Below are 70,490 nucleotides of genomic sequence, written 5' to 3'. Positions count from 1 at the left end.
ACACACACACAGACACACACACACACACACACACACACACACACACACACACAAAATCATAAAATTCAGCTTCTTACAGCGTCTCATCTCGAGTCCCTGAACAGCTAACGTCTGGCCCGGTGGTGCTGAAATAAACAACGCTCACTCTTTAATTCTCACTTTGCTTCTATTTTTATGACACCTTAGCAACTAAAAGCAAACTGTTCATCAACAGAGCAGTAATGAATACATTCTGTTGGGGAGGAAAACTACCGGTTATGCAACCCCGAGCTAACGCTAGTAATTACACCGAAGGTCACGGGGAGACCTCGCGTGCACGAGCGGAGACGAGGCCACGCACGTCGTGCAGGACCCACGGCCTGCAATGGAAAATGTGGCGTTTGCTCCGGAGCTGTCCGTCTGAAAAACTCAATGTTTCCCCGTGCCTCCACCAACAATCCGTGGTAATAACTGTGACTGTAATGTAACACCACAAGATTCGTTTTGAAGATTAAAAAAAAAAGAAAAACTGTTATTTGGTATCTGTGTGCGTCAATAAGGTCTCATCTGTGAACGGGAGGTACATCACGGCAGCGGTCGGGGGGGAGCAAATTCGTTACTTTGGTTACGGGAGCCAGTCCACGTCTTAAGATGGGGTACCTTTTAAAAGAACTGTAGCGGTCCCTCAGAATGACATGAAGAACCGCCCTGTAGAACAAGGACTCCATCTGAATCTGCAGCAAGAAGGACAGAGGGATCAATTTTGAAGTCATTTAAAAGAAAACACAACACTGAGATTGGTTATCCCCTCGTGTTTCTCCTCCAGCGTTCATGCGAAAGAAACACTTTGCCTGTTCCAAGCCTGATGCAAGACTTGCGAGCAATCAGGACGGGTTTTTAAACGCAGACCCCCATTCCAACATGAAATCAATCTCGCCATGATTGCATTAATATTTATAAACATTCCATATTAATGGCTGCTGGACCGCCGCATCGGCCTTGGCCCAGAGTTCTGAGCTCCAACATTTGAAAACAAATACTCCATAGTCAATCACACCACGCATTAGAACAACAGGAGAGGTAATGCGCTGTTTGTTCTGATGTCTATACTAGATCTGGGAGGGGGATAATTAAATCCTACGAGTATGCAAATGTTTGCTGACGATGTTTTCCGCAGCAGAATTTGATGGAACAATCTGGACGGGTTTGAGCTGACCATGTTTCATATATAATTCTCGTCTGACTTGGCGTCACTTACCCCTTGGCCGACGGAGACTCTCTCCAAAGCCTGTTTTTTGAATTAAAAAAAAAATTACAAAATGTTAAGTGGCTGGAAATGCAGCCGTAAGGGAAGTTTGATAATTATATGTGGAAAAAATGATAAGTATCCCATGCAAGCTCTTTATTTATTTATTTTAATTTTCCCCCTTTTTCTCCCCAATTGTATCCAGCCAGTTACCCCACTCTTCCGAGCCGTCCCGGTCACTGCTCCACCCCCTCAGCAGAGGGGGTGGAGACTACCACATGCCTCCTCCGATACATGTGGAGTCACCAGCTGCTTCTTGTCACCTGACAGTGAGGAGTTTCACCAGGGGGACGTAGCGCGTGGGAGGATCACGCTATTCCCCCCCCACAGTTCCCCCTCCTCCCCCCGAACAGGCACCCCAACCGACCAGAGGAGGCGCTAGTGCAGTGACCAGGACACATACCCACATCCGGCTTCCCACCCGCAGACACGGCCAATTGTGTCTGTAGGGACGCCCGACCAAGCCGGAGGTAACACGGGGATTCGAATCAGCGATCCCCGTGTTGGTGGGCAACGGAACAGACCGCCACGCCACCCAGACGCCCCTCCCATGCCATCTCCTAACTTAAATTTTACAAAACGGATCTTTTTCATCCCGGCGACCCACTTACAAACCTTAAATCATGAAATATTCCTGATTGTGAATCTATGTAAGAGGAGTGTGTTGCACAGCTGCTGTGGACGGGACGGATCACACCGACAAATGAATACGTATATATGTTGAGGGACTGGCTGCAGAGCACTTGTAGCGGTGTGTCATCTCACTCACCAGGCAGGCAGACATCCTCGCATTTCTGCCACAAAACCAGGCCTGTTCCCGAAGGTACTGACTCAGAGGAAATCCCCAAACGCCGTCCGGACACTCTGAGAAGGAAACAACACAGACACAAAAACGCACACGCACACACACACGCACACGTACATATGCATGAAGTATCGACAGACTGAGCAGCGTGGCATACTAATTGGGTCTTTTATAAGCGATGCTGATCTGTGACCATGATCCTTAACTATCCACTGAGATAGCAAGATTGATGGCCTCAAACTGAGGAAATGTTTCAGCTTCCTTACAAAAAGGGAAATTTACCAGCCGCTATAAAAAACTGCCGCGAATAGTTTAATAGATTAGATTAACAGATTAACAAAACTGCCAGTAGAATGGGACTTTTTGCATACCAAAATAACCGCCGACTTCTAAATTAGATTGTAAGAAATGTCTCATGATGTTATTCTGGACCTCCAACCAAACCAGACAGACACACACACCTCACACACACATATACACTCGTGCACATGCACACCTCATAGCAGTGTAGCGTGCGCACACGTCATCTGACGAGAGATGCTGGATGCATCCTTCAGATGATCTGACCTCCTTTTTGCAGCATCCCTGAAACAGTACGCTGCTTCCACCAAGGCCCGTCAAGTCGGAAGGGATACAGTGAAGTGGAGCATTAATAAAATGTGAGCAGGCAATCGGGGTCGTTCATGCTACCATGGAAACACTAAGTGGCACATTAGCTAGCACAGGGGTTCCCAAACTCTTCCATGCCAAGGCCCCCCCAAATAACATTAGCTTCTGGCCAGGGCCCCCCTTTTTGCAAGATGTCTTTAAAAACCCATTAACAATATTCCCACTTCTAATTTCTCTTTTTTGTTCCCTGTTAAAGGAATTTTTTTTTTTTTAGGGAGTTGTTCCTTATCCGATGCAAGGGTCTAAGGGACAGGATGTTGTGTTGCTGTAAAGCTCCTTGAGGCAAATGTGTAATTTGTGATATTGGGCTATACGAATAAAATTGACTTGACAATACTACAGCAAATGTAAAAAAAACAACTTCTGAATATATTTCCTTACTTTTATTAATGCAATAATAATTACATTTGTATTTCAAATCTTTAATCATTCCCTTAGATTCAATATTTAATAATAAGCATTGTTTGTCAGTTTAGCTTACATTAGATTATTGTAAATCTAATGGTAAATATTAATAATTATATATTATAACTTATATTTTATTAGTCGATTTTATCTAAAAAAAATTATTTTTTTTAGCATTTTCCCTCCAATTTGCTGAGGCCCCTCTGGCGCCCCCTGGCGAGGGGTCCGCGGCCCCCCTCTTTGAAAACCACCGAGCTTTCACGTCAGCTTTTTGCATCTGGGCTCTGCACACTGCTTGTTTGTGCAGACTCTCAGACCCGTTTCAAGTGGACTAGATTTTCGTCAGTCTGAAAGCCCGACTGCGTTTCACGGCACACAGCGAGGATGCCGGGCCGTGCATATGAAGAGGCCAAAGGCACAACACTTACCTGCTCACTTACGTCCCTTTTGCCACTTAGAAAGACTAATATTTATCATTTTATTGCGAGTGACCAGGCGCTGCATAAAGTCCCAAACACACGGGAGGGGGACACCGTGGCTCCAGCTGTTTGATGACCTTCTGACATGGTCCCTTTGCTATTGCCACGGGCGAATGTAAATGTTGACCGAGGAAAGCTCACCCTATATCAACAACGCGAAACCTAATGCATCTGATGCAATTTAACCCCTGCACACATTTTTGACTTCCCTCCAATAACTGCATTTTCACCTCTACTCAATTAGCTTTTCAGCTCTTTAGCTGTTCACTGCCTCTTTGAGGTGAGATATCCCGCCACGGGAGTTGGCCCGCAGCCCGGACCGCATTGCACTGCCAGCAAAAGAGAGAAAATGTGTGTGCGTGTGTGAGAGCGGGAGAGACAAAGGCAGAATGCTTTGTATCACTGTTCGGAGGGCTTGGACCGGGGGAGAGAGAGGCGCACAAAAGACTACCGATGGCCTAGAATGTTTTCAATCAGCTGTCATGATGTCATTCATGCTTGGCTCAAAAAGCACTGCCTCTGGACAGTGAGAGGGTCATAGGTCACGCTGTTTGCAGAGACGGCACGATATTGCGCAGCTTAATATCAATATCAACTGCAGCGAGGGCTCCTGAGAGGCATGTGGAGGTTTGCAGCGGTATGAGGACTCTTGTTGACGGTTTCATACCTCATTACTCGGGACAGTATGAGAGCAGACATCACAAAGCCATGAAAGAGGGATTTTGGCAGTCGATCCTGTGTATTGGTAAATGAACAGAGCGATGCTGATATAAAAACTGATATGGACAATTTGTGACATTCTCCAAGTGAAACTCCGTGGGAACTAAATAAAAGTGAAGCCCTGCTGAACAGAGATTAAATAATATGCAAATGTTGTAAAATCAATCACTTTCAATTGACCCCTGTTTAAATTATAAGGTCAAAAATGTCTCATTTTCAAAGCCCTTAAACAACCATTCTAAATCAATAAATCCACTATGATGAGTCCAACAGTGTGTCTCTAAACCTAACTCGTTCTCCAGAAGCACAAGTTGGCCGAGCCCTCCACATGCTCTGTGGAAGAGTTCACTTGTTCACTTTTGATTGTTCGATTCAGGATTAAAGTTTGACAAACAAACCAGTCAAGTAGTAAAATTAAGCTTCATGCAGCTCTGCTCCATCTCCAAACTCAGATCAATTCTCTGTACTTCTGACCCTTGCGGTCGCCTCACAGCAAGAAGGTCCTGGGTTTGAACCCCAGGGTTGTCCTGCCTCGGGGGTCGTCCCAGGTTGTCCTCTGTGTGGAGTTTGCATGTTCTCCCCATTTCTGTGTGGGTTTCCTCCGGGTGCTCCGGTTTCCTCCCACAGTCCAAAGACATGTAGGTCAGGTGAATCGGCCATACTAAATTGTCTCTAGGTGTGTGTGTGTGTGTGTGTGTGTGTGTGTGTGTGTGTGGGCCCTGTGATGAACCGGTGGCCTGTCCAGGGTGTTTCCCCGCCTGTCGCCCAATGACTGCTGGGATAGGCTCCAGCATCCCATGACCCCAATTGGGATAAGCAGTTTGGATAATGGATGCATGGATGGACTATAGAATATGAATAACAAGTGTTTGTGCATCCTTTTGTTGTTCTATTATGCACAATAGTTCACTCTACTGAATCAGCAATCAAAAGCATATTGCAGGTGACAGAATGATGATCAATGGTGTGAGAGAGAGAGAGAGAGAGAGAGAGAGAGAGAGAGAGAGAGAGAGAGAGAGAGAGAGAGAGACGGGTTGCTGGCTCTAGGTGATGCTTCTTATACGATAGAATCACAATTTCACTAAAGGGGGTGGAGGTTTGTGAAAGGATCTGTTCTTACACATGACTGGTTCCCTGCTGTACTTCAGCAGTATGATGTGCGAGTCCATAATATACAGAAACACAGATACACACAGAGACAGTCACACACTACCTTATATGGGATTCGAGTAAAGTACATTTTGGACATTCTAAGAATTTTATTGGGGCTGGAGCACAAAGTTGTAAACTAAGAGTGTTTACAAATATCTCATATCTAAAAATCTGCAGAAGCTTAATGTAAATGTGTGTGTGTTTGTTTATGTATGCATGCACTCACCTGGTCCAGCAGGCTCATACTCCTCAGAGAGGAGGTGATAGCAGCAGCCTACGCTGCAGACTGCAGCTAGCTCTGGTTTGGCCACAAACATCCTCAGTGTGCTGGAGGCCAGGTCTCCACATGTGTGCAGGCCAACCATGACGGCATCCTAGAAGTTTGAGAAAAGCACGGAGGGGAGATCAATGATGTAAGTTATTGATGATGACGCACTGCAGATTTGGCACCATAATAACCTTCTGTCCCTGTTCCAACAATCCAAAGGGCAGCTGCTATGACAGACCTATAAATTCAGAAACTCTGAGAAATCTTGGTCTGTATACAGAAAAGTTGCCTAAACTTGTCCTGCAATGTTTCCACATGGCATCACATGGCATCTCAATCCACCAACAATGTCCGTCAGGACGAAGACTCCAGGACAAGGAGTCCAAAAGTCCTCCTGTTCATGTATATGTATGCAGACGGGTGACAAATGAAAGCAAAAGCCAACATAAAGTGTCTTAGGAAGGTGTTGGGCCACCACGAGCCTCCAGAACAGCTTCAGTGCTCCTTGTCATAGATTCTACAAGTCTCTGAGCTCTACTGGAGGGATGGACACCATTCTTCCAGAAGATATTCCCTCATTTGGTGTTTTGATGATGGTGGTGGAGAGCGCTGTCTGACACGCTGGTCTAAAATCTACCATAGGTGTTCAACTGGGTTGAGATCTGGTGACTGTGAAGGCCCTAGCATATGATTTACATCATGTTCATCCTCATCAAACCATTGAGAGACCCCTCGTGCCCTGTGGATGGGGGCATTGACATCCTGGAAGAGACCACCCCCATCAGGATAGAGATGTCTCATCATAGGATAAAGGTGATCACTCAGAATAACTTTATATTGATTTGCAGTGACCCTTCCCTCTAAGGGGACAAGTGGACCCAAACCATGTCAGGAAAATGCGCCCCACAGCATAACAGAGCCCCCGGACCCCCTCACTGTAGGGGTCAAGCATTCAGGTATTTCCTTTAATTTGTCACCTGTCTGACAATTTGCTGTGATTAATCGATATTAATCGCTTTTTTTCTTCGTAAGACTGAATCTCGTAATAATGGATATTTAAAAGTAAAATCACGGAATTAATGTAGAATCAACACAAAGGAAGTATATTTAAATTAAAATTCTATTGTTTAATGGCATCTTGTTAACTTTGAACACAGATTGTCTCCAGTGAACTACAGATTTCCAGTAAAACCACCAAGTCCATCAAAACTGACTGTCAGTTTGAAAGGCATATTTCTCATATGCCCTGACAGAAATAATAACAAAACCCGGGCCGATTCGTTAAAAGTGCAAGCTGAATTTCAAAACCACGGAGGCCATTAAAATTAGATTTCAGCTTAGAAGGCAATAATTTCTTGTATGCATTAATATGAAAAATGAAAAAATTAAATGAAAGCCACTTTATTTGACATTGTATTCTTAAAATGAAACGTGTTCTCTGCATTTAACCCATCCTATTGTATAGGAGCAGTGGGCAGCTGCGGCACCCGGACCAACTCCAGTTCTTCTTTCCATTGCCTTGCTCAGGGGCACAGGCAGGAGTATTAACCCTAACATGCATGTCTTTTTGATGGTGGGAGGAAACCGGAGCACCCGGAGGAAACCCACGCAGACACGGGGAGAACATGCAAACTCCACACAGAAAGGCCCTGGGACGGCCTGGGGTTCGAACCCAGGACCTTCTTGCTGTGAGGCAACAGTGCTAACCACTGAGTCACCATGCGGCCCCTAAATAATGTTAATCAGCAATAAAAATGTGTTCCATGTTCAAGTGCCGGTTGAATTCAAAGTGCCGTGAATTCACAACGTTCACAACCCCATGACCCCCCAGAACCCCATGTGCGCCCTAATGGCACAGCAGAGTAGAATATCTAATATTCTCCATGAGGGGATGAGGGCCGGGAACAAATAACGCCTACTGCCGTGAGACAGCGGAGACGAAGGTTACGCACTGTAACAGTCCGGCGAGGCGCAGAGGAGGGACAAACACAGCTCTCCATGCGCCGACAAGCAGGAGGGGGAAGCGCGCAACCGAATCCCCCGATATGCCTGTGAAACGGCCTCGCACAGCCACCACAGGAAGTAAACAATGCAGCTGCATTAACTGCGTTAAAAAAAATTTAACGTGTTAAATATTTCAAATTAATCGCAAAAATGAACATGTTAATTTTGACAGCACTAATATATATATTTGTTAGATGTGCTTGGTCTATCCACCTCTGGATTTGTTGGGCAGCTCTTGGTCTGTTAATGCCGGCCTCAAATCTACAACGTCCTCATCATCAGTGCTGATTTCACTGATGAAACTGCAACACAAATGTCCATCAAAGGCCTTAAATTCTAATTCATTTACAGTGGGAAATTCTAGATTATCTATTGTCTTGTTTGTGCTGTGGAAAAAAAAAGGTTGTTGACAAACAAGAAATTAACACTGCTAATCGTACATTTGTCATAAGCTACGTTCAAAACTGACTAGTTTTGCTCACCACCAGCTCGCTGATTAACTCTCGTAGCTCCGTCTCAGCGGTAACGTAGGATGTGAGAGGAGAAAACAGCACGGCATCGCTGCTGGGTCTATTCCGAGCCTTCCTCTCCAGGTTCTCCCTCTTCCTCCTCTCTCGCTCCTCAAAGCTCAGTTTGCTGGGGGGGGCGCGTTGGGTGGTACTCTCTATGGCGTCTACAGACAAAACACTGAGGAAGAGCGCCTCGCTTTTTGAGTCTGCTTTGTTTGAGTCCAAAATCTTGTTCGCAGCTCCATCGACTTCTTCCGTTAGTGATAACGATGGCGCTTCCAACTCGCGCTCATCCTTTTGAGTTGCTTTTTCACCTGCGGCGGTGTTTGACTGCACCTGAAAAACTTGCCTCTCGCCCTCCTCAGCTATATATAAATCGTTGTCGTCGCTTTTTTCTTTCCCGGACTTGATTTCCGTGAACTCATCCTGAGCCGTTTCTGTAGCTGTTTTCTGATTTCTTGCTGCCTTGCTGCGTTTCTGGTACGCTCTTGAGAACTTCTTTAACTTTCGGTTCCTCTCGTGGGCTCCATGAGTGTTTGTGCTCGAGGAATCAATGCCGTAGACTTGGAGGCCGTGTTGCATTGAAAGGAAGGAGCACAGGTAGCCCTTTCCCGAGCCCACATCAATCACCTGGTAACAAAGAGAGACATAGGGGGTTGGTGGTCACATCCTCTATAGTTGTTAGATCTAATATTACAACAGTGCAATAACGCTGTGGTTCTCAATCAGGTCCTCAGTACCCACAATGCTGCAGGTTTTAGACTCATACAGGTTGTTAATTTCAGGTCTAAAAATGCCATTATTAGACAGCTGGAAGATGTGCCAGAATAACCAGCAGAGATGAGAACCACTGCTCTTGGATGTTTCACTGAAATGTGCAATAAGATCAACTATGATCACAATACGCTCCACAAAGAAACCATGTCAACGTGTCTCCTCGGGCGCTTAAAGCAAAACCCACCATGTGTGGGTGAACTAAAGTTAATACTAGACTGATAAACCCTCAACTATCAGTAAAGGCTCTTGACAAAGTGTACTCTACCTGCTTGACTCGACATTGTCGGGCCAAAGAGGCCACTACCTCAGACATGGACTGGACCTCGTGGGATTTCTTAGAGTTCATAAACCCATCTGGATCCAAAATGGCATCTGATTTAGACAGAAGGGAACTGCTTGAGTATTGTGAAATAGTGGGAGTATGGACTGCACCTTTTAAGAAAGTAAACGTTTTGCCTAGGCAAGCTACAAATTAAATGCTGTTTCTGTTGTCCATCAGAATGGGAGGAGAAGCTGGACATATTGCATCCTTGGCTGGTTTCCTATTCTCAGCGGGAAAAAACCTTGTATCATCATTTTATTGTACCTTCCTCGGTGGGTGGTGAGACGGTTTGGTTTTGTCTGAGGGACTGCAGTAGCTCATCCCTGGTCATGCAGACTCCAAGGCCAGGCAGAGAATGAGCCTTGGCAGCCTCCAACAGTTCATGGACATCAACCAGCCGCTTTGTATCATCACAGAACCCAAATGTGGTCTTGCGTCGCTCTATCAAGAAGAAAGAGGCAAAAGTAAATTTGAAAAGTCATGTCTTTGTCATGTTAAACCATTTTTAGGAAAATGGTTTTTCAGGAAAACTTCCAAGCCGTTTATGAAGTTTTTACAATGAAAATCTTTAACACTGCTGTTATGACGATTTTGACAACAATAATAATGATAAAAATAGGCCTATCAAGCACTTTTCATACATGAAATGCAACTCAACATGCTTTAGATTGGAAAGAAGACAAAAGCAATCAGAAGCAGAAAAAAGATGCATTAAAAAGGCAGTTTAAAAGAGCAAGAGAATGAAGAATTAATATCTAAATGAAACCATTTAAAAGCCATCCATCCGTTGTCCAGACCGCTTATCCTGCTCTCAGATCGAAGTGAAATAAAACAACAGAGATGGATATAAAGATTAAAAAAAATACACTTAAGTAAGGTAGCCCAAATTAGAGGATGAAACTATGTAACGCAGTTACCATTTCTATTGAGCTCTGGCTCCCCCGTCTGGCCAGTGGCGGAAGTGGTGGCTAACAAGACCTCGTCTGGTGGAACAGCTATGAACTGACCCCACACATTGTGGGTGTAAAACTCGACAGTGTGTGCATTGGCAATGTTCAGTACTACGGATAAAAACCTCTTCACTTCGTCTATTCGTCGCCGGGTGTCTGAGAGCGTATAGATAGCAGAAGCCATCTCAAAAGCCTCTCCGAAGTGGACGTGAGGAGGAAACCGGCGGCGTTTCGTCACGTCCACTTTACATGCAGACAGTACTAGAGGAAAAAAGCTCATCGATCATTTCCCCCTGGACTTTTCTTCCTTCGTGAGGTTTATTGGCGGTTGGCATCCATAAACATTGCCTTACCGCCACCTACTGAAGTGCAAAAACTTGGCAGTACTGCTTTGTACACCCAGTGATCCCATTCACCACACTGTCCATTCTACAACTCGACTCAGTCTGAGTTGATGCGAAGCCTTCCCGCAGGTTGAAATCTAGATCTTCTCCAGATGTGTCAAAAAACATAGAGATATCTCCTGCCAGCGTCCAGCAGCACCATCTTCATTCTTTTCGACTTCCCCTTTATTTCAAGCAGCCCAATTTATGACCGGGGTCATGAATGCCAAAAGTATTGTCTTCTCCATGCAGATATTCTGATCAGCTCCATTCCCCTTTCTGCTCCGGTTCATTTTGCACTTCCACTATCTCGTCATTTCTCTCCATTCTCTTAGTGGCTTCGAGGTACGGTACAACAATCCCACTTCTGCTCTCATTTGTTCGCTTTCCTTTCCTTGATTCTTTCTGGACATTGTGCTGAGCCCGTATCACGAGTCCCCTTGCATTGCACGCACGTTTCTTGCGCTTTCTCAACTTTGCACTCCTCCACATTGCGGTTGTTCTTCCCCACGTCTTCTGACTCCACTGCAAACTGCAGGAACGTGTCCATATTGTTGAAAGCAAAAACATCTGAGAGGAGCTGTCTCATATGGCTTCACCCTACCTATAGCATACTCATGGTACACTACTACCACCACTATTACAGCTACTACTCCGACTCCTACTCTTTCCAGCAAGTCCTCTTCAAACGTTTTTGGGATCTAGTTATTCTTCTTGCCTCACACACACACACACACACACACACACACACACACACACACACACACACACACACACACACACACACACACACACACACACACATGCAACCTCCTGAAACGACTCAGCATCTACTGACAGTGGCACGCCACTTATCACTCCCTTCATCCTTGCTGTTGTTCCGAGTGGAGCAAGTCACACAGCACTAACCGTTAAAGGCGCTACAGGAGCCTCAGAGGCCGCACTACCAGGCTCAGAAACAGCTTCTTTCCACAAGCTGTTGCCCACCTGAACCTGGCCACCCACTGAATGGCTGTAGATATTTTTACATATTTTGTACTCTTGCTCTTTTTTAACTTATTTTTTTAGCTTTTTGGTCTTCATGTGTGTATATCTTACACTGTGTTTGCTGTGTTTGTCTGTGTCTTGTCTTGCGCTGTTTGGTGAAGCCACAGCCCTCATTTCATTTTTAACATGTGCCTGCGATTCCATGACAAATGCTCACAAGACAAATGCTCACAACACTAAAAGAAAAAGAGACAAATGCTCACAAATTGTTTTATAATCCAACTGGAATAGACTGATAATGGAAGATTGCTAAACATACCCCGTGGCAGTTGACAGTCTCTGTATAAGAAATTGGTTGGCAAAAGACTCTATAGACACTGCTTTAAAATCTCTTAATTAGGTCCCTGTGATCCCTATTACATGCTTAGACCTATGTGATATTTCTTGTGACATGCAACAGACTGTTCAATGGAATATTTTTCCATGAATAAAGGTTAATTAAGATTATGTATTACCAAACAGTAATTGATAGTCTCATTATCACGATTATCTTTGAGATCACCATTTCATTTGTCAGGGAGATGTGATCCCTCTCACATGCTCAGGCCTATGTGATATGTCTTATGTGACATGCAGCAGAATGTTCAGTTGACTTTTTGAAAAATAAAGATTGTAAAACAATTTGTGAGCATTTGTCTCTTTTTCTATTGGTATTGTGAGCATTTGTCTTGTGAGCATGTGTCTCTTTTTCTATTGGTATTGTGAGCATGTGTCTTGTGAGCACTTGTCTTGTGAGCATGTGTCTGCACACCGTGCCTGCACGTCGTTCTCAATGACCGACGAGAATCACACGGGTAACTTGATGAATTCGTTCTTGTTTTATTTTCAAACCCTCCCGTATCCTCGTTTTCAGTTTCGCTCTCCCAACTCCGACACCATTTCCGCCATCTTTCCTTATTCTTCTCTTTCTTTTGTCGTTTTTCTTGACACATTAAATCGTTTGAACGTACCAAATCTGCACTAATTTCAGGATTGGATGCACTATCCCCCCCCCCGCCCCCCACGCACACAAGATTTCGGTTGGTGAGTCTGTGATCGTCTACTAATGTCTGCCGGCGAATGTTGCGTCATCAACACGCGCCATGAGGACGACGCGGGCAGGCTGAGGCGGCATGGAGCTTTTGTAAACATCTCACCTTTCCACACCTGAGTTAGGCGGCACATGTGAACCAGAAAATGAAGAATGCAGGGAAGGTGACGGAGAAAAGCGATGCGTGGAAGGCATCCAATAATAAGCGAGTAGGTGTCAATAAGAAAAGGAAATGGATCCCCGAGCACAAAGTGTTTGATGGCAGTGTTAAAGAAGGTAAGGATTTTACCTCGAAAATAACCGACTGCTTTTTTTATTTTATTTTATTTTTTTAATAGAAGCAACATTGGTCCGTTGTTTGTGCTCCCAGAAGGAGGACGATACTGGACAAAGCTGATAACTACTGATAGAAGATACTTAAATTAATTAAAACTGTTTGATGATATGAATCTCCCCCCTCTCTCTCAATTCAATATTCTCTCTCTCTCTCTCTCTCTCTCTCAGGTCAGGGATTTGCATACAAGAGAAAGCAGAAGGTCCAATATGAGTACAACAAACTGCTGCGGAAGGAGAGAAAGAAGATGCCTCAGTCCAACACGCTGTATAAGGAGGACTACCCAGAGCACCTCAAACATCTGTACTTGGCTGAGGCCGAGAAGCTGAAAAACGAGACTCGGATGAATAAACAGAAGCGAAATAAATGTAGAATGGAGGCGAAGTCAAAATTCGTATCTGCAAGTGATGGCACCACAGACCAGTCTTCTGCACCATCGGTTGCTGCTGTAACTGAGCAGTCTGACACTGTGAAGCCTGAACTAACAGTCCCCGAAGTAACAGAAAAGTAAGTAGCCAATAGACGTTCATGTTGGCAACCATTACCATCACAGCTTTGCCATAAAATATCAGCCACACTTTCACCAAGAGTCAGTGGTTCAATCTGAGTTTGCAGGATGTCATGATTTTGACTGATGCTGCCAAAGATGTGGACTACTTGAAAATAAAATTTGATTGACATCCTTAATAGCATTCATCACTGCTGTTGCTCTGAGGCACAGGCTATGTTGAGGTGAAGTGCTAAGAGGCAAACATTTTGTGCTATCTGTGTTCAAACAGATGAGATGGCAAAAAACTGAGTCTGCTTTAATGCCCTTTCCAGCCTCCCCATGAGCAACCGCATGAAGAAAAAACTGATGAGGAAGACATCCTACCAGAAGACAAGAGAAGAATTTGAGAAGGTCAAAGAAAACCGCAGAAGGAAGAAAGAGGTGAAACTTTTCCCCTTCATCATGTTATCGGCACTAAAAATAAGTTACCTTTATTCCTCTATCCTTATTTCAATGTGTTGTTTAGAATCAGAAATTATTTTATTGCCATGTGGATTACATGCACTAGGAATTTTACTTGGTGGGTTTGGTGCAATTAAGAATGCAAGAAAAATACTGCCTAAAATAAACTATGTGATACATATATACTATACACACACACACACACACACACACACACACACACACACCCACCCACCCATCCATCCATCCATCCATTATCCAAACTGCTTATCCTGCTCGCAGGATCGCAGGGATGCTGGAGCCTATCCCAGCAGTTATTGGGTGGCAGGCGGGGAGACACCCTGGACAGGCCGCCAGTCCATCACAGACTATACTAAATATATGCTGACTTCATTAAATGTAGCACTCAGCGGTAGGGAAGGTGCTCAACAAACAAGGAGCAAAATAACCCAGTGACTCAAGTAAATTCTTTAATTGACAGTACAAGCCTGTTTCATGCCATAAGCAATCATCAGCTGTCAATAAAGCTACACGGCAAAGACTGTGACTGCTGGGATAGGCTCCAGCATCCCTGCGACTCTGAGAGCAGGATAAGCGGTTTGGATAATGAATGAATGAATATATTAGTATACATAAAAGAGATCTAACAAAGATAAAGAGCAAAAATTAAAGTAAAATTATATTTACAGGTCGTAATATTTACCTGTGTGTGTGGGAGAGCGGGGGTCTGTTGATTTGTCTGGGGGGGCAGGGGGCCTGTGGATGAGTCTAACTGCAACAGGGAAGAAACTGTTATTGTGGTGTGAGGTTTTGATCCTGATGTACATCAACCTCTCGTCAGAGGGCAGAGTCTCAAAAAGGTGTCCAGGGTGGGAAGGGTCGGCAACAATCTTCACCACCTCAATGTCCTGGAGAGATGGGAGGCAGCAGCCCATCACTTTCTCTGCCAAGCGAATGATGAGCTGCAGCCTGCCCTGGTCCCTGGTGGTGGCAGCAGTGTACCAGACGCTGTGAATACAACACTAATGGCACAGTCTGACCTGGTTTTAACATGCTGTTATCATTATTTTTTCCTCTCTCAGGAATACCAGAAGAACAAGCAGCAGAGAGAGGAGGCCATTCAGAAGTACAAACAGAAAAAGAAGGAGACGTTCCAAATTTTGAGTAAAAAGACCAAGAAAGGACAGCCCAACCTGAACCTCCGGATGGAGTGCCTACTTCAGAAAATCCAAGGAGCTGGAAAATGATCGCAAAGTAAGCCTGATGTTGGACAATTAATAGAAAAAGAGAGGCACTTGCCCTCATTTGGGCAGCGTCAGTTACACAATTGTTTAATGGTAACTGCTGAACTAGACCGCTGAAAAGGACTAAATTGTCATTTGTTAATTTTTTTTTTTTGGTTTACTTTGTTGTGTCCCACTAAACCTTGTCCAAATAGGGTTAGTATTGAAAGACAACATGGAAACTTGGTTTACATTGTGTAACAGTCATTATAAGGCATAATCTGCAAAGCTGATGTGGTTTACTCAGTTAGTCTCATCTACTATTAGGGATGGGTAATGAAACCCGGTATTAAATGGGCACTGGTGCTAAATTATTAAAGGCCGTAGTATTGATAAACTCCGTCATTAATGGTTCTGCTATCGGTATTGGAGAAATTAAGAAAATAAACTTCCTATTTATTTAGGCTACATAAATGTTATCTTGCACCTTTTATCTCACCAACTCCGTTTCTAATTTGCAATAAGATTAAGACATTTGTCTGTGATGCATTTTTGCTATTCCCAATCCAGAAGAGAGATCTCGCTCTCGGAGCCTGTCGTATGTGCGAACCGAGGGGCGGGGCCAGCTCTCTGCCTCTCTCAGACGCACACACACACAGAGCCTGTCCTTAGTGACAATGGCAGAGAGAGAATGAAACGATCAAAAGTCTGGTTATACGTCACTGGAGTCGATGCTGACGACGCTTGTTGCCACAAGTGCAACAAGTCTTTTGCATTTAAGGGCAGAGACACAAGCAATATTTCAAAAAAATCTAGCGAAATTGCATCAAATACAGGCAGGGGAAGGGGGAATACACAGTTTTCGACTGCCTAGCTGGTGATTCATCTGTCGTTGCCCCATCCACCTCAGGTATGTTATGTATGCTAAGCAGCCTAGAGCCTACACGGAGTTAACTAAATTATACAAACATGGATTGATGATTAATGTGGACAGCACGGTGGCGCAGTGATTACCACAGTCGCCTCACAGCAAGAAGGTCCTAGGTTCGAGCCCCGGGGTAGTCCAACCTTGGGGGTCGTTCTCTGTGTGGAGTTTGCATGTTCTCCCCATGTCTGTGTGGGTTTCCTCCAGGTGCTCCGGTTTCCTCCCACAGTCCAAAGACATGTAGGTCAGGTGAATCGGCCGTACTAAACTTGTCCCTAGGTGTGTGTGTGTGTGTGTGTGTGTGTGTGTGTGTGTGTGTGTGTGTGTGTGTGTGTGTGTGTGTGTGTGTGTGTGTGTGTGTGTGTGTGTGTGTTCAGCCCTGTGATGGCCTGGTGCCTGTCCAGGGTGTCTCCCGCCTGCCACCCGGTGACTGCTGGGATCGGCTCCAGCATCCCCGTGACCCTGAGAGCAGGATAAGCGGTTTGGATAATGGATGGATGGATGGATGGATGGATGGATGGATGGATGGGTTAATGATTAAGAGTAACGCTCTGTCCTGACATGAGAAAATAAAGCAATGTTAATTCTATTCTTAATTTTTCTTTTTTTTTTTCTTAAAAAAATAACAAAAAGAACCAATAAGAGTATCATTAAAAGTACCAGATCGATAAGCGGTATTGGTAGGAGTAGCAGTAATCTTAATGATACCCATCCCTGTCTACTATTAACCGCGGTGGACGTTCTTGTCAGATTCCAGAATAAGTCATGAACTGCTGCTTTTTAACTGCAAAGTATTTGTAATTTGTATTAAACACAGACCATCACTACAGAAAGCACTTACTCAACAGAGGATGTGAGTGTCTGTCTGGCTAAAAACAAGTGGGTTATTCGCTAAATATTACTCCCATGGGCTTGTATCACACACAATTTATGTGTTTGGGATTCATTGAAATAACTGAATAATGCTGGTGAAAACGAAATTACCACAAACCCTCCAGCAATACTTAACCGTTTTAGACAAGGCTTTAGGTCACTGTGAGACTTAATTTGATTCGCCTGTTATCCCCCATCTGTTACTTAATGATTTATTTGACGTTTCCCCTTTATTTTACACCACAAGATGGCACCATAACCCCAGGAGATAAAACTTTTGTACAGGGGCGATGGATGGCATTGGTTGCCTATCAGTTTTAGAACTGATTTTAAGATTTTATTACTAGTTTTTTAAATCACTGGCTACCCTGGCACCAGTCCGTCTCTCAGACTTGCGGTTTAGATATGTACCCAGCGGGTACCTCAGATCCTCTGCAGCTGGCCTCCTTGTCGTCCCAAGGATCGCAACAAAACATGTATGGGGGAGACGGCTTTTAACCACTGTCGCCCTAGTCTCTGGAACAGTCTGCCTGAGGACCTGAGGGGGTCCACCTCTGTGGACATTTTTAAAGGAAAACTCAAGACGATGTCTTTTTAGCCTGGCTTTTACTTAAGGTGCCTTGTCATTTGAATCAGTTCATCTGGACACAACGTTTATTGACAGATACGTTTCATCACTCGGCTAAGTGACCTCTTCAGTCTCAGCTGACTGCAGGTGTCCTCACCCTTATAAACAATACAGTGGCATAACGACCGAAACCAACCATCGGTTTCATATGCAAATTGCTGTGACCATTAACTAGAGTTTCAATGGCCATGAGTACTATTCACACAGGATTTGGGAATAGTTGCAATCACAGCATTGTAAGATGGTGACTCCCCCCCCCCCCTCCCAGTTCAGGGACGGTCATTCCCTCTTCACATAGGTGGCCCAGTTCAAACCAGCGTTCCTCCCTATCAAGGGTGTGATAATCAAGGATGCATCAAATGAAAAGGATGGGCACATTGCACATCCTCATCAAGGATGTTCCCATCCCTGTCATTTGATTTTTTATTAACCTGTTGTTGCTTACTTTTTTAATTTGTTGTTGGCTTTTTTTGTGCATTTACTCCCCTCTGTTCGCTTACGTTTCTGTTGCATTGTTTTTGATCACGTGCAGCACATTGGGCTAAAGCCACTATATGAAATGTGCTGTATAAATAAAGACTGATTGATTGATGCTAGTCTTGCTGCATTGTCTCACTTTTTCTTATTTTGATCTAGAAATGTATGAACATCAATTTGCAATAAAAAGCAGTTATCTTCAAATTCATGTCAAATTTCAAATGGGTGTTTTTAGCTTGTCGTAAAATAGCAACTTTTCAGTCTCACTGGTTAATTGGTTTTACATTTATTGATCAGGAATATTTTAATTCAGAAAATTTTCAAATCCAATACTACTAATCCAATGCTTGAGCAGAATATATATATATATGTATGAGTTGTGTGTGCGTGCGTGTGTATGTATGTATATATATATTATATATGATAGAGTTATCAATAGATACATTATCATTCAAAACGCTCATCTCCCTACGTCTGATGTTGTCATAGTTACACAGGCCAATAGAAACATCTTGCAAGCAAAATGTGTACATACGGAGAATTCACTCTGCAGTCTGTGTTCTCCATTTGCAAGCGAAATCTACACACACAGACCAAAAGCCTGCGGTAATTACCCCATGACATCACATGGTTGCAGAATGACTTCTCTGCCGTTGATCTGTGAGGCAAGACTTGCTAAATAGAGAGCAGCAACCATCACTGTTCTGCTGATCTTTCAGGAGAGGGGGACGGGGCTATTGTGCTCATCCGTTTTAAAAGGTAGGAACATTTTTCTGTGTGTGTGTTTTTTTTGTTTTTTTTGTCTTGCTTACCATAGATTCAATAAACACTATATTTTGTGGTTGTTACACCTAAAATTAGCATTTACACTCAAAACAGCAAAAAAAAAAAAAACTTGGCAAAAGTTTTTTTCAACTTAAGTTTTCTGTACATGTCAACAGATTTTTCTTTTTGGTCATATTCAATAGCAGACTAGTAGTTTTGTGAGTGGCTGGGTTATATGGTAGATTATTAGTTGTATCAGTTCCTGTATTCTAGCCCTTTGTAGAAGCTACATGAGCAGTATCACTGCTTAACGCTTTGCAAGCAGCCATAGTTTTTTTAATCATCTTTATTATTTGCAACAAGTCTCTTCCCCATCCTTCCCTCTGCAGCATCACAGATGTTAGTCAATGCGTGGTGACCACAAAGTAACTTCCCTGCATGTCATCTTTTACTACCATGGGATATGCAACACACAACTAGCATATCTTTGTCCAGATAAAGTAATGCATGGTCCAAACCTCAATAGCTGAGCGATCTTGTCAAGGCTCCCTACAGATTTTTGAGTCCTATGACCAGTTTGAAATCACACAGGGAACAAGACAAACTGCAGAGAGAGTGTAAATGTAAAACATTGAATTTCATATGCTACTGTGCGTTCGGAAATGGACTTGGCAGTCTTTCAGGCATTATGCTGTCATGTGTTTAGTGTGGACGGGTATTAAGATTATCCTTCACCCTATGTTTACGTGCTGCTTATAAGTTGATTGCTCATAGCATACTAAGAAAAGGGAAGTGCCGCGTAGTCGTGACAAACAAAATTGTGAGTGTAGCTTTCTTATAACTTGCATAACCAGACATTTTTCCATTAAGACGAGGTCCTCTACAAATCTCCCTCCCAGGCTGCTGCTTTTGGGATATCAGTGTGATCCCAACTCTGCACATTGGTTGTCGGTGGAATGTACAGCGCAGTGAAAATGTGTTTTGCTTCAAATTTATCCATGCATTTTTCTCTAAAATGTGTATAGATCTCTGTTCTTCCACCTGAAACCCATCTGAAATATCTGTTGTGTGTTCCTGTCTGCCCCACAGGAGCCTGCGACGCCAAACCAGTCGACTCTTCTCCCATCATCGGATGCCGTCTCCTCTTTCTGTCACCGTGTCCGCCGTGAGGCCGTGCGCTCCTTGGAGGCCGTGCCAGTGAGGCGACCATGTCCGACGCTCCTCCGCACATCCACTGAAGAAGATAGACGTTTGTGTAAACGTGTTTTCTCAAGTGTTTGCCGAAGTGTCCCACTGCCCACTGAGATGGAGGAGGAGAGCAGGGTAAACGGCTTTGGATCGAACCCTGAGAAAACAGGCTCAGACTGGGGACGCATTGCCCTGCTGGATAAAACCGAGGAGTTCTTCCAGACCTGCGATGTGGAGGGCAAAGGCTTCATCACCCGCACTGATATGGGGGTCAGAGAAGGAGACGTTTGTGTGTGTGTGTGTGTGTGTGTGTGTGTGTGTGTGTGTGTGTGTGTGTGTGTGTGTGTGTGTGTGTGTGTGTGTGTGTGTGTGTGTGTGTGTGTGTGTGTGTGTGTGTGTGTGTGTGAACCTGAAACCACCTACCTTGTGGGGGCATTTCATGGGTCCCCATGAGGAAAAGGGTCTATTTTAGGGTGAGGACCTGGGTTTAGGGTTAAGGTTAGAATTAGGATTAGGTTAAGGTTAGGGTAAGGGTTAAGGTTAGGCATGTAGTTATGATGGTTGAGGTTAGGGTTAAGGGCTAGGGAATGAATGTAGTCAATGAGGGGTCCCCACAAGTATAGGATGACATGGTGTGTGTGTGTGTGTGTGTGTGTGAACCTGAAACCACCTACCTTGTGGGGGCATTTTATGGGTCCCTATGAGGAAAAGGGTCTATTTTAGGGTGAGGACCTGGGTTTAGGGTTAAGGTTAGGATTAGGTTAAGGTTAGGGTAAGGGTTAAGGTTAGGCATGTAGTTATGATGGTTAGGGTTAAGGGCTAGGGAATGAATGTAGTCAGTGGGGGGGTCCCCACAAGTATAGGATGACATGGTGTGTGTGTGTGTGTGTGTGTGTGTGAGAAGAGATAGACTATAATTGCTTTGGAGTTATTCTGGCTGCCAGATAGACTACTATTCCCAAGATTAGATATCCTCTAACATTTCATTTCCTACCAGCAGTGTTGTTCCTATTGTTCGACTGTCTTTTTTTTTCCAAGTAATTTTTATATTAGCCGAAAGCTGTGCATGCATTCAGCAAGAGTAGAATGAGTTTATTCAGACAAAAACAGACACACTCATTGTGAAAACACTCAGCTAATGTCTCTCAACATAGATAAGATAAGAACGGTGAATATAAAATAATAATTTATTCCGCTTCCGGCGTGGGAAGATGGCGGCGCGAACTCATGTTTGCGGCGGCCTGACCCAGTACCGGTGTGGGGAAGATGGCGGCGCGAACTTAACGTTTGCGGCGGCCTGACCCAGTACCGTCCATGCAGCGTCTTTGTCCACATCTTTGCCTAAGTTTGTCTTCGTTTGATGGCTGGGAGAACTGGCGCTGGATCGGCTGGGAGAGCTTGGTCTGCTGCGTCCTGTGAGCCCCAGGGACCACGGCCCTGCCCGGAGCTGTGCCCGAAGAGGTAACACCGAGGGCGGTCTGACAGGACGCGGAAGCGGGGCAGGCTAAGCTAACTGCTAGCCCGTGCAGACCGGCAGTTACGATAACACCGAGGGCGGTCTGGCGGCGGCCTCCCTCGCCTGGTGTTGACTGTGTTTTTGACTGTGTGCCGAAGGTGTCTGGCTGGGAGAGCTGGTGTTGGATCGGCTGGGGAGAGCCTGGTCTGCTGCGTCCGGTGGGCCCAGGTTAGCTTACCCTTCCCCGCGGAGGCAGGCTAAGCTAACCGCTAGCCCACGCAGACCGGCAATTCTAACGGTCATCCTGGCGTTCAGTCTCTTGGACAGTTGATTTTTTTTTTTTTGTAGTTTCATATACGTGTTGTAAGTTTTGTATATTTGTTTTTGTCTTTGCGTTGCACTGCTGGGGGAAACGATATTTCATTTGATTTCATGTACTTGTGTACATGAAAAAAAGTATTCCTGATATTTTCATATATACTGTATGTGTACCCCATGCAAATTCTCCAGACTACCTCTAATGAGGACGATGGGTTGAGGGGATGCAGTATGTTTCGGTCTGTGGGATAATTCGGTGCTCTTTAGTGTCTTTGTCCATTTACCGAGAGTATGGCAGGCTGTAAATAAATTAATGTTAGGGATCTCTGGTTTCCTCTCTGTTCTGAGGGTGCTTTGTGAGAGAGCTCCTCGCAACCCACTTCACACACGGAAACAGTGAGTGAAGTGACAGCGGCCTCATCGATGGCTATGGTAATCAGTCGCTGTCACACAGAGATACACGCGTCTATTTCAATGGCTACAAGTGCATGCATAAATAATGTATATACACACACACACACACACACACACACGACTGCCTTGAAAAGCACTAAGAACGTCCAAGCTGTATTTTCAGTGAATGGAGAGAAGGCCCTTGAGAGCGTCATGCTTTTGTTGCTGTCGACTGTGCAGGGAAGCTTCTAGAAAGTCCTTATACAGCCGTGCACAACAAGTCATTTTAAATACGAAAAGATTTGCAACTTTTTTTAATGTTAAGGAAGTTGCTTTGAACTCGCATCATATTACAAGCCATATATGTATGGGAGAGTTTGTTAAAAGTAATGCTTGTTTACTTCTGATGTGCAATACTTTTTTTCCATATATGACATGGCTTTGGTTAGATATGAATGATAATGTGATCACAGAAGTTAGGATGCAAAGAGAAATTTGTCTGCTTTTGGCATTAAGTCAGTATACAGCCTAAGATGACCAATAGGCTGTTATTAAATTGTGTGTGTGTGTGTGTGTGTGTGTGTGTGTGTGTGTGTGTGTGTGTGTGTGTGTGTGTGTGAGTTTTCTGTATCTGTGTTTGTGTTTTTCCAACAGAGGCTCCATAAAGACCTTCCTCTGTCTGCGGAGGAGCTGGAGAATGTTTTTGACTCGCTGGATACAAACCACAATGGTTACCTCACGCTTGAGGCATTTTCCTCAGGATTCAGTAGGTTCCCCTGCTACTCTGCTCTGAAACGCTGATCAGCCAAAACATTAAAACCACCTGCCTAATATTGTGTAGGTCCCCCTCGTGCCACCAAAACAGCTCTGACCCGTCGAGGCATGGACTCCAGAAGACCTCTGATATCTGGCACCAAGGTGTTGGCAGCAGATCCTTTAGGTCCTGTAAGTTGCGAGGTGGGGTCTCCATGGATCGGACTTGTTTTTCCAGCACATCCCACAGAAGCTCGATCGAATGAGATCTGGGGAATTTGGAGGCCAAGGCAACACCTTGAACTCTTTGTCATGTTCCTCAGACCATTCCTGAACAGTGTGACAGAGGGCATTATCCTTCTGAAAGAGATCACTGCCATCAGGAAATATCTTTGCCATGAAGGGGTGTACCTGGTCTGCAATGATGTTTAGGTAGGTGGTACGTGTCAAACTATGAGCCACATGAATGCCAGGACCCAAGGTTTCCCAACGGAACATTGCCCAAATCATCACACTGCCTCCGCCGGCTTGCCTTCTTCCCATAGTGCATCCTGGTGCCATCTCTCCCCCAGGTAAACGATGCACACGCACCCGGCCGTCCACATGATTTGAAAGAAAACATGATTTGTCAGACCAGGCCACCTTCTTCCACTGCTCCGTGATCCAGTTCTGATGCTCATGTGGCCATTGTAGGTGCTTTCAGTGATGGACAGGGGTCATCATGGGCAGTCTGCAGCTACGCAGCCCCATACACACCAAGCTGTGATGCACTGTGTGTTCTGACACCTGTCTATCATAGCCAGCATTAACTTTTTCAGCAATTTGAGCTACAGTACCTTGTCTGTGGGATCGGACCATACTGGGAGGCTTCATATTATTAGGCAGGTGGTTTTCATGTTTTGGCTGATCGGTGCTCATACAAAATAGGTTGAATTTTACTTGAAATTGGTCTATGCACACTGTCAGATCTGGCTCAAATAGCATTTGTACGAAGTGCTTACATTTTGTTTAAACCTACGTAAAACACCGGATGGTTGGGGTTCGCTGAACCAGGAGAGGTTACCCAGAGTTTTGCAAATACTGTTTGGTCAGCAATCCGCGTTGGTAAATGGCATCCATCACTCTGTAAAACTGAGCTGATTTGTGATGCCTTCAGTGAATGGGCAAAATGTTTTGTCAGTGAAACTGATCTGAGTTCTATGAAGACCTAGTTTAATCTGGTTCATGGCAGAATGTAAAAAGTTTGCTTAGCATTACTCAGTTTTTCCCAACAAAGATAACCAGCGTCATAATCCTGCAGAGTGTTTATTTTGTTGGATTTTTCAGAGTTTCCAATGTCTCCACCGCACATGTGGTAAAAGAGAGGCATGACGGCGTGCTATATTAACCTAATTGTAGACAGGATAGTTCACATTCATGGTAGGGATTTGCGTATGCATATGGTATTGATGTGAAATGCCACTTTCAAAAGTTGCCCTATCACTTCCCCTTGCGGGAATGTCCTCAGGTCAGTTCCTGCATGGCCGCAGAATTTCCGTTGGCGATGATCTGAGTCCCAATCCTGCCCAAGGCCTGAGGGCCAAGGAAGCCCTGTACCAGAGTCAATGGGACGCCAAGTTAGCAGGCGGGGAAGATGATGAGGAGAAACACTTCTGTATGCTCCTGGAAAGCCTGGGGGCCAGCAATGTTTTCGAAGAGTGAGTCTAACCACCGCTGAAGGTTTTATGCCATTACATTACAGCCACTGCAATGTAATGGCATAAAAAAAACCTTCTCAGTAATCTCATCCATATGGGGTGTTGCACCCTCAAGGCTATATGATGCTTACACTAATTATATACAGTATGCAGAGAAATCCATTTTGTAACATACAGCAGATACCAGACTTATGCCTCTATGAATAAATATTGTCTTTATGATTTAGTGCTGTGTGTAAGGGTCCATGTGAGGAATTCTGCAAGTCATATGCAATCCATATGTATGTCAAAACTAGCTTGTCAAATAAACAGATTTTTACACAGGACCATGAGGTATATAAGCATCGTAGATGATTTACAGCTCAGGAAAGGTATGGAAATGGTACAGAGGGCCCACTAGAGGGAAAAAAGCATTAATGTAGAATTCAGTAGGATTATTCCACCTGAGGATTTTCACATGGAAATCAGGTCATGCCTTCTCTGTGAAGGCTCTGTGTGACTCTCTCTCTCTCTCTCTCTCTCTCTCTCTCTCTCTCTCTCTCTCTCTCTCTCTCTCTCTCTCTCTCTCTCTCTCTCTCTCTCTTTCTCTCCCTCTGTCTGTCTGTCTGTCTCTCTCTGTCTGTCTCTCTTGCTCTTTCTCTCTGTCACTGTCTCACTCTCTGTCTGTCTCGTGCTCTCTTTCTCTCTCGCTCTCTCTCTCTGTCTGTCTGTCTTTGTATTTCTGTCTGTCTGTCTGTCTCTCTCTTTGTGTCTGTCTGTCTGTCTCTGTCACTGTCTCGCTCTGTCTGTCTGTCTCTCACGCTCTTTCTCTCGCTCGCTCTGTCTGTCTGTCTGTCTGTCTGTCTGTCTGTCTGTCTGTCTGTCTCTTTGTGTCTGTTTGTCTCTCTCATCTCATCTCTCTTTGTGTCTGTCTGTCTGTGAGTGTGTGTGTGTGTGTGTGTGTGTGTGTGTCTCTCTCTCTCTCTCTCTCTCTCTCTCTCTCTCTCTCTCTCTCTCTCTCTCTCTCTCTCCCTCTCTCTCATCTCCAGTGCGGGTGAGGTGCGCAGTCTTTGGGCCCAGCTGAGGAGGGATGAGCCTCAACTCCTGTCTAACTTTGAGGACTTCTTGGCTCGGGTTACATTCCAGATCAAAGAGGCCCACCAGGAGAAGAAGGAAATGGAGACCGCCCTCCAGAGGTGGGAGGATACACACATGCAAACCCTGTCATCAAAAGATATGTGGGCTTTTGGCTCAGTCCCATGGCCTCAGTCCCATTTTGTCAGTTCTATACCCTCTCACTTTACTGTATTCAACCGTGTCTTCACTTCATAGTTAAGGGAGGGATGGATGGAGTGGAGGATCTCTCTCCATGAACATGCTAGATGTTTGATTAAATTTAAATATTTCCTGAGCTCAGGGAGTTCATTTCTTAGCTGGGTCCAATGTTTCAAAAATTATAGTGCCTTTTCCCTGCAGAAACCAAAGACTCTTCCATTACATAATTTAGTAACATAATTATGGTGTTATGTGTGTGTGTGTGTTTATATTAGTGACCTGTGCAATGTCTGCAGCTGGCTAGTGTTTGTGTGGGTTTATCTATAATTCTCCCCCTTTATCCCTTTCAAATGACCACTAATCTCCTACTGCCAATGTGGGAATGTTGAAGCTATGCCTGTGGGAACAGGCAAAGCCAAAAGGATAACCCATCTTGGATACTTAGTGAACAACTTTACTCCCATGATATGCACAATGACACGCTTGAAGATAGTTTTAAGTTGAATACAAAGTTAAAGGTGTATGTTGGTGTGTGTGTGTGTGTGTGTGTGTGTGTGTGGGTGAGTGGGAGGGTGTGTGGGTGTGCGCATAATACTTGTTATAGACTTTTGGTTTGGTATGTGGTGCTTTGAACACAGCACAGTATGGTACCTCCTAACAGAGCTCGCTATTCTTCCACACCTAACTAATTGGATGTTTAGGTCCTAATGGTTGTCAAAGAGGATGTAAATACCACTTGTTATGCTGTTGTGTACAGAGCTCAGCTTTTTGCTAATGAATGTGTGTGTGTGTGTACGTGCTTGCATGCATGTGCACTTTTGAGCATATGTGTGTCTGTGTTATATATTTCAACGTGTTTGTGTCATTGCATGTGTGTTTGTGTGTATCTGTTTGTATGTGTGGGTGCATGTACAAAGGTACATACGTGTATATATGCATAAGACCTGCCTTTAGGAGGCTTTGGTCGGTAGTGTGTGGGTGTGTAGTTATGTGTTTGTGTATATGATCTTGTGCAATGCTTGCATCCTTTTATGAGAACAACTGGGAAAAAACAAATCTAAACTTAACATGGGCAATAGTTCATCCTGCTCCCCAGGCATGACGCCCTCAACCTAACAAGCATCACTAACCTTCCCTGTCCCTCATTACAGGAAGGCAGCAACACATGACAGCGAGATCCGCCGTTTGTATGAAGAAATGGAGGCGCAGATCAAAAATGAAAAAGAAAGGCTACTCCTCAAGGTACAGATTCTCAAGCCCCCCCAGCCCCCAAAAAATGTATAGCCGCAAGCGGCGATTCCAGGGTTCAAGCCAACACAGACCGTTAGAAGGTGAAAGTTTCAACAGTTTAGTTAGAAATATCCACCAAGTTTGGAGATGTTTGGACAAACTGTCACTGATTTATGGCCAAATTTGCACCAGGCCCATGCACATGTTTGGAAGTGGTGGCGCCCCCTATTGAGTGATTTCAAAATAGTTTTACACACATTGTTCGACATTGTCGTGAAACATATCCTGCGAGTTTTGTAATGATTGGACAAACAATTTCTGATTTATAGTCTGATTTTGTGTTATGCCATGCCCATTTTTTTTAATTTGTAGCGCCTCTTAGTGGTCGATTTGGGTATGGAGTATGTTTGAGGTACTTACGTGGACATAGCCTGCATGTTTTGTGACGATGGGCCCAATGATTGTTGACTTTGGTCTATCCATGTGCTGAGCCACGCCCCTTTGAAGTTCATTGGTCAATATCTTGAAAACAAAATTAGACATCAACAAGCTTTATACAACTTTCTATAAGCTTGGTCCAATAATTTGAGAGACTATTGTATTTATGTGATTTGATTATTTGTGAGATTATTGTGATTTTAATAACTATATTGTGGTTCTTTTTTGTATGGTTGTTTGTTTTAATTTGTCGAGTCTGGTGTAGAGGATTTATATCCTGTACCAGAAAATTTTTCATTAAATTTCTTTAAATAAGGATCAACAGAAAATCTGGTAGCAGTCGGACCTACGGTTTAGGAGGAGATATCAAAAATGTGTTTTTAAAAACATTCAAAAATGACGGAAAATCTAGTCAGGCGGACTTTAGTGGTTCTTGATGCAGATTTGTAGAGTGAGGACAGATGGATGTCTGTGCCACGTTTCGTTTAAATCGGACTTACAGCGTAGGCGTTATGACTTTTCAAAGTTGACCTTTTATTATAGCGCCCCCATCTGGCCGATTGGGATCATATTTCTTGGGCAGCACTCTCACACAACTTCCAATCAATGTGCAAAATCTCACGTCTCTACCATTTACCATCTCCAAGGAATTTGTGCAAACATTTCTGAAGAAGAAAAATAATAAACCAGCACAAAAACAATAGGGTTTCAGCCCTTTGGGTTTGAACCGTGAAATATCCCCTCCTCATCTTGGTCTGATCCGGCGCATGGGTCACATGGTCACGGTGGGGTTGTCTGGTGCTTTAAGTTGTCTTCCTGTTATGAAAAAAGCCACAGGTGATACACTCATGAAACACACAGTGTTTGGTCCCTGAGGAAGTCTTCGGTCTGATTGCAGTTTCCTGAGGTTATATCTGTCTCAGGACCCTTGCTGCACGTCTTCTCCTCTCTCTCCACCCAATACCTCCTGCTTTTATTTTTCGGGTGTATTTTTATCTTGTAAAGCAGAAAGTTCCAAAAAACAAATTAATTTCTCTGTGCATGCTAACACATAAAAGTCACATAATTAACGACCATATAAGCTAATTAGGTGGCGTGGTGACACAGAGATTAGCGCGGTCGCCTCACAGCAAGAAGGTCCTGGGATCGAGCCCCGGGGTAGTCCAACCTTGGGGTTCGTCCCGGGTCGTCCTCTGTGTAGAGTTTGCATGTTCTCCCCGTGTCTGCATAGGTTTCCTCTGGGGGCTCCGGTTTCCTCCCACAAAGACATGTAGGTCAGGTGGGCTCCGGTTTCCTCCCCTTTTGGGGGGCTCTGGTTTCCTCCCCCAAAGACATGTAGGTCAGGTGAATCGGCCACACTAAATCGTCCCTAGGTGTGAATATGTTTGTGTGTGTGTGTGTGTGTGTGTGTGTGTGTGTGTGTGTGTGTCAGCCCTGTGTGATGGCCTGGCGGCCTGTCTAGGGTGTCTCCCCGCCTGCCGCCTAATGGCTGCTGGGAGAGGCTCCAGCATCCCCGCGGCCCTGAGAGCAGGATAAGCGGTTCGGATAGTGGATGAGCTAATCAACTTGCAGTTTGTCCGTTTCCTTTATGATGCAGGTACAAAATGCTAATTAAATCTAAGGGTTTTGTCCCTTTCCTGCTCCTACCATCCAGGATTCCCAGCGTATCAACTTACATAGCCAGGACCTGTCACACCAACTGTTTGCAAAGGAGAAAGAGCTGGAGCATCTTTCCCAGAAGCAGAGAAGGGTGAGTAGAGCTGTATTTTCTATATAACATGTAGGTGCAACAGGGTTATCAAATCAGTCTAACAAAATCAGTCTCATACATTTGTTAACCATTAGTTTTGGTGTCTAATATTTCATAATAAAACCACTTGAACTGATGGAATAATCAAACTAGTCTCATTAAATCGGTCTCATAAATCCGTTTCATAAAGTCAGTCGTATAAATTGATTAACCGTTAATGTTGATGTTCAGTATTTATAATTGAACCACTCAAGTTGATGGACTAATCGATGTCCACACCAGTCAGAGTACTGTGCTTAGCAGCGGATATGGCTTCCGTGAGTATTGCAGCAAAACAGGCGAGACAACAGCTTATTTCAGTGAAACAATAATCAACACTAATTATCAAACTGCTAATCACACAGGGCGTCCAGGTGGTGTGGTGGCCTATTCCGTTGCCTACCAACACGGGGATTGGCAGTTCGAATCCCCGTGTCACCTCCGGCTTGGTCGGGTGTCCCTGGCTGTGTCTTCGGGGTGAGAAGCCGGATGTGGGTATGTGTCCTGGTCGCTGCACTAGCGCCCCCTCTGGTCGGTCGGGGCGCCTGTTCGGGGCGGGGGCGGTGAACTGGGGGGAATAGAGTGATCCTCCCACGCCCTACGTCCCCCTGGCAAAACTCCTCACTGTCAGGTGAAAAGAAGCGACCGGAGACTCCCACATGTATCGGAGGAGGCTTGTGGTAGTCTGCAGCCCTCCCCAGATCAGCGGAGGGGGTGGAGCATCGACCGGGATGGCTCAGAAGAGTGGGGTAATTGGGCAAGTACAATTGGGGGGAAAAAAGGGGGGGGGGAATCCCACAAAAAAGAAAAACTGCTAATCACACTAATTATCCAACTAATACTAATCAACGCTAATTATCAGCTAATACTGATCAGATACAATCAGTAATGAGCAGCAGTGTAATGATCAAGGCACAAAGGGTGATATGAGGTTGTGAGGCTATGTGCACATGTTCTTGGGTAGGAGGGAATATTTGTAAGAACGGGGTGCATGTTAGGGAGAGGGAGAGGGGGAGAGAGAGTCAGTCTGTCCCCCGAAAGAAGGAATGCACATGGGAGTGTGTGTTTTTGTGTGGGTATGGGTGTGTGAAGTGTGGCAAGGAAATAGCACCAAAAAGAACAAAGGGAGTTTGTGTGTGTGTGTGTGTATGTGTGCGCGCACACGCGCCCATGCAAGCAGCGAGAAAATGGTGCCAAAAAGAACAAAGAGAGGTTGTGTGTGTGTGTGTGTGGGGGGGGGGGAGTTGTGCGTTTGCTGCCACGCACTGGAGCGAGGAGATGTGGGTGTGCATGTGTGTGGGTTCATGCCGCTGTGCACTGGAGGGAAATATAAGTGTGTGGAAGGCTATGTGCCGGAGTGTAGACGGGTTGTCTGTTAACATCCCCAAAACAGAAATCCTCTGCCGGCGGTCACCTGATCCCCCACCTGATCCCCCACCAGAACCTCCCGACTTTTACATCTCAAACTCTCCTCTTGCCCTTGTACCACACTTCAGATACCTTGGTAGCATCCTGTCTGGTGACTGCAACATCGATCGAGACATCCGCAGCAGGATCCAGCAGGCCTCGTGCTCCTCTGGACGCCTCGGGGAGCGGGTCTTCACCAACAACAACCCGCACCTCAATACAAAGACTGCAGTCTGTCAGGCAGTGTGCCTGTCCACACTTCTGTATGGGTGTGAGACGTGGACGCTTCACAGACCCCACCCGAAACCACTTGAGGCCTTTCACATAAAATGCCTGCAGCGGATCTTGGAAGTGAGCGGGCAGGATCGTGTCTCACATCTGGAGATTGTAAAACGCACCAGCAGCAGCAGGAGCGTAGAGGCCACCATCTTTCCCCCGCCAACTCGGGTGGCTTGGCTGAGGTGGCCAAGCCACCGGGATGCCAGAGGACCGCATGGCCAGCTGAGGCTAGGGCACCGCTCACCCGGTGGACCAAAAAAAGATATTCGACACCCAACTGAAGGGACTCCCTTAAGAAGGGTGGGCTCCACCCTGGCACGCTGGAGACGGCAGCCGCTGATCGACCCAACCGGCGCCATCTACGGCGAGAAAGCGTGACGTTTGCTCAGATATAAAGAGAGGGAAAGCACCCGGCAAAGAAGTACAAGAGACACAAATCCTCGGCTGCGGTTAGTCCCACACCGCCCTCTGCCAGTGCCTTCGTGTGCGCTGCCTGTGGAAGACGGTGTGCGTCCCGTGTTGGACTTTACCGCCACCAAAGAACCCATAACAATCAAGAGTAGGAATCCTCATCGGACACGAGGGACAACCCGAAGAAGGGCGCGTGTGTGCATGTGTGTGTATGGGTGCACGGCTCTGCACACTGGAGGGAGGCAGCATATGTGTGTGGAAGGCTATGCACTGGCACGCAGCCGGGAAGCATGTGATAAGATTAAGGCAAATGGAGTTAACGAGATGGAGAGAAAGAAAGAGAGAGAGAGAGAGAGAGAGAGAGAGAGAGAGAGAGAGAGAGAGAGAGAGAGAGAGAGAGAGAGAGAGATCGCATGCACAGTCTATCTACCGAGGTTACAAACAGAAGAATAACAGCAACACTTTCTATGACGCCCATGTCTATAATGCATTATAACCATACTTGTAATGTCTTAATAATCTGCCTATAGCACTGTACGATTGTAGTTATAAGCACTCGTAAATATCCATGATGCTTTTGACGATGAACAGCTGAATGATGAACATGTACAGTTCTTTAATGTTTCCCCCAAAACCTCGCTCTCAAGACTCGGCTGACTTGTTAGAAAGCCTCATGAATATTTATGAGCGTTTATAACTGTAATCAGAGGCGCGTCCTTTGTTGTGTGCGGCATGGAAGCACACGGCTCCATGGGAAAACAGTCTCCTTTCCTCCACAGCCTGTCGCCCGGAAGGTCCCCGGTGCTCCCTCCGTCGTCCGGTGATCTTGAAGGAGCCCAAGTTACAGTCGTGTCGACATTTAAGTAATGAAAAGGGATCCGGTCGCCTTCTCTTTCTGTGAAATCTTTGTGAATTACAGTAAAGGTGACCGGTTGTAACAGCTGGTTACCGAATGAACGAGACTAGGTTATCTTCCGGTAACGTGAAGACACGTGGTCCTCTGTTCGCAGTTTATTCTGCAGAGTGGGTTATCCCGCGTGGGGTCCACAGCCAGAGAGAGAAAAGTTCAATTCTGCTGTGGTTTTAAGAGCAAAATTGCATCACCAGGGGGCATCCGGGTGGCGTAGTGGTCTATTCCGTTGCCTACCAACAGGGGGATCACCGGTTCGAACCCCCGTGTTACCTCCGGCTTGGTTGGGCGTCCGTATAGACACAATTGGCGATGTCTGCGGGTGGGAAGCCGGATGTGGTTATGTGTCCTGGTCACTGCACTAGCGCCCCCTCTGGTCGGTCGGAGGGGCCTGTTCGGGAGGGGGGGGGGCTGGGGGGAATAGCATGATCCTCCTGCGCGCTACGTCCCCCTGGTGAAACTCCTCACTGTCAGGTGAAAAGAAGCGGCTGGCGACTCCACATGTATCAGAGGAGGCATGTGGTAGTCTGCAGCCCTCCCCGGATTGGCAGAGGAGGTGGAGCATCGACCGGGAGGACTTGGAAGAGTGGGGTAATTGGATGGATACAATTGGGGAGAAAAAAAAAGGGGTGGGGGAATCAAAAAAATGAAAAAATTGCATCAGCGGACACAGTACCACCTTTTACAATGAAGGGCGACATGATGGGTGGAGATTAACTGTGAGGTTGAGCAGGGAATTATGGGTATTGTAGTCTATGGTCAAAACAGCCCCTACAAGCATAGTAATTGTCGCTGAGTTTCTACAAGATACTGAGTGCACAACATCCACTCACATAGCGTGGAGACGTGCACAAAGCAAAGTCCTGCATCCATATTTCAGTAATGAAGCGTTCTTTCCAAGATGTTCCCCTGTGCAGACCCCAAACATATATTCAGTACGATAAGACAACATAAATCTTAATTTGTTAGTTTAAACAGAAATGTTAGTTTTATGATATCCCCAAGCAATCATCCATAAATGGAAAATAACCATGCAGCATGAGGCACAGAACAACGGACACTATTAGACATTGAAAAAGGCAAACACCAGTCTGTGACCGCGTTGAAAGGACGATATCACCATGTTCTATAAAGACCCCTAAACATTCATGCTAATCCGTCTCACCTTAAACAGCGCTACAACATGGCACAACTTATGCACACGGCAACTTGATATTGGTAATGTACAGTGATGATGTCGCGCTTACTCCTCTCCTAAGCAAAGTACACCCGCCGAATAATCACGCTGAATTTTCCTCCCTCTTCAGTTGGAGCTTCAGTGCCATGAGCTGAACAGCGAGAAGCAGGAGAGCCGCGTGGAGAACGTCAAGCTGAAGATGACCAACGACGAACTGTCCCGAGAGCTGGAGAGCACCAGCCAGGAGCTGACCCTGGCCCAAGAGCAGCTGGGCCTCCTGCAAGAGCAGGCCGCAAGACTACGCCAGGAGAAAGAGATGTGAGTGGACACAGCCAACCGATGCATGCACGTGTGCATACACACACAAACACATACACATACACACACACACGGGGCGTCCGGGTAGCGTCGCGGTCTATTCTGTTGTCTACCAACATGGGGATCGCCGAATTGAATCCCTGTGTTACCTCCGGCTTTGTCGGGCGTCTCCACAGGCACAATTGGCTGTGTCTGTGCGTGGTAAGCCGGATGTGGGTATGTCCTGGTTGCTGCACTAGCGCCTCCTGTGGTCGGTTGGGGCGCCTCTTCAGGGGAGAGGGGGAACTGGGGGAATAGTGTGATCCTTCCACGCGCTATTTCCCCCTGGCGACACTCCTCACTGTCAGGTGAAAAGAAGCGGCTGCAGGCCTCCCCGGATCGACAGGGGGGGTGGAGCAGCGACCGGGACGGCTTGGAAGAGAGGGGTAATTGGCTGGATATACAACTGAGGAGAAAAAGGGGGAGGGGGGGAGCCAAAAAAACAGAAAAGACAAACACACACAAAAACAAACACATACACAAATACCCATAGAAAGACACAGATACACAAAAACATGTGAAGACACAAACACATACAGACTTTGATGCACACGAATCAAGCAGCAAGCACACACAGACACACACACACACACACACACACAAATTCTCTCTCTCTGTCACTCTCTCATGTACTCACTCACTACACAACACACGCTACATGCACATCAGTACACAGAGAGACATACATACACGCAAACACCTGCAGACATAGACATAGACACAAACACATATGTACAAATACATACAGACTTTCATGTGCACAAACTAAGCACCAAGCACACATATACACACACACACGCACACCAAAACAACACTCTGTCTCTCACACACACACACACACACACAGTCCATCAGATGGTCGGTTGGTGCACCTGAGAGTTTGGGTACTGTCTTGGTCTTCTGTGACGTACGTCTCAATCTTGCTGCAGGGAAATGTACAGAATAACTGAAGGACTGCAGAGAGAAAAGCAGAGTCTCATGAAACAGCTCGACCTCCTCAGGTAGGTCAAACCTCCCGCGAATGCGTATGAGACCTGAGCCCTGGGTGGCATTTGAAAATAACCACCTAACCTTGATCTGGCGCTCAGTTTATACCGAATTTGAATTGCTAATCCCTGCGGCCCAGCAAAAGCAAACCGAACGTGGATTCCACATTTCTGTTCTCCCTCTTTCTAATTTTCTCCCTCAATCGTCCCAGAGAGATGAACAAGCATTTAAAAGATGAGCGAGACATTTGCTGCGGTGTGGTGAGTACGCTATTTCATGTGAAATTATGCTAAGGTGTCAATCATGGCATGATCTGACCGATAACATATGTCTCTAATTTAACACCGCCATACAATCTGTCACTTCCAATAAGCCTCGAACCTCACTCAGAAAGAAGCAGAAGCAGAGGATGAACCTCGACAACTTATTCGATGATGCAAGCCAGCCGGTGCAAAGGTGAGTCTGTCGTCTTCCGACTTCTCTTCACATAAATCGTGCAAGTGTGAGAGGATGAGTTTTTTTTATTTATTTTTTTACTTTTTGCCATAATGAAATTGAACAAAAATCACCACCGTGGATTAAATGAGGAAAAAAAAAACAGAGGATATCAAAAATCAAAAGAGCAGAGGAACGATAGTTATAAACTTGATTTTGATTTGTTTGGATATGGAAATCATTATAAACAAAATCAACCAAATTGACATTTTAGTTGACATGAGACTGAGAGCAGATTCTGAGACATCATTGATTCTTTTCTTTTTTTTCCAAAAAAATTTCGTGCCTTGGGCTCGGTATTTTCAGTTCAGCTAATTGATCCCGTATATCCTCTGTTTTGTCCTCTGTTTCCAAAGAGCTCCACTGGTGGTGGATGGGTCCTATCAGTCTCTGGAGGCCTTGCCTCTAGAGCACCTTCAAATCGTGTTTGTTGCTTCCTCTTCCTGTAGCGACGACGATGTTGCCCCCTCTTCCTCCTCTACCACCACCACCACCACCACCGCTGCTGCCACTGCCGCCACCGACGTTGCCCCCGTGTGTCCGCAAAGACCCTCAGCAAAGAAGAACTCTGGTGTGGCGAACGGCCACGCTCCGGCCAAAGCTCGCGATCGGAAGCCGAAAGTGAAAAGATCTCCCAGCCGGATCTCCTCCGCTGAGACTGTGACCGGAAAAGACAAGGGGAGGGAGAAGGAGGTAGAGAGGGAGGCAGGCGTAGAGGAGGAGGTGTTGGACGCCCCCCCGGATGGGTGGCCTCTCCGTCGAGTCATCTCTATCGAGGAGGACCACCTGCCGCACCTCCTCCAGGGGGGACCCCAGCCTCTGATGCACCAGCTTAGTGAGGAGGAGGAAGGAAATGAGGAGGAGGAGGATGAAGAGGAGGTGGATGAAGTGCAGAGCGACTTTGAAGTCGGTGCTTTTACGGCCACCAAACCGCCAAAAACGCCGGTCTCGACAGAAGTTCCCTCAGCTAAGAAATCCAGTACGTCCAAAGGGAAAAAGACGCCCATGGCTGCCAGAGGACAGCCTGTCGGCAAAGAGACCCAGCATGTACGTCTACAGATCTGGTGATGCAAATTAGCAAAAGCAATAGTACCACGTTACAACAAGGCATACTTGTGTTGTCAGTGGTCACTAATTATTTTATTAATGGCTGACACTTCCTTTAGTAATGAATTACAAATCGATAATTAGCTGTTATAACGCATTTATTACAAAGACGTCTTGGGTTGCCTGGTTCGGAGCCCACATGTTATCAATATGAGAGAGTCTCTGAGGGCATTCTCTCAGAAACTACGTGATCATTGAGGCCTGCCGATTCGCATTCTCGGTGAGCGGCGTCCAAAGAACACAACTTGAAAATGTCATGCGGTGCATACACAAAAGTCTGTTTACACTCATTAAGGATGGTAAATACACTTACAGCGATCAAGTTCAAGGTTAAGTTTAGATAATGGTTAAATGGGGGTTTCTGAGAGAATGTCTGGAGGCTCGCCCCATGCGAGCTCCCAACCTGGCAACCCAAGAAGTATTTTTATTAATGCTTTATAATTGCTTTTCACTGGTTTATAACATTAATAAATGAGTTATTAACCATTAATTAAGTTAATCCTAACCACTTATAAAACCCTTTTTATGTTTGTTTTGCTGTAAGGTGCTGCCAGCGAGGTGCCTAACATTTAAAAATGTGCATTGTGAATCTGTTGTTAAAAAGCGAATGTTTGTTTGCTTTACCTACATAGAATCACATTAAAAACCCCATTCGAGACTGAGGGTGATAATCATCATGGAATGGACGGTCGTTATGAGTGAAGAACAGATTCACATCCCTTTTTGCTTACCTTCTTATTTCTCTGTCTTCCTGTCTTTCTGTTTGCCTATTTCTCTGTTGCTCTTATCATCCTTCTTTTTTTTTTTGTCTTCGCTTTTGCCTGTCTCGATGTTTGTCTCTGTCTTTCTCTCTGTCTGGCCTTCTGCCCATTATTCACCCACCTCTCTGTATCGGTCTTTACATCTGTCTCTCTTTTTACCTCTCCTATTTTTTTTTTTGCTCTTCATACCTTTCTTGTCCTTTGCCTGCACCATATCCCCATCAGAGGTCAAAAGAGGGGCCAGTGCTTGCCCCCGACCGTCTCTTCAAGGTGGTGCTGGTTGGAAACTCCAGCGTGGGCAAGACGTCACTTCTACGCTCCTTCTGTGAGGGACGCTTCCACCCCTCCACCTACGCTACTGTAGGTGAGAATAAAGGCATTGTGAGACTGTTGGCTTGTTTGTGTTTCTGTGTGTGTGTGTGTCTGTGTGTGTGTGTGTGTGTGTCTGTGTGTGTGTGTGTGTGTCTGTGTGTGTGTGTGGGGGGGGGGGCGGGGGGCTTTGCACGAGCAGTTCCGAGGAGAACGCCAATTTAACAGGTGCACGTGTGTGTGTGTGTGTGTGTGTGTGTGTGTGTGTGTGTGTGTGTGTGTGTGTCTGTGTGTGTGTGTCTGTGTGTGTGTGTGTGTGTGTCTGTGTGTGTGTGTGTGAGGGGGGGGCGGGGGGCTTTGCACGAGCAGTTCCGAGGAGAACGCCAATTTAACAGGTGCACGTGTGTGTGTGTGTGTGTGTGTGCGCGCATGGTTGTGTGTGTGCACACGCTCTGAGAGAAGATTGGAGCGGGACTTAGCGTCACATGAGACGGCTTGTGAAGTCACACTGCCCGAATCAGAGCCTTGGCACACTCTGTACCACAGATTATGTCACTTACGATAGAATTTACTCTCTGCTTTCATCTGCATCCGGAGCTTTCCAAAGCCTCCCATTAACCACGGTGTGCCGAGATGTCTCTCCTCCCTCACCAGTATGGGACAAAACACAGCCGGTATCACGCTCAACTGCGCTACCTAATGGTCACTAATCAAAGAGGAAAAACATGCAAAACAATAGTCAAGTCGATTTTATTTGTGTAGCCCAATATCACAAATTACAAATTTGCCTCGAGGGGCTTTACAGTGACACAACATCCTGTCCTTAGACCCTCTACACTATATAAACTTAAACTAACCACTAAATAGCCTAAAGAAAAAATAAAAGCGTGAAAGTAAGCAAGAAAGATAACAGAAGGGTGAATGTTTAATACTGACAGTTTTTAGTCTTCCCTTCGTCATCTTTTACATCACGAGGAAAGTAAGGAGACTTCACCAAACAAAGAGACTATCAGCGTTATCCCACTGACGTTGCCCTGTGTCTATGTCAGGTATTGACTACAGTGTGAAGACGCTTACACTGGACAATACCCAGGTAGCCATGCAGCTTTGGGACACGGCAGGACAAGAGAGGTAAGTGACCAGTTGATTCTTACAGTCATCCCTCAAATGTAGAGTTCAAGTAAGGTCTTTGTCGCTCGCAGATCATTTTGGTCTGAATGATTATCTGTGCACCAAGTGTGCAGTTTCACAGGCATTATTTTAATGCATTTTTTTTCCAGTACTTTGCACTGGACACTTCCCTCTTTACTTTTAATTATTGCTTTTCTGACCGTGTGACAATGACCCAGGTACCGCAGCATCACCAAGCAGTTCTTTCGCAAGGCCGACGGCGTTGTGGTGATGTACGATGTCACGGTGGAGGAGAGCTTCAAGGCTGTGCGACCCTGGCTGGCCAATGTCCAGGTGTGAGAAGGTTTTCTCCTTGGGTAGTAACAATGGCATTGTCGTCGAGTGTTTCTCTGGGCCCAAGCTTTTCTCTCACCCGGCTCCAAAATGGTGATGTCAATTCCTGTCTTCCATCAGAGCTACCGACTAGCTTACTTCATTGAAGAAAGGCCTAAAAATTCTACAAGCAAAAAAGTCTAAGCAAGGCTGTTACACTGATTTGTGGGATTGTCCGCCTAGATTTAGATTATTTTTTTTGGATTTTGGTATACTTTAATGATCCCTGTAGGGAAATTATGCTCTGCATTTAACCCATCCTAGCTGTGTAGCTAGGAGCAGTGGACAGCCACCGTGCACCAACTCCAGTTCGTTTGCCATGCCTCGGTCAGGGGCACAGACGGGAGTACTAACCCTAACATGCATGTCTTTTTGATGGTGGGGGAAACCGGAGCACCTGGAGAAAACCCACCGCAGACATGGGAAGAACATGCAAACTCAACACAGAGGATGACCTGGGATGACCCTGAGGTTGGACAACCCCGGGGTTCAAACCCAGGACCCTCTTGCTGTGAGGCAACAGCGCTAACCGCTGCGCCACCATGCTGCCCATCTCCTGCTAACTTTGGATCCCCTGCTACTGTTAAATGCACCACCGTTGGTTACCTACTTATCACACACTTAAAAGCATTGCACTTTACATGACATGCACCCTTGGCTACCATTTAGTGCTCTGAGATACCTGCAGATCGGCATGGGGGTGTTTTCTTCTAAATGCCAACTCTATTTTAAGGTACTTTGGATAAAAGTCTGTGGTAAATAAGAAAATGTAATTGTAGTATTTATCAAGGAAGGAGTGGCTCTTCCATTTACCTTACTTTTAGTTTTCCAGAGGTCTCATCTATCTGGAGGATTTTGTGCTTGTTTAATTATTTATTTACAACTGAAATCACATTTTTGTCATTACAGAGAGCATTAAGCACTGTAAAAATGTACCATTGGGTACCGGTACCAAATTCCAGGTACTGGTACTGGTATGTGTTCAAATGTGAGCTGTACCCAAGCCTACATATGACTGATCACTAATCTGTTCAGTACATACTAAATATTTGTGCAATAACCATGAATTTTAATAACTAATACAGAGTTTCAGAGAAACGTCATCTTGCCCTATTTTCATTGTGTTGTGTTTCAGGAGGCTGCAGGGGAAGGCGTCCCCATCCTCCTCCTAGGTAACAAAATGGACATGGTTGAAGACAGGGAGGTGTCTTTCAAAGACGCTGAGTTATTGGCTTATGTGAGTTTTAATTTTCAATTCAAAGCTTGTGAATAACACTAGACTGCAGACCTTGTATGTAATATGTCTGTAACTGCACAGAGGCGAATGTGTTTCATTGGCAATATTATTCATTTCAAAAAGAGATGAAACCGCTCCATTTCAAAATGTTGACTGACCTTAGAGCATGTATACTATGTGCGGATCTATCCCTGAGCATCCTTGAGTCTCAGTTCATTATCCAGAATCCAGAGTATATGTGGCTTTATTTATGTGTGTGTGTGTGTGTGTGTGTGTGTGTGTGTGTGTGTGTGTGTGTGTGTGTGTGTGTTATCTGTAGGAAAACAGGGTGATGTTTTACGAGGTCAGTGCCTATACTGGCAGCAATGTCACAGAGTCTTTGACCCATCTGGCCAGGTAAGGACCACAGTATAGAGAAATACACAATATATAATAGAGCAGACCCAATCACAGACACACAAGACATCAGTCATCAGATACAGTGTGGTACTATCAACTGAGGAGCATGCGCCCAAAGGAACATTGTCAGTTTAGGTAGGTTTGCCAACTCACGCATCTGGCGTGAGTCTCACACTTTCAGGCCTCTGTTCATCAGTCATTCAAACAAATGACTTTGACTCTAGAAGACAGTTGAGTATTTGAAAACTGGGTCTTTTACGTAGGTGTTTCCATCAAGATGCATCTTAAATTGCTCTCTGATTGGTGCACGATGCTTATCTCTGTGTTGTCTTTATGCATGCTCAATAATCCAGGTAAGAAAATCACAGAAAGTTCAATCAGTTCATCGGGACACAACATTTATTGAGAGAAATGTTTCATCACTCAACTAAGTGACCTCTTCAGTCTCAACTGACTGCAGGTATCCCCACCCTGATAAACAATACAGTTGCATAATGACCGAAACCAACGATCAGTTTCATATGCAAATTACCATGATCATTAACTAAAGTTACAATGGCCATGTATCACAGCATTGTAAGGTGGTGACAGGTGTACTCTTAGGCCCCCCCTCGGTTCAGGGATGGTCGTTGCCTCTTCACATAGACGGCCTCTTTGACTCCCCATTCAAACCAGCATTCCTCCCCATCAAGGATGTGCACATCCTCATCCTTGAAAGAGTGGCCACTGGCCTGTAGATGGGTGTAGACTGCAGAGTCCTGGCCTGACGCGTTAGCTCTTCTGTGCTGTGCCATCCTCTTGGCCAAGAGGATGGCACAGCACAGAAGAGGGGATACGTGCAGTCAGCCGAGACTGAAGAGGTCACTTAGATGAGCGATGAAACGTTTTTCTCTCAACAAATATTGTGTCCAGATAGACTGATTCAACTTTCTTCGATTATCTCCGTGTTGAGTAAATGGTCTGTAAACAGCCAGCTAGCTTACATTAGCTCTCTAATGCTAACTGCACAGTAGAGAGAAGAATGAAAGCAACGAATCTCACTCCAGCCAGCTTACCAAAGTTGGCAACTCTGGTTCAGGACTTCTCCATATTGAGGAAATCGTGTCTGTGTTTCTGTCTGTCATTCTGTCGACACAGAATTTTAAAAGAGCAGGAGGACAGGGTGAGGGATACAACAATCATCCTCAGCGCTCAACCGATCAAGAAGAAGGGGTGCTGCAAGTGAAGCCATGCTAAAGGGCGCCCGGAGCCGTGAGTAGGAAACACACGGGTGACCTGCCCTCATCATGCTGAGTTTGAGGAAAACGTTTGAGGACGATCATATTCGGACATCGGATTCTCCACGTTTGAGGTGCTGAACAAAGTTAATTTGTGGACTCGCCGAGACATTATCGTGGACTCAATTTATGTCTTTGTTAATTTATGTCCGGTCTTGTTCTGGAAATGCAAATTGTAGCTGTCGTGAAATTGTAAACAGGGTGCTACCCATTTTCCGTCTTTGTAAATATGTAGTGTTAGCGTTTAGTAAATCATTGGTGTCACTAATGAGAAGAAAAAAGTATAGTATTCTGTACTATAATCAGAATTTCATTTTTTATAGAAACATCAACTTTCACCCAAAAAAAAAGAAAAAAATAGGAAGAGGCTATCTTTATGGTGTATGATTACAGTTTTGAATAGCTGAATATTATTTTTCAAGTCCCTATTCATCCAGTGTAGAGGACCATAGGGCAGTTAATATTTAATGTCGACAGTAAAACTGAAATCAAACAATCATTTTGAAATCGGTCAACACTGTGATCATTAAAATAAAAATCACAAGTTTTAACAGTTTGAAGAAATCTGTTTCTTTATTCACCATCTTCATCATATTTCACATGTTATTTGTGTACTTAATTCCCAAAACAAAAATTATTTATTAAATATTGCATTAGTATTTGTTGCTCTTCTGTGGCATTGTTCTTTTTAGCTCTGGCGCCAAGGTAGTTATTCAAATAAAGGAGAAAAATAGAATCACATTGCACATCTTTTTTAAAATCAACATGAAACATAAACATTCACATGCAAATGTAATTTAAAAAAAACTGATGACCGTAATACTCAGTATACAAATATACATTGCAAACCTTAATTTACTTAAAATAATCTGAGGAGTAACACTGAATGACTGCAGTGTGATCTTTACGTCAAGATAAGAGCAAAATAATTTGAATTTCAAGAAACTAGTGACAGAAGGTCAAGTTCATTTAGGATGTTACATTCACAGAAGTGCCCAAGGCAGTCAGGTTGGTACAAATGACGGCACTATTGCTCAAAGTTACTTGTGTATTCTGGTGACATCTCATAAGCAAAATCCCCCACCCCCCCACACACACACAGACACACACACCGTGCAATTTTAGCCATCTTGGCTCCATCTCAGACAAATGTCATGGACAAAATAGTTCATAATAAACGGCAGTCGGCCGTCTTGTATGAAATCCTACCACGCCATCTGTGGACAGAACGTAGACGTGTCATATGGGTCAAAATCTTCCTCCTTTTTTCAGGTATCTCAACACAAATGCCGCCATTAATACAACTAAATGCACAATGTGACAGTAGTCTCACTCCAGTGCGCCCAGTCTGACAAGGGAGATGTGCCACATTTTTTTTCTTTTGCCCCCCTCATACAATGTGATGTACAGTAAATGTCCAGGATGGCCATAATCGCACAGACTGTGGGGCCCTGTAGGTGCTACCCTGAGGATATCCAATCAGATGTATCTGGCATCCCTTGTTGTTCAATGGCAGCAGGACAGACAGTCCCCCCCCCCACACACACACACACACACAAACACATACACTTTTTTTTATAAAAGAAGGTCCAGAGGTGCTGAGGCTGGACTCACATCTTAGCCTTGTTCCTATCGCATTTTGTAGTCATGAGAAATAGCCGCCTCGCACAGTTGTCCTTTAAAGTCCAGCTCAAGGGTGAACTCCAAGTCACGCTGCAAAATAAGAATATTAGAGCAAATTCAGTGGCAAAAATATGTACAAGTTTACCAAGTATCTGCTAGGGCTGGGCAACAACTCAATATTGTTGTTTACTGTCTTTCATTGGGTATCGTGTCAGGAGGATATTTGGTTGTTGTGGGTGTCTGGGTAGCATAGCGGTCTATTCTGTTGCCTACCAACACGGGGATCGCCAGTTCGAATCCCCCGTGTTACCGCCGGCTTGGTTGGATGTCCATACAGACACAATTGGCTGTGTCTGCAGGTGGCAAGCCAGATGTGGGTATGTGTCCTGGTCGCTGCACTAGCGCCTCCTCTGATCGGCTGGGGCACCTGTTTGGGGGGGGGGAGGACTGGGGGGGAATAGCGTGATCCTCCCACGTGCGACACCCCCCTGGTGAAACTCCTCACTGTCAGGTGAAAAGAAGCAGCTGGCGACTCCACATGTATTGGAGGAGGCATGTGGTAGTCTGCAGCCCTCCCTGGATCGGCAGAGGGGGTGGAGCGGCGAGTGGGACGACCCAGAGAGCGGGGTGATTGGCCAAGTACAATTAGGGAGGAAAAGGGGGACAATTAAAAAAAAAAAGTGGTTATTGTGATATTGTGGTACACAATTTTGTTTATCTAAGTCGACAACGAGAATTAATCACCTGAAATTTCTCACCAAATGGAAGGGCTGAAATATCTGAGAAAATATTATCTGAAAACTATTTTTGGTTTTATTTTCAGAGGACAAAAGGGGCCAGAGCACACTGATAAATTCACAACCTTTAATTGTGCAAACAGACTGATGTTTTGACACTTCTGTGTCTTCATCAAAGTCAAAGTGGACAAAGACACGAGGCGAACAACGTACATAGTCAACCTAGGCCGGCTGTGCAATATCATTGGATAACTGGTTGAACAGGATTTCAAATCTATTGGATCTTGAATCCAAGGGTGGGAGTTGCCATAGTCACCGTCCAAGTGCCACACCCCCAAACACCATGTCAGAAACAGAAGAACAAAGTCCTCTCTTATTACAGTTACAAAGATGAAAGTACAGGTACAACCGCCCGTCAGGTGTGACAAACCGGAGGAAACAACAAATCCAGTAATCCATTTACACCAAAGGGCAAAAGAACAACAGAACACAGACCTCTTTTGAAGTTACCGGGGTGGTGGAAGTACAGATAGTACAAATACAAACATCTCTCGCGTGAGACAAACGAAAGAAAAACATGACAAACTCATTCCTCCAGTCATACCAAGGGGCTCCACTGTGCTCAGAGTGTGAATCCAACATGCCTCTGCAGAGCAGTGAGTTGATGATGTCACCACCTCTGAGATGGGGGGGGGGTTTCTATTCCCCAGCAGAACTTTAATGATGCTGCAGAGCCGTGGTTAGCCTGTGCATAATGTCGAGCGATAGCGCAATCCATGTTTTGTGTACGCATTGCAGTCTTATGTTCAGATATGCGGCTCTTTAAAGCTCTTTCGGTTTGTCCGATACACACCGGACCACAGGGGTATCGACAACGTGTGCGCTGCAGCAGTTGATGAAGGATTTAATGGAGTGTTTTTTACCAGTATGTGGATGTGTAACGTACCTAGCGTCCGACGAGTTAGAATGTTGTGCACAGTGGCCACAGCGGGAGGGGGGGGGGGAGACTGGTTCATTCTGACACTAGAAAACCACCTGATACTGCCTCCTGGCTGTCTTATCAACCTGCAGGTTGTCTCTCAGATTGCGGCAACATGTAAACGTGATCAGTGGAGGCACAGAGCTCATATTATTTAGAGATGGATCACTTGTGAGGACGTTCCAGTGTTTGAGGTTAGTATTTTTGACCCTGCCTGCCAGAGGAGAGTAGAGCGAAGGAGTCAGGTCTGCACACTAAATCGCCCCCAAAGCTATTTCATTTGGGATCGTTTCCATCAGTTAGGTCATCCTCAGCCGAATATGAGTGTGTAAAACGGGCACTGCGTGTCAAGTAAGGCCTGTTTTACACGCTCACTTTTACCCACCCATATTTGCCTGACAAAGATCTAACCAATCGAAACGTTCCCGAATAAAATAGCTTCTGGGAGCAATTTAGTGTGCAGACCGGACTGCTTCATTCTAGTTTTGCTATTTTTGTGTTGCACCTTAATATTTCCTGGATGTGCACATACTTGGTCCCTCTTGCCAGAGGAGAGTGCTCAGCAGAGAAAGTGATCCGTGGGGCGTCCGGGTTGCGTAGCGGTCTATTCCGTTGCCTACCAACACGGGGATCCCGGTTTGAATCCCCGTGTTGCCTCCGGCTTGGTCGGGCATCCCTACAGACACAATTGCCCGTGTCTGCTGGTGGGAAGCCGGATGTGGGCATGTGTCCTGGTCGCTGCACTAGCGTCTCCTCTGGTTGGCTGGGGCGTCTGTTTGGGGGGGAGGGGGAACTGGGGGGAATAGCATGATCCTCCCTTGCACTACGTCCCCCTGGTGAAACTCTTCACTGTCAGGTGAAAAGAAGCGGCTGGCGACTCCACATGTATCAGAGGAGGCATGTGGTAGTCTGCAGCCCTCCCCGGCTCGGCAGAGGGGGCGGAGCAGTGACCTGGACGGCTCCAAAGAGTGGGGTAGTTGGCCAGATACAATTGGGGAGAAAAAAAGGGGGGGGGGTGATCCGTGAGGAAGTAGTGGTAGCTCCAGTTTTCTCAACTAACAGTGATTCCCTCTCTGTATGTAGGGCCCTCTGATTGGCTGAAGAGATATATGATGTGGGGTAACCCCCTGTGCTGGAAATGCCCTTTCATTTCAACAGTTTTAGACTGGCAATGTGTAACAGTACTGCAGTTTCTATGCAATCTCAAAAGCTGGATGAGTGGTTTTGGATGGTTATTCTCAGTTTTTAGATTCAGCTCAAGGGTTTATGATATAGGTTGTAGTCTCAACAGTACTGTTGTTTCCCTTGTAAAGTGTAAGGTCTCAAACATGGACCAATGTGTCATGCTCCTCTGTAGTGAAAGAAAGACAGTTAGTAGGACAATTTATGATTTTCAGGAAATCAGACATCTCCCCTCCATCACCTCTCCTCCATATGACCACGACATCATCAATGCATCTTTTCCACAAAGCAATCTTGGACAAAAATGAGTTTCGGAGTGGGTTATGAATGAATCGCTCTTCCCATAGACCCATAGCAAGACAAGCATGGGGGGGTGGGCAAAAGCACTGGCCACAGCTGTGCCACGGGACTGCAAATAACAGGAATCCATCTCCTTTAGGAAGTTCATGGAGAGAATCATTTCTGACCGTGTAAGCAGGAATTCATCAGGAGGCAGAATCCCGTCTGGATGTTTGCTGAGGTAATGGGTGAGAGCACCCAGACCTCTCTCATAAGGTCTGCACGTATACAGGCTCTGCACATCAAAAGTTACCAGGATATCATCTTGTTCATATTTGAACAGTGACCCCCCCCCACCAAGGGAGGGAAAAAAATTTACCCAAATTTTTTAGCGACAAAGTCAAAAAAATTGTGACAGAGGCTCAGTAAGACTACCAATAATTGCCACAAGTTGGGCAGAGAGGAGGGATTAATAATAGATTTATGTACTTTGAGCAGGCCATAAAAAAAAACAGGACTTATAGGGCACTCAACAAGCAGGAAGTCTTTTTCTGTTACCCAACCTCTTTCGAAAGCTGGGTAAATATATATTCACACAAGTTAGATTATTAAAGTTGTCCACAGGATTTGACTTTAGAGGTGTGTAGCGCGCTATCTCAGATAGTTGACTTCTCATGCTGGAACTGTGTTGCTCGAAACTCGTGAGCACGACTGAGGCGCCTTTATCAGCCGGCCGAATGGTGATGTCTTTCCGAGGTGCCACGTTGCCCAGAGCTTTTAACTCAGATTCATTTAGACTCCTTCTAACTGCATGTGAACGCCGGTATAGTTCAGCTAAATCTTTCTCCACTAACTTGCTGCAGATGAGTGTGGTGGGATGCAGACTGGATGAAGGCAAGGATGAAGATTTCTCTTTAAAGGGAGTCACTACCCTACTGATGTTAGCATCAAACTTGAAGTCCCTACGAACAACACAGCTTGATAGGACACTTGACCCAGTGGAGACAGAGTGTTTAAGATGCAGCTGTCGAAACAATTTGAATGCATCACCTTGCAGTGTAAATGGGTCAGTGTTGCTAGTTGGGGGGCAGTTAAGACCACGGCTCACTACAGATATTTCATCTTGAGAGAGACTCGCAGCAGACTGGGAGTCTCATCGTACGCCTGGTCATTGTACACCGTCGTGATTATCGTGCACCTGGTCTAGGTTGACTATATATATATATGTTGTTCACCTCATGTCTTTGTCCACTTTGACTTTGATGAAGACACAGTAGTGTCAAACCGTCGGTCTGTTTGCACAGTTGAATGCTGGGAGTTTATGAGTGTGCTCCGGTCCCTTTTGCCCTCTGAAAGTTTGCTGTCCTCAAGCTGAGAAGCACCTGATTCAACAGTTTTTTGTTTTGTTTTTTTGCTGAAAGATGCACAGAGGACCCTGTTTCAGCTAGTTTTGGGTTGTGTAACACGTTGCATTACCACACAGCTCAATGTGATAAGCAGATAAACGGTTCACTGTGGTGTGTTTGCCTACGTGAGCATATATGCTGATATACGATATGTACAATTCCCTATGATTGTTGTGATCATTAAAAAATTTTTTTTTATTTCCCACCCTTTTTCTCCCCAATTGTACCCGGGCAATTACCCCACTCTTCCGAGCCGTCCCAGTCGCTGCTCCACCCCCTCTGCCGATCCGGGGAGGGCTGCAGACCACCACATGCCTCCTCCCATACATGTGGAGTCACCACATGTATCGGAGGTGAAACTCCTCACCAGGGGGACGTAGCGCGTGGGAGGATCACGCTATTCCCCCCCCAGTTCCTCCTCCCCTCCGAACAGGCGCCCCGAGCGACCAAAGGAGGCGCTAGTGCAGCGACCAGGACACATACCCACATCCGGCTTCCCACCTGCAGACACGGCCAATTGTGTCTGTAGGGATGCCCGAACAAGCCGGAGGTAACACGGGGATTCGAACCGGCGATCCCCGTGTTGGTAGGCAATGGAATAGACCGCCACGCCACCTGGACGCCCCCCTGTGATCATATTCTCTGTATCGCCCAGCACTAGTATCCACTCCAACAACACAAACACCCAGTTGCTTTTCTCGCCATTTCATTTGCGTGTACCTGGCCAAGCAAACCACCTGGTGGCGCTGCCAGGAGACGACGCACTTGAAATTCAGGTGAGAAACTGCCCGGGGCTCTTGAACTTCAGGTATCTTACCACGTTGCTTTCATTAGGCTGGACTGCAATGCTCCCAAATATCTCTTCTCCCTTTTTGACGGTCAAGTAGTCTTCCAAGTAAAACACTGTCTGCTTCCAGTGGGTACTGGCTGCATCCGGAGCTGGAGGAGGAGGAGGAGGAGGAGGAGGAGGAGGAAAGCAAAAGAGAGGAAGGATTGCATTTGTAGGCTCGAGAAGGAAAAGGAGGAGTACGTGTTGAGGGAACATGAGGAAAAACACCGAGGCTGAAGGGTGAGGGAGAGAACAGAGGGTAGTTGAGAGGCAAAACAAACACCGTCTGAAACATACACGTGGACGTATTGGGGTGAATACCAGGATTCACTGCAGTGAATTTGTGATTCTCCAAACGTGAACTTTGGCAGACTTATCAACAAGCCCGGGGCTTGTTAGCAATGGGCAAGAGATATCGAGAAAACAGCAGGTCGGTATAATGAACACGCTCTGTGGGACGGATATGGAGGCTGATAGGATAGAAATCCTTAAGTAATGCTTAGCCTGGGGCCAGCAGATACAGCTAAACATAGAGCCTCCTCTACACAACATTATGCAAGCAGTAGGCCTTGTGCGTGTAGCCTGTGTTGCTTACATAACGCCTCGCTCACTGTCCCTGTGATAGGGGATGTCTGTATCTACCTACATGTACCCCCGAAGTTTAGTTTAACACCGCTAATCCAACTCGTCCACCCGGAACAAACTCAGGCTAACGCTGTTACAGGCTTTGATCCCCTTGCAGCACCACTAGGATGCAGCCAAGAGCCGAGTTGTCGGGTTACAGAGTAGAACAGGGGTCCCCAATTACTTTTCATAGCGGGCCACTTTTAGGGCCACTTTTAAAACCACGGGCCACTCAACCTCCAGCAGCATGTTGTTCGTTAGTTTGTTTTGGTGTCGATACGCAAGTGAGGGGGGGCTGGACTAGCCCACAAGGGGAAATGCGGGGTGGAATTGATAGTTACAAGGTAGCATTTCTTGCTGGATTGATTGCTGAAATTATATTTGGAATAGTGTTCCCAAACAACATGTGTAGAAATACCAGAAGGAAGAAACAATTTTTTATTTCCAAAAAAAAAATCAAAAGGTTTTTTTTGGTAGGGAAATAAAAAAAAATCTTCCTTCTGGCATTTCTCCAAAAATTCTCGCGGACCATAAATCAACCCGTCACGGGCCGGGCGTGGCCCGCGGGCCGCCTATTGGGGACCCCTGGAGTAGAAGAAGTAGCTGAAACGCTTGTTTTTTCCTTAACTAAACAGTGCCAATATATGCTGTTGGGGAATTGGGGAAAAGCTGAAGAGCTAAATAAAGGGACAGACGTGACCTCTTAAAACATTTAAAAGGGTCGTAGCTGAAAGCTAACGGTGGCTCTGGGTCAGTGGTGTGTTTCTGCGACCACCGAGGCCTCACCGGTGGAGAAGCCGGTCTTCTTGTGACACTTGGTGAACTCGATGTTGAAGTAAGTGACCAGGGCGTGGACGTAATCGTTTCTCTGGATCTGGAGACAGAAGGCCGAGCTGAAGGACAGGTCCTCCGGTTTGACGGTGTAGATGTCCACTTCCTAGGGCAAAGGTTTAGAGGGTTGAACAGACAGTTTTGTACACCCAAATAGCCCCCGTGCAGGATTTTTATCAGTGGTATAAGTGTGTGTGTGTGTGTGTGTGTGTGTGTGTGTGTGTGTGTGTGTGTGTGTGTGTGTGTGTGTGTGTGTGTGTGTGTGTGAGGGAGAGAGAGAGAGAGAGGGAGAGAGAGAGGGAGAGAGAGAGGGAGCATAGATTGAATCATGGCATGCCAACGAATCCTGCTCACAGTACACATGCTGTGTGGGTGTCCTCCGCCTCCCTTTCACTTAAGCCTATGAGGGATGAGGTGTGTGTGTGTGTATGTGTGTGAACGGCGTGAGTGTGTGTATATTTATTTGCCTGCACCCACTCATGATGATATCAAGCACCACTTCCATCCACCCCTGAACGGTGCAGATTGATGCCTCCCTATCCGTGCCACGGCACAGAGGGGAAAAAAAATCCAAAATGAAAGAGTCACACTTGTGCATTATGTGTTAGCAATTAAGATGGCGTCCAAATGATGTGTGGGACCACCGTGTCTCTGCTGTGCATGTAAATGAGAGGACAAGGAGAATTGTACAGTACAACTTGTTCATCTTGCTCGTGTTATTGGGCTACAGATTGCCGGGGCATGTGGCAAAGGCATGACCAGTTGTGATTTAACGCCTCTGCTCTTCCCAGTGATGGCGGACCAAGGTCCTGGACCGGGAAGTTGTGGTGAGAGGATAGAAGAACCACCTCTGTCGTTTCAATGTCAGTCATGAGTTTCAGTCTGAATTAATACAGCTTGTGTGTACGGGAGGGGGGAGAGCTGGCCCCATATGCATGGTACAGACGTATAGACAGACAGACAGACAGACAGACAGTCGGAGAGTGCATGGTGAATTTGCCTGTTATATTCATATGTGGCTCAGTAAATCTATTTGAGTCTCCTATTCGCCGTTTCTTCTTGATCTAAGGTGCACTTACATGAAATGCACTCGACACGACACCTGCTCTTGGCTATGATGTGACTACTATGTGACAAATGTGCCACTAGTGCTTCATATAGTACTGCTGTGATGGGACTACTATGTGGCAAATGTGCCACTAGTGCTTCATATAGTACTGCTGTGATGGGACCACTATGTGGCAAATGTGCCACTAGTGCTTCATATAGTACTGCTGTGATGGGACTACTATGTGGCAAATGTGCCACTAGTGCTTCATATAGTACTGCTGCGATGTGACGACTATGTGGCGCTCTAGTGTGATGCAAGTTGGTAACACAAAAATCTACCTGCTGGTTGCTTACTGTCTGGATAAAAGCACCTGCCAACTAGGTGAATGCGATGTAAATGCATGGCTAACCGATGAACTCCCAGAACATGTGAAGACCAGCCAGTAGTGCCTTGCACATGGACCAAAACAGCCCTCTTGAACACCGAAAAGCAGGCTAGTACTTTTTGGAGTGGTGCAGAGGTCCTTTTGTACCTACTGATGACTCAATGCCCACTCTAGTGTGACATTTCCACACTCCCGCATGGGGGGGGGGGGGAGTTAGAGGGAGGGAGAGAGAGAAGAGGGAGAGGGAGCGAGAGAGAGTGAGAGGGGGAGAGTGAGGGAGGGAGGGGGAGAGAGAAGGAGAGAGTGAAAGGGAGGGAGAGAGAGGAGGGAGGGAGGGAGGGAGGGAGAGAAGGAGAGAGTGAAAGGGAGTGAGAGAGGAGGGAGGGAGGGAGGGAGAGAAGGAGAGAGTGAAAGGGAGGGAGGGAGGGAGAGAAGGAGAGAGTGAAAGGGAGGGAGAGAGGAGGGAGGGAGGGAGGGAGAGAGAGAAGGAGAGAGTGAAAGGGAGGGAGAGAGGAGGGAGGGAGGGAGGGAGAGAGAGAAGGAGAGAGTGAAAGGGAGGGAGAGAGGAGGGAGGGAGGGAGGGAGAGAGAGAAGGAGAGAGTGAAAGGGAGGGGGAGAGGGGGTATAAGGAGAGAGTGAGAGGGAGGAAGAGAGAGGTAGAGAGCTAGGGAGGGAGAGGGGTATAAGGAGAGAGAGAGACAAAGAGAGTGAGGGAGGGGGGAAAGTGAGAGGGAGGGAGAGGGAGAGAGAGAGTGATGGGTACCTGTTCACACAAATTAGTGAGGTTTGACAGAGAACGTATCACAGAGAGAGGGAGTCGGGGAGGGGAGGGGAGGGGAGAGGCGAGAGAAAGAGATATGAGAGACTGGCTGAGAGGAAAAGAGAGAGAAGGGGCAGAATGACGGGGACACGGATATGAGAAAGAAACACAAAAGGAAAGCAGTTGTGCAGTAAATGAAGTTGAAGCTGAAGTAAGGAGGGTGAAGCACAGAGCGAGAGCGAGAGAGAGAGAGAGAGAGAGAGAGAGAGAGAGAGAGAGAGAGAGAGAGAGAGAGAGAGAATAAAACGCTATGGCCTTCTTGAAGGTTATCGTCTGTTCATTTGTGTGATGAAAGACTCTGTTGTGTCCCCAAACCAGGACAACAAACTCCCACAATGTGTGAGTTGTCTGGAAACCTCCATTCTGCGCCAGAGAGCGGGCTCGGCCGAGAGGGCACGCTCGGTACTCGCAGACTCGCTGACTGATTTCTACTTCAAGCTGTTTTCTTTTCTTTTTTTCTGTTTTTAGGACGACTGCAGCTGTGTGACAGCGCACGGGTCCGACGCTCGTCACCAAGGAGCACAGATTGCCTTTGGTTTGCTTATTCATCTCAAACAAAGACTTCCTGTCAAAGAACAGACGGCACGTGTACCGCTGCATGCATGTGGCCAAACATGGGTACAGCAGCATGCACACACACACGTATGAACCCCCACCCCCCACCCCACCCCACCCCCCCAATCATACTTGGCCAATTACCCCACTCCTACGAGCCGTCCCGGTCGCTGCCCCACCCCCTCTGCCGATCCGGGGAGGGCTGCAGACTACCACATGCCTCCTCCCATACACGTGGAGTCGCCGGCCGCTTCTTTTCACCTGACAGTGAGGAGTTTCCCCAGGGGGACGTAGCACATGGGAGGATCATGCTATCCCCCCCCCCCCAGTTCCCTCTCCCCCTTGAACAGGTGCCCCGACCGACCAGAGGAGGCGCTAGGGCGGTGACCAGAACACATACCCACATCCGGCTTCCCACCCGCAGACAATTTTTGTCTGTAGGGACGCCCGACCAAGCCAGAGGTAACACGGGGATTCGAACCGCCGATCCCTGTGTTGGTAGGCAACGGAATAGACCACCACGCCACCCGGACACCCCACACGTATGAACTTAATACATACACAGATGCATGTATACACACACACCACACACACACAAACACACACACACATACGCACACACACACACACACACACACACACACACACACACACACACACACACACACACACACACTGACCTTTAGGAGGCAGGAGTTGGTCACCACCTGCTTGGGATCTACCACATCCACCAGCGGTTCTCTGATGGCCACATTACGAATGCAACTCATGTCAAACCCATACACGTTTTCCCACCCTGTGGACACACACACACACACACACACACACACACACACACACACACACACACATGCATAAGCGTCTTGTCTTGTCTCACCTTAAGTGTCCGGACAGCTAAAGTCTGCCCGACGACCATAAAATAAACAACATTCACTTCCTTACTCTCACTTTTTCATGTCACCTCTGCATCGAACAGCAACTGATTCAGTGAGGAACACACACAGGCTGCCAGGAGACATGTAGCGCATGGGAGGATCTCACTGTCCCCCCCCCCCCAGTTCCCCCTCCCCACCGAACAGGTGCCCCGACCGACCGGAGGAGGCGCTAGTGCAGCGACCAGGACACGTACCCACATCCGGCTTCCCACCCACAGACACAGCCAACTGCGTCTGTAGGGACGCCCGGCCAAGCCGGAGGTAACACGGGGATTCGATCCGGCGATCCCCATGTTGGTGGGCAACGGAATAGACCGCCACGCCACCCGGACCAGTTTGTTTTTCTATACTCGTGAGGACCCTCATTGACCACATTCATTCCCTTGGCGCAACTTTGACTATCAGAACTGCATTCCTCAACCTGATCCAAATCCTTACCTTAACCCTAATCCTAACCTTAACCCTAATCCTAACCTTAACCCTAACCCTAATCCTAACCTTAACCCTAATCCTAACCCTAACCCAACCCTAACCTTAACCCTAACCCTAAACTTAACCCTAATCCTAACCCGAACTCAAAAATAACCTTAACCCTAACCCTAAAACCTTACCCTAATCCTAACCCTAACCCTAATCCTAACCCTAATCCTAACCTTAACCCTAATCCTAACCTTAACCCTAACCCTAATCCTAACCCTAATCCTAACCTTAACCCTAACCCTAACCCTAACCCTAATCCTAACCCTAACCCTAATCCTAACCTTAACCCTAATCCTAACCCAACCCTCATCCTAACCCTAACCCTAATCCTAACCTTAACCCTAATCCTAACCCGAACCTTAACCCTAATCCTAACCCGAACCCAAACCTAACCTTAACCCTAACCCTAATCCTAACCCTAATCCTAACCCTAACCCTAATCCTAACTTTAACCCTAATCCTAACCCAACCCTAATCCTAACCCTAACCCTAATCCTAACCTTAACCCCAATCCTAACCCAACCCTAATCCTAACCCTAACCCTAATCCTAACCTTAACCCTAATCCTAACCCTAACCTTAACCCTAATCCTAACCCGAACCCAAACCTAACCTTAACCCTAACCCTAATCCTAACCCAACCCTAATCCTAACCCTAATCCTAACCCTAATCCTAACCTTAACCCTAATCCTAACCCAACCCTAATCCTAACCCTAACCCTAATCCTAACCTTAACCCTAATCCTAACCCTAATCCTAACCTTAACCCTAATCCTAACCCTAACCCTAAAACCTAACCTTAACCCTAACCCTAACCCTAACCCAACCCTAATCCTAACCCTAAACAGACCCTTAACAAAGCGAGGACCGACCAAAATGCCCCCAACTTTGCAACAAAAAGTCCTTCATTCCATGATTAAAACCTCAAATTGGTCTTTAAGAAATGTAACTGAACAAGTACACACACACACACACACACACACACACACACACACACACACACACACACACACACACACACACACACACACACACACGCGCACACACACACACACACACACACACACACTCAGACCCATTTGAACAAGCTCATTATATGTACTTCATAAGGAGCTGGCGGTTTTTAAAATGTCTTTTTTCGCTCCTCAGACGCACAGAAGGCTGCGTGTTGTCCCCGTGTTCCCTGCCGAGCCACCGGTACCGGCGGCACCGGCAGGGAACCGAGAAATACAAAACAAAATAAAAGTAAAATACGGCTCTTCATCCTGGCAGAGAAAAACAGTCCCTCCGCTCACGCTCTATCTCTGCCTATCCAGCCCTTCTCTGGAGACAGAGAGAGGGAGAGAGAGAGAGAGAGAGAGAGGGGGAGAGAGAGAGACTCCTGAAATAGACTCCGGCCTCCTCCACATCCTCTGCCATGTCTGGCAGCGTTTTATTATCACATATCCCTCATTCACTTTGGGCTGAAAGCACCGAGCAGGCTGTCCCTCCCCCGTTCTCGTCCTCCTTCCATCCAGCCTTCATACACTTTGCCCCCCCCCCGCCCCCCGCCGTCAGGCCAAACCCTCGGGCTGTGTGATGAGAGTGGAGGAGGTAAATGCCGTCACATAGAGCCGCTATAAAAAACAACAGCGTGAAGGGTTTGAGTAGGCTGTATCCCCTTGAGTATGATACAAGTGTGTGTGTGTGTGTGTGTGTGTGTGTGTGTGTGTGTGTGTGTGTGTGTGTGTGTGTGTGTGTGTGTGTGTGTGTGTTGTTTAAAAAAGGAGTCAAACTGAGCTTTCTCTTGCGGTAGAAAACGTGTTGCGAGTCTGGTTCAGCAGCGGACTCTTGACTCGGCGTGGTTCGTGGCGTGTCAGTATGGGCTCATACAGTAGATCCGTCACGGACTCGTTTTCCTTCACAGGCGTCTGTTGTTTTTACACCCACAAATAACATCTGTGATGTTGTATACCCAGCGTGTCCAGCCGAGACCGCCTACCATTTCAACGTGCGGACCGAGTTGGGCACTGAACACACGTTGGTTTTGAAGGGTATAAACTTAAATCCTGCAGATTCACATGCAAACAAGTGTTTGTTTGATATTTTGTATCGCTGGCATGCAAACAAGTGTTTGTTGGATATTTTGTATCGCTGGCACATCTAAGACATTAGCTGATCCACAAGTCATGAACGCTGTTTGTAGTTGTGAATCTGAATACTCCGGTAAAAAGGAAAAGTGGATACAAATGGTATCAAAGAGTTGCCCCGGGGTTACTCACAGTGGATTTTGAAGTCCTTGTACTGCCGGTCCTCTATGGCCACCACATACAGAGCTGCTCTGTCTGGAAACATCAAGCCTCCGGGTTTCTGAACAGGACAACAGCTTTGGGTATCATCTCCATATTCACACACAAATAGAGAAACAGACAAAGACACACACACACACACACACATGCACACAAACATCCCAGATAGCATCCGGATGTGGGCCACTTCAATCGACAATGATGCGGCACTGACGGCCTTCTTCTGGCCCTGACAAAATGGATGTGAGCCTGAAGTGGCCCACACGTATAATAGCAAATATGGCCCAAATATGGCCAAATCAAATGTGGGCCTTTTTTTGGCAAAGATGCGGTGCTCTGGGCAACATGTAATCTGGATGTGACCCTGAAGTGGCCCGTATGGTAAATGGTGAATATGGCCCAAATATCACAGAACAAATATGGGCCACCTTTGGCAAATATGTGGCACATGCAGCATTGCTATGGCTTGGTTCTGGCCCAGATCTGGCAAACGAGCGGACCGCCCAAGTGCCATCAGTCCACGCGGTATGTGGGCCGGATGAAAGAAAGATGAAAGTCGGGTGTGGGACGGGTCCGGGCCACACCCGTTAGTACCCCCCCCCCGACATCTGGGAAGTTTAAGCTTGACGTTTCCATGCAGCTCTTCTGTTTTTATTTTCAGCTTTAAGGGTTCTAGGTCTTAGGTTGACTTGTGCAGTGACTAAGTGAAACAACAGTCTAGTATTGTGTTGAGGCCTCCGGATCCACCCCTCCTACTTTCCACCAGCCATGAACAGACAAACATGCATGTGTGTAGCCATCCCCCCCACCCCGCCCCCCATCACCCCGCCCCCGCGTCCCCACCCCCCGCCGGGCATACCAGCCACTTGTCCCTGGCGAAGATGACAGTATTGAGCATGGACTCGTAAAAGAGGCAGTAGCCCATCCACTCTGAGATGATGATGTCCACCTCCTCCACGGGTAGCTCCACTTCCTCCACCTTGCCCTTGAAGATGGTGATAACTGCAGGAGAGAGGGGAAGGTGGTGTTGTGGGGGGGGGGGGGCACAAAACAGCAGGTGACATCTTACAACATGACATCTTCACCACATTACTAGTATATGCATTATGACCAGGGCCGCCCATGAGGGGGTGCTTTCTGGGGCCCAGCCGCTAGGGGGGGCCATGGAGGCCAGCAATAATCATGTTCGTCATAAATATAGCCGATGATAATGGCAATACTTGCTATTGAGCGTGAACTAGCCAACCAGGTGGACTTTAAGACAATATAAAGGACTTTGCATCCGGTAAGACAGGGAAGAGGGCTGCATAAAAGCCAAAGATGAAGCCGTAAGGTAAGAAATTGCATTTTCTGTGAAGAAATGTGTGGTGTAAGTGTAGCAGATCTTTGTGTGTGTGTGTGTGTGTGTGTGGCCTAGGTCTCTCTCAGTTCACGCGTGTTTAATAAGGGAGCGAGAGCATGCGCTTGCGTGACGAGTAAGCTACGTTCACGCATGCGCGAATGCAGGCGACGGTGGCCTGCCGAGGGAAAATTCGTGCCTTGTGCTGAATGTGACGCCAATTCGGGTCGGCCACGTACACGTCTTTGCTATTGGTTGAGGCTGCAGATTCGCCGGTCGAAGTTCGCCAGGGTTGTCCTTCGCCACCGGAAGCGAACGTTTTATTCGCCCCTTCGCTCGCTATTGGAAGTGAACGGGAGGCGAATATTCGCGAATGGTAATTCTGCGCATGCGTGACCGTAACAAAGCAGATTTTTTTTCTTTTCTTTTTTTGAGGGGGGGGGTATTTATTAGACCTTTTACTTTACATCACTCATATATTGATATTGACAGGAAGTTGTGATGTCTTCTTGAATGCCGCTGCTTTCGTGTCTCCAGATTCTTGTGACTAAACCCGGCCTGATTACTGAGCCTACAGGCTAAGGGCGACCTCGCTGTACGTCCTGGTTTTGTACGCTGTGTCTTGAGTCTTTTATTAAGTGTTTTGCTGAAACCGTCCAACAAATTCCTCTCGCTTGGGGAAAGGAAAGTCTTCACTGGTCTTGACGGTTCAGGGTTTGTTGTTTTTGTGTTTGCTACAGCTTTATGTGATGTTTGAGACTGATTTCCACCCCGATATAGAAAGACATTTTGGGACATGCACAGTTGGAATACAAAAAAAAGTTATTACTTTTACTCTGTCATTATTCATATTTAGATTTGTTCTCCTGTTGTACCCAAACACATCGTGAGACGCTCTGAAAAGAGCACCTTATGCATGGATCAAATGCAAATGCGATGCATAAAACAGAGCAGCCTGATGCCAAATGTGCGGACGATGATAACCATCATCTGTCGCCAGCCCTCCATCTGTCAAGTTCAAGGTGGTGTTTTACAATGGCTATCAGCTCCACCTGGGGCCTGCTGACTGATGGCAGAGATTACAGTTATTGAACGTCGGGGGGAGCAGCCAGTTAACCATCAAACCTGTGACTGATGTCGTGGGATTTCACGGCAATGATGGATTTTGTTTGCGCCTTCCCTGTGCCAGATGTCTCCGTCCCACAGCTTAGCAATCATCAAATAAGACAGACGGACAGATGGATGGACAGACAAACAAACAGACAGACACAGAAAGACAGACAGATGGGCGGACGAAAGGATGGACAGAGAGAAGGATAGATAGATAGACAGATGGACAGACAGACAGATGGGCGGGTAGGCAGACAGACAGACAGAGAAGGGCAGATAGACAGACAGACAGACAGACAGAGAAGGGCAGATAGACAGACAGACAGACAGATGGATGGATAGACAGAGAGACAGGCAGATGGACGGATAGACAGACACACAGACAGATGGATGGTTAGACAGACAGACAGGCAGGCAGACAGACAGGCAGACAGACAGACGGACAGATGCGGGTACCTACCATTGTGTAGGTGGTTGGACTTGATAATCTTCTCTGAATATTCTGATATACTTGAACACTCAATCTGTGGGCACAAAGACACAACAATAGATGCAATGTCCTCTTCTGTAGTCTACAGCGAGGGGCAGACGGGTGAAAACACCATTACCAACTACAACAGGAAAAGTCCATAATCAAAAATTCACATTAAAAAGAATCAGCAGTGCAGAATGTCCACTGGGGGGGGGGGTATTCTAATTCAGTTACCATTTACAGAAGACAGAGGACACTTTATTTGTCATTGTACACACATATAACAAAATGTGTTCTCTGCATTGAACCCATCCATCCTATTGTACAGGAGCAGTGGGCCGCTGCAGTGCCCCGGGACCAACCCCATTTCTTCTTTCCATTGCCTTGCTCAGGGCCACACAGGACTATTGACCCTAACATACATGTCTTTGGACTGTGGGAGGAAACCGGAGCACCCGGAGGAAACCCACGCAGACACGGGGAGAACATGCAAACGCCACACAGAAAGGACCTGGGACAACCTGGGGTTCGAACCCAGGACCTTCTTGCTGTGAGGCAACAGTGCTAACCATTGGGCCACCGTGCTGCCCCATGCTGTTTGAAAAACCTCACTGACTGAGGTTGTTTTTTCCAAGATGCTTAATATTACATTTCAACCACACAAGGTTTCACTGTAACATACTTTCTCGCCTGACATGTTTTATAAGCTTTTCCCAAAATCCTTTTAGTGAATGAAAGTGATGTACTCTTTTTTTAAGCGGGGTGAAATGGGATATTTTTCCATTTCCAGTGGCTGCTTTCTTTCCCAATTTGGCAGTGCATTAAGACTGTAAGGTCAAATTTAATCAAACCCAACTCATCTAAAACTACCACTGGCCCTCTGGTCTCTCATTTCAGATGCCTCACGACCGCTAATTCATCATTTACCTCCACCCATCCATCAGCGCAATGCTGCATATGAATCATACAGAACAGTGGGGGGCTGTTGCCAGTAATGTGTCAGCTGTGAACTGGACTTGCAGATCTGCTCTAAGGGGCAACCTGCTGCTTGTTTTCCCTGTGTGTGTGTGTGTGTGTGTGTGTGTGTGTGTGTGTGTGTGTGTGTGTGTGTGTGTGTGTGTGTGTGTGAGAGAGAGAGAGCGAGAGAGAGGTTTTCTTCTCCCAATTCATAAGTTCAGATTGAAATTTACTGGATGTAAGCCGAAATCGGATCCTTAAGAACAATTCTGTAAATAATAATTTCAAGCTGCTTCTGGTAGATGTTAGCTTATTACTTGTTACTTGATAGCTTGTTACTTGTTGCTTGTTACTTGTTAGCTTGTTGCTTGATACTTGTTAGCTTGTTGCTTGCTACTTGTTAGCTTGTTGCTTGATACTTGTTAGCTTGTTGCTTGTTACTTGTTACTTGTTACTTGTTACTTGATAGCTTGTTGCTTGTTGCTTGTTACTTGTTACTTGTTACTTGTTACTTGATAGCTTGTTACTTGTTGCTTGTTACTTGTTAGCTTGTTGCTTGTTACTTGTTAGCTTGTTATTTGTTAGTTGCTTCTGGTAGATGTTAGCTTGTTACTTGTTAGTTTCTTATTTGTTAGTTGTTAGCTTGGTACTTGTTGCTTGCTACTTGTTAGCTTGTTTCTTGATACTTGTTAGCTTGTTATTTGTTACTTGCTTCTGGTAGATGTTAGCTTGTTACTCGTTAGCCTGTTACTTTGTTAGCTTGTTAGTTGCTTCTGGTAGATGTTAGCTTGTTACTTGTTATTTGCTTCTGGTACATGTTAGCTTGTTAGTTGCTTCCGGTAGATGTTATCTTGTTACTTGTACAAAATTGATGCCTGCTTCAAACGGGTTGGAACGGTAAGCATAAGTTTCTGCTTGTACATTATAGTGTGTGTGGGTGTGTGCGTGCGTGCGTGCGTGCGTGCGTGCTTGTAGCCAATTTTCTTCCCATGTGCGTGCACGTGTTTCAGTTTGATAGCAAGCACATGTGTTTCTGTGTGCGTTCGCGTGTGTTCCCCTATTACGTGCCCCACATGTGTTTCAGAGAAAAAACTGTCTAAGCCAGCGAGGGAAAGACGCTGGATGAGAGATAACGAGACAGCGCAGCCAGATATAATATTTCACTTGGAGTCCAGACGGGGCGCTACGCTCTCTCTCTCTCTCTCTCTCTCTCTCTCTCTCTCTCTCTCTCTCTCTCTCTCTCTCTCTCTCTCTCTCTCTCTCTCTCTCTCTCATCAAATGTGAAATCACACCAGAGGCTGTTTGAACAGCTGTATAAGGGAACGAAAGATCTGTGCCGTGTGCCTTTGTGTGGAACTGGTGTGGTCTATCCTCAAGCCTGCGAGACCGGCTCTCACCCCGTACACGTGTTTGGCACCAGCGTTGGCAGCGAACATGGACAGGATGCCTGTGCCGCTGCCCACATCCAAGACGACTTTATCTTTGAACACGTGCTTGTTGTGGTACATGGCGTTCCGGTAGGTCAGAGTCCGGACCTCGTCCTTTAGCATCTCCTGCAAGAGCGCCGAGCGCGAAAGAGAATGGCCGCATAGTGTTAATGACCAGAAATGTCCGCCAGCTGAGCGCATATGGTTGCAATTTGTTACGTACACAACACACACACACGCTGATGTTGTACAAGTGGCCTCGTAACTTGCTCAGCATGTGAACACATATTTCGCACACAGGAAATGAAAATGCATTGGATCTATACAAGAAAAAAAAGAAGCGATATTTGGGGCCAGAACTCTGCAGCAATGGCAAAGCCTCTTGAAATAGACAGGTCTGCAACACCGAGTCTTTGGGGAGAGGCTGGTTCTCGTCTCCCAGAGCCAATTCACACATCCTATTTTCTTCCCTCCAGTCTTTATACTCTTACATCGAGGACACTCCCTCCATCTGAGAGCAGTCAAAAAACCTGACCCATATGCTAAATATGGCCTATATGTCGCCCAACGTTTCCAGTTTTGCCCCCCCCGCCAAAAAAAACAAGGTCATTAACTGGGGTATAACAGCATTTTTATTTAGCACTTCCCTGCATGGCACTGACGCAGATATGATCGCACTGCATTCTGGGGCACCGTCGCATATGGAATGGTATTGGTGTTGGCTGCAGCAATATAAACAGAAGAGGCTGGTTGTGCAACAGAAAACAGAAACCCTGTTTCCTGTCCTACCACACAGCCCCGTGTGCGTCAGTGGGTCTGTCAGTGAGTAGCAGCACAGACAGGAAAAAAAAAAACGAGTGTGCATCGACGGTGACCGTCCTTTCACGTTGGCCTTGCCAGAGTCGCACCTACCTACCTCGTGGATGCCAAAGTGGGCGTACGAGTCAAAGTAGTAGTCTCGGGATGTCATGTCCTCCGGGCTGAGGAACTTGGCTATCTTGCCTCGGCCGGGGCCGTTGGTCAGAGTTGCTACGTGAGGCGCCCGGGGGACACGGGGCACATGGTGGGTGGTAGGCACTGGTTTAGGCGAAGGGGACGGCTGGGCAGACCGGGAATGGAGAGACGCGGCGGGCTGCTGCCGGGTGTGACGAGGGAGGGAGAGAGAGAGAGATGGAGAAAAGAGAAGATGCGTCAGATTTGATGCAGCTTGGGGGGGTTTGCGGATGAGAACGAGAGCGAGCTGAGGAGGCGTAGGACGGGTCGCGCCGCCGCTGAGAGGGGATGGTGTCATTGCATAAGGTCAAACGGACGCACCGGAAGAGAGGAGAATGGCCACGAAATGCTACCTGACACATGCTGCCCGACAACTCCTCGTCCACACACACACACACACACACACACGGGCGAGACATGTAGGCTGCTGCGGCGGCGGCACCACGCCGGAGGTGGGGCGGAGGTCTGCAGCGCGTTGTGTGCAGCCCGATCGCGTTCAGCACCAAGGACAACGCACGCAGGCTACCGACGGTCCGACGCAGCGCCCGCGAAACTGACCCAAATCGTGCATCTCCGCGCACTGTGCAGGACAGCGCGCGGAGATGCACGATGTTGAAGAGGACGGTCTGTCCTCCGATGCAATGCACACGAGGCACGGCGGGACACGCGACGTGCGGTACCTTAGGATGTGCACGTTTTTCTGATCGAGCTCGCGGACGGTGCCAAAGCCTTTCTAGAGGGCACACAAAATAACAACGACCGGTCTCTCCGTGGTGGTGTCCTAAGTCAAATGATAGCATCATTGTCAGCGTCACATCGTTAACCGGCTGCAGGACGCATCCTACCTCCGAACTGTCCGCCTCCGCCATCTTCCTCCGGAGCAGCAAGCAACGCGACGAATGCCCCAGTCCCATGTGAGCCGGCGAGATTTACAACTGGATGTGGAAATCTTTTTAAAAAAAAAAACACTTACAACTAAAATAAAATAAGATAAAATAAATAAAGATCAGACTCTAAACAAACCAGACCCTACAGGTTACTCGTTTTTAGGCTGTTATTGCATCGGACATTTTTTGTTTAAATGGCACACAAGAGACTTGTGTAGCCACGCATATCATCCCCCCCTACGTTGGTGAACTTCCAAAAAAGTTGTTCTCTCGTGGATTTGTAGCAGGTGAAACTTCCGGTGATCCGCGTGACACATCTGGCGCCCTAATCGGCTGTCGGGAGTTGCGATCCAGCTGCGCACTGGAACCGCGTTAACGCACCAACTCGCCAAGCGAAACACACCTCTCGGCTACTTCACCTTTACGCAACAGTTGACATCCATCATCGGTAGGACTGGAGGGGGGAGGAGGAGGAGGAGGGGGGGAGTGGGAATATCTCAAAGATCGGCGCAGAACAGCGTTTTGGAAGTGGTTTCACGCGCGGGGAGATGGTCTGCGCATGGAGCGGCACGCGCTCTCCCGGTGCGTAATTCCTCAAGGAAAAGACGAGGACGCGCTGCAAGTGCGGATGGCGCGCAAACGAACTGAATCGTGATAACAAAACAAAAATATTATTTTTTGGGGGGGAAGAAAAGGGAAAAACGTTGTAAATCTCTTCTTCCCACACACACCGGATGCCTCCTCACACCTACCCTTGAATCAGACTTTCTTCTCCACGCTGAGGTGAATATGCGCCCTGGCGACCAATCAGCTTCGCAGCTTTACAGAGGCGAATCCCTACAGAGAGTAAGTAACAAGTGTCCGTGGACCAGATCCCGGAGTGATGTGCACGCCTCGTGGTACACCCGTGTGCAACGTAGAGCCGCGTGCGTGCAGGTTTGCGTCCCGAACCGACGTTTACACCGGCTGATTTAACGCACGAGCACACAGGGGAGGACCGCTTGGAGAAAACACGTGTGTGGGTATCGCTGCTCCGTGGCCAGAAGGTCATCTTCCTGCAACTCGGATGGGACCTTGTGGAAAACCCCAAAGGGCTTTACAATCACGTGGTCTTCTCTTAGCGGATAGAAACAGTATAGGTGTCCATGTTCAACACACTTCATCCTTACGGCCTCAGTTCAGATGAGGGAAAAGTCCACAGAGTACATTATCAGGGGGGGGGGGGGGAACCTCAGGAAGAGCATCAGAGGAAGGGTCCCTATAGGCACCGAATGGACCGAGGAGATAAGCAGGAGCAGATCTGCAGCAGGGAGGAGACCTGGGGGGAAGCCATTACTTGTCATGCTGCGCGCGCCTCCGAAATCCGTCTGCAGACACCTGTGAACGGTCTGCGTGTCCGAATCCGCGTTCCTTCCCCGTATCATCACTCGCCCATTCGGTCGCTCAGACAGGATGTGCCAAGATGGCCAGCACTCACCCTTATGAGATGTGGGGGGTGGGGTTGGGGGGGGGTGCTCATGTGTGTGACAGCAGGAGTGGGCCAATTTCATCCTTCTGAAAATCAGAATGTTACCAAACTGAATCTCTCTTTCCAGAGCTCTCTCTCTCTCTCTCTCTCTCTCTCTCTCTCTCTCTCTCTCTCTCTCTCTCTCTCTCTCTCTCTCTCTCTCTCTCTCTCTCTCTCTCTCTCTCACACACACACACACACACACACACACACACACACACACACAGCAGCAGCAGCAGCATGGAGTTGGGAGCATACGAGCAAAGCAGTAGAGGACGGTTCCGTGATCAGCAGAGGGGTTTCACCATGCTGAACTGGGAAGTGCGTGGTGAAGGAGCGCTGAGTTAACCCGGAAGCGTTCAGACAAACCAGTGCAAGACTCCGGCGGACCACACAGCTTGCAGCACAGATTTTATTTCTGGCTGTGACCTTGCAGACGGAGAGACGGTGACAAATTTGACAAGTCCCACATGACACCCAATGTGTCCATGCCTGACATGGTTGGCTCAGCGACTCCTTCCAGAAGGGCAGAGCACAGGAGCCATCTTCCATGCTGGAGACTGTTGGCAGCGGCCATATTTGGATAAAAGACGCCCCTCTCCACAGGTGAACTTCAACGGTATAAAATCTCTTCCATAACACACCTTCACAAGATAAACTGCGCATGTCCCTGAAATATTTGGATTTTAGATGGCTGGTCCGCAAAATTGGACATAGAACTTTGTAGTCGTTTCCACTTATAATTATATTTTACCATGGCCCAAAGTGGGTCGCAAGGCTCGCTGTGGTGAGATCAGCTGATCTGCGGCCCGGAGGTGCGGGTGGCTGAGGTGCGGACTGACGCTGCAGACAGATGTCTTCATGCATGCGCAGTAATCCGGGTAAGACAATCACAGAAAGGTGAATCGGCTCATCTGGACACAACATTTCATCGCTCATCTAAGTGACCTCTTCAGCCTCAGCTGGATGCAGGTCCCCCCCCCCACCCCAACCTTATAAACAGCACAGTTGCATAACCACCGAAACCAACGATTGGTTTCATATAGGCGTGACCACCAACTAGGGTTTTAATGGCCATGTACTGTTCACAGAGGGTTGGGGAATAGCTGCAATCACAGCACAGCAGGGTAAGATAACGACAGATGTACTCTTACCCCCCCACCCCCCAACCCCCCACCGGTTCAGGGATGGTCCTTCCCTCTTCTCATAGATGGCTTCTTTCACTCCCCGTTCAAACCAGCACTCCTCCCAATCAAGGGTGTGCACAGCCTCATCCTTGAAGGAGTGGCCCCTGGCCTGTAGATGGGTGTAGACTGCGGAGTGCTGGCCTGTCATGTTAGCTCTCCTGTGTTGCGGCATCCTCCTGGCCAGCGTCTGTTTGGTTCCCCTGGTGTACAAATGTGGGTTTGAGGCTTCTTTAGCCAATTCCTTAAAGTTAGCTCAGAGATTAAGGAATTGACTTCAAGTTTGGGTCTCATAGTAAATCCCCTCTTGCACATGGGACAGAGGGAAGTGTGCTGGCTTCCCCAGTACTCTTGGATGCAGGCTTTGCAGAAGTTGTGGCCCCACGAAGTGGTGACCTGATCGGTTAAGACATATGGGACACAGCAGCTGCTGCTTGGATAGGAGACTCCCAGCAGCTGCCTTCACTGAGTCAGAAGTAAACACGATTAAACGAAGAAGGAAGACGTGAAGAAAAGGAAAAACTCCCAAACCAAGGCCCTCCTTAGGTTAAAACCTCTTTATTTAAAAAGTCATTCTAATGACATGTCCTAAATGGACTTCTCAATGCCACACTGAAGACCACACCAGAGAGCGCCCCCGACACAAACACTTAATGTGTAGACTTTTCTTTTTTAATATAGAGCACGCCTACAACGGACACTTTCACAAACTACACACCACTTTCGTATATAAAATAAAACATTTACCTACCCAGACAAAACGCAAATATCCAACAAACAAAAAAAATCAGAGAAAAACAATGAAAAACCTTAGGCTGAGTCTGGGGGATGTGCAGAGGTTACAGAGTTTGCCCCATGTTTGTGTTCCCGGGGCAGAAATATGGAAACAGCCTCTCTGTGAAGTTGCAGCCAGTGAACGAGTAGATGAGCGATTTAGACGCTACATGGGAGACATCTTTTATGAAAACCCACAAACACCCCCAGCTCCTGGAGTCTCTGCTGTGAAACTGACCTTCCCCCCCTGCGTAGGCTGCGTATCTTCCCTCGTCCAGCCCGGTGGCCCAAAATCCGTTTGTAACCAAGCTGACGTAGCCGAGTAGAAAATACGAGGTTCCCACTAAAGCCACTAGGTGGCACTGTGCCCATTTGGGTATCCAACTTTTTTCTTCTTCAGTTGTCCCCCCTTTTTCTGGCCAGTTACCCCGCTCTTTTTGAGCCGTCCCGGTCGCTGCTCCGCCCTCTCTCTGCCGATCCGCGGGGGGGGGGCGCCCCGACCGACCAGAGGAGGCGCTAGTGCAGCGACAAGGACAAATACCCACATCCGACTTCCCACCCGCAGACACGGCCAGTTGTGTCTGTAGGGACGCCCGACCAAGCCGGAGGTAACACGGGGATTCGTCCCGGCGATCCCGTCGTGTTCGTAGGCAACGGAGTAGACCGCCACGCTTTTGAGCCCGCGGAAATAGCACGAGAGGAAACAGGAAGTGGAGGTTGTTCAGTGTTGGCGGAGCGTGTGCCGTTTAAAAAAAGGGTAAATATGCTTAAATTGTTATTTCTGCACAAAATGGTCAAAAGATGGACATTATTATGGTTTTATAGAAGGACAAAGTGTAATGTTTACCGCCGGTGGTAATGCAGTCGGTCCGATGTTTACGGGTTTTGTCTACATGTGCCGGGTGACTCAAGAGAGGACCATGAGGTTGACCACTTCCTGAAAGCACCGTAAGTTCATTTCACAGAGACGTGTTTCGTTATCATTCATGTCTGAGAGCATTTAACGTGTGCACCTTGTGCCGAAAATGTGTATTTTCGTTGTGTAGTGGTGTATGGGGTTGAATGGCTGCCGCCATTTTGTGAGTTACCAGAGATAAAACGTAGTGTGGCGAATTCTACTAGTGTTTCTGCTCCGAGGTTCATTCACATATTACCCACAATGCAACTGAGCGGTCGATGTTTTCGTTATGTTGTGGGATGTGGAACATGTTAAAAACGGACATATCTGTTACAGATAGCGGTGATGTGGTGGAAGGTAATGGGGACGTTATGAGAGAAGTTATATTAGATAACATGCTACTTCCCACCATGAGGGTAAAGAGTAGGCAAATAGATGGGGGAGCTGGGACCCATACAAACTTGTGTCTGTTCTGACTTGTTTGACTCGCGGTCATTAAAAGCTTGCTTGTTAACTCTGGAAGGGTCTTTAATAAGTCCATTATTTAACTACGTCACAGTATTTTGAGATACACTGCACATTTCATTCAATATGAATGTACCAAATATTTCATGTTTTATAGAAACGGACCTTATGTTGTTTTGCTCATGTTTTCTTTTATGTTAACAGAACGGTTACCACTACAGTCATTCATGCACTTTATGTTTGGTTACTTATTAGATATGGTTTCTGTAGGCCCCTTAAGTTAACCTAAGATTTTGGGCACTGAGTGTTAAAGCACTCCATAGGGGTATATGAGTGACCAGGAAGAGTGCAGCCTTTTCTGTGAGCTACATTTTGAAGTGAGTCATTGTGTCTAAAGTTGCAAATCTGTTTGTGTCAGAAAATCTTCGTTAAATCTATACCACTTGGAAACAACAAATTAGTTTAATGCTACTCTGCCATTTCTGAGAGCAGGTGGGTAATAAAGAACCCAGATTTTTTTTTTTTTGGTCCTGTGTCATTCAGGCTACAGTGATGCGAGCCCCTTTCTTTCCACAGACTCTGACCACACTCACAGTCCAGTCAGTCTTTTCCTTTACCTGCATCTCAAAAGTAAAATTTGCTATCTGCGAAACCCTCCTTTGTCAAGAAGTCAGCCAACTGCTCAAATCTCTTGGGGTTGTTGGAGATTCTGTCACAAGGCTCCATGCGACACCCGTTTTCCATCCAACAATAAGAAAAGTTCGGGATGTGCTGTATTGGGGTTGAGTCAAGTCCACTGCATGGTCTCTCATTCGTTTGAATCCGATGTCAGGGACCTCATTCATTTTTTTATTTTTTTTTATTTTTATAGAGCAGGGCTCCAGATGTCGGCACTTATCTGATGAAACAGCTGTGACCCGTCTAGTAGGGTTGGCTGAACTTGATGATAGTCATGCAGAAGGAACCCTAAATACTATCCAAACTGGTGTGTACACAAAATTAATGCTTTTGGAGTGGATGGTGCAAGCGTTAACATGGGTGCAACAGGGGGAATAGGGGCTTATTATAGTTTAGGGTGCGACTACACTGGCTGGCCAAGTGACACTGACGTGGTGGTGGGAGATATGGACTCTGAATAAGCAGGAAACAACTGTACATAGTTGAATAAAAAAGTGAAAAGAAAAAAAAGTCTAGACATTTAAGTATTTATGGTTATATGATTGCAGTATATTGAACAACATAGTGTATGTAAAAAATACATTGTGTAGCCCAGCGTTTCTCGACCCTCTCATGGAGGACCGCTTGTCCTGCATGTTTTAGATCTCTCCCCGCTCCAACACAGCCGATTCAAATGATCAAC

General features: G+C 46.6%; 4 protein-coding genes across 8 annotated transcripts in view; 2 read left to right on the top strand and 2 right to left on the bottom strand.

The window, feature by feature from the left end:
- mettl25 (methyltransferase like 25) overlaps positions 1-10,530 on the bottom strand; it is a 13,504-nt gene extending 2,974 nt beyond the window's left edge. The window contains exons 1-8 of the mRNA XM_056277743.1: positions 10,313-10,530; positions 9,660-9,836; positions 9,339-9,445; positions 8,270-8,926; positions 5,742-5,889; positions 2,055-2,149; positions 1,238-1,267; positions 640-713 (exon numbers count right to left, since the gene is read on the bottom strand). Of these exons, the coding sequence (XP_056133718.1) occupies positions 640-713; positions 1,238-1,267; positions 2,055-2,149; positions 5,742-5,889; positions 8,270-8,926; positions 9,339-9,445; positions 9,660-9,836; positions 10,313-10,529 (1,505 nt within the window). The 5' untranslated portion in view covers position 10,530. The remainder of the gene's footprint in view (positions 1-639; positions 714-1,237; positions 1,268-2,054; positions 2,150-5,741; positions 5,890-8,269; positions 8,927-9,338; positions 9,446-9,659; positions 9,837-10,312) is intronic.
- Positions 10,531-12,871: 2,341 nt separating this feature from the next.
- ccdc59 (coiled-coil domain containing 59) lies at positions 12,872-18,396 on the top strand. Its single transcript, XM_056277277.1, has 4 exons — positions 12,872-13,081; positions 13,310-13,646; positions 13,962-14,070; positions 15,174-18,396. Exons 1-4 carry the CDS (start codon positions 12,952-12,954, stop codon positions 15,336-15,338), a joined length of 741 nt encoding a protein of 246 aa, XP_056133252.1. The 5' UTR covers positions 12,872-12,951; the 3' UTR covers positions 15,339-18,396.
- Positions 18,397-20,287: 1,891 nt separating this feature from the next.
- On the top strand, positions 20,288-42,197 carry LOC130110636 (EF-hand calcium-binding domain-containing protein 4B-like). The gene is made up of 17 exons (XM_056277795.1): positions 20,288-20,440; positions 22,992-23,103; positions 24,598-24,787; positions 25,816-25,962; positions 27,193-27,283; positions 29,364-29,459; positions 33,813-34,000; positions 34,969-35,040; positions 35,238-35,286; positions 35,400-35,482; positions 35,878-36,568; positions 37,615-37,753; positions 38,748-38,829; positions 39,048-39,162; positions 40,337-40,438; positions 40,758-40,834; positions 41,975-42,197. The coding sequence occupies exons 1-17, from the start codon at positions 20,288-20,290 to the stop codon at positions 42,060-42,062; spliced, it is 2,475 nt and encodes an 824-aa protein (XP_056133770.1). The 3' UTR covers positions 42,063-42,197.
- Positions 42,198-43,743: 1,546 nt separating this feature from the next.
- LOC130110313 (protein arginine N-methyltransferase 8-B-like) lies at positions 43,744-64,338 on the bottom strand. 5 transcript variants are annotated; one of them, XM_056277385.1, is made up of 10 exons: positions 64,261-64,338; positions 63,339-63,557; positions 62,393-62,548; positions 60,027-60,090; positions 57,977-58,119; positions 57,091-57,178; positions 54,096-54,211; positions 50,560-50,710; positions 49,138-49,259; positions 43,744-43,827 (listed from the first exon to the last, which is right to left on the bottom strand). In XM_056277385.1, exons 1-10 carry the CDS (start codon positions 64,327-64,329, stop codon positions 43,744-43,746), a joined length of 1,212 nt encoding a protein of 403 aa, XP_056133360.1. In that variant the 5' UTR covers positions 64,330-64,338. The 5 variants fall into 5 exon arrangements, with proteins under 5 accessions (XP_056133360.1, XP_056133357.1, XP_056133359.1 ...); XM_056277382.1 differs by having other exon boundaries at positions 64,240-64,329; XM_056277384.1 differs by having other exon boundaries at positions 63,339-63,521; positions 64,240-64,329.
- Between the last annotated feature and the right edge of the window lie 6,152 nt (positions 64,339-70,490).

The sequence above is a fragment of the Lampris incognitus genome, chromosome 3 (genome assembly GCF_029633865.1).
Source record: "Lampris incognitus isolate fLamInc1 chromosome 3, fLamInc1.hap2, whole genome shotgun sequence".
Taxonomy (NCBI): Eukaryota; Metazoa; Chordata; class Actinopteri; order Lampriformes; family Lampridae; genus Lampris; species Lampris incognitus.
Note: the sequence above shows the minus strand (reverse complement) of the source record. Positions and strands in the feature narration are given on the sequence as shown.

Bases quoted from the DNA above. Each gene is read 5' to 3' on its own strand.
- LOC130110313 (XM_056277381.1), bottom strand. From the start codon at position 64,329: ATGGGACTGGGGCATTCGTCGCGTTGCTTGCTGCTCCGGAGGAAGATG. The intron at 58,120-60,026 runs GTAGGTACCCGC...TCTCTCCTGCAG, and splicing joins GTCCAACCACCTACACAATG to TTATCACCATCTTCAAGGGC. The intron at 54,212-57,090 runs GTGAGTAACCCC...GTGTGTCCACAG, and splicing joins CAAGGACTTCAAAATCCACT to GGTGGGAAAACGTGTATGGG.
- LOC130110636 (XM_056277795.1), top strand. From the start codon at position 20,288: ATGGAGGAGGAGAGCAGGGTAAACGGCTTTGGATCGAACCCTGAGAAA. The intron at 25,963-27,192 runs GTGGGAGGATAC...CCCTCATTACAG, and splicing joins ATGGAGACCGCCCTCCAGAG to GAAGGCAGCAACACATGACA. The intron at 40,835-41,974 runs GTAAGGACCACA...CTGTCGACACAG, and splicing joins TCTTTGACCCATCTGGCCAG to AATTTTAAAAGAGCAGGAGG.
- ccdc59 (XM_056277277.1), top strand. From the start codon at position 12,952: ATGAAGAATGCAGGGAAGGTGACGGAGAAAAGCGATGCGTGGAAGGCA. The intron at 13,647-13,961 runs GTAAGTAGCCAA...TGCCCTTTCCAG, and splicing joins GTCCCCGAAGTAACAGAAAA to CCTCCCCATGAGCAACCGCA. The intron at 14,071-15,173 runs GTGAAACTTTTC...TTCCTCTCTCAG, and splicing joins ACCGCAGAAGGAAGAAAGAG to GAATACCAGAAGAACAAGCA.